The sequence below is a fragment of the Aegilops tauschii genome, chromosome 5 (assembly GCF_002575655.3).
Source record: "Aegilops tauschii subsp. strangulata cultivar AL8/78 chromosome 5, Aet v6.0, whole genome shotgun sequence".
NCBI lineage: Eukaryota > Viridiplantae > Streptophyta > Magnoliopsida > Poales > Poaceae > Aegilops > Aegilops tauschii.
This window is the reverse complement of record NC_053039.3, coordinates 232,038,299-232,110,387: the sequence shown is the minus strand read 5'-3', so window position 1 is coordinate 232,110,387 and position 72,089 is coordinate 232,038,299. Positions and strand designations below refer to the sequence as shown.

The window sequence follows — 72,089 nt, the reverse complement described above, 5'->3', positions numbered from 1 at the left end:
TTCAGCTCGATGACATCCCTCAAACTCTTGATCCAGCAAAGTGTCGAGGGAGAGTTTCGTCCGCACGACAGCGTGGTGACGGTGATGGTGATGTGATCCGCGCAGGGCTTCGTCTAAGCACTACGACAATATGACCGAGGAGTAAACTGTGGAGGGGGCACCACACACGGCTAAGAGAACAATTGATGTGTCTTTGGGGTGCCCCCTGCCCCCGTATATAAAGGAGGAGGGGAGGAGGCCTCCGGTCCTAGGGGGCGCGCCATGGGGGGCAAACCGACTAGGACTCCTAGTCCAAATCGCCCCCCTTTCTTCTCTTTGAGGTGGAAAGGGGGAAGGAGAGGGAGAGGGGGAAGGAAAGGGGGGCGCCCCCCTTTCCCTAGTCCAATTCGGACTGCCCATGGGGGGGGGACGCCACCCCTTGTGGGCTGCCCTCTCTCTCCCCTATGGCCCATGTAGGCCCATTACCTTCCCCGGGGGGTTTCCGTAACCCCTCGGTACTCCGATAACGCTCCGAAACCACTCCGGTATCCGAACACTATCGTCCAATATATCAATCTTTACCTCTCAACCATTTCGAGACTCCTCGTCATGTCCGTGATCTCATCCGGGACTCCGAACAATCTTCGGTAACCAAAACACATAACTCATAATACAAATCGTCATCGTACGTTAAGCGTGCGGGCCCTACGGGTTCGAGAACTATGTAGACATGACCGAGACACGTCTCTGATCAATAACCAACAGCGGAACCTGGATGCTCATATTGGTTCCTACATATTCTACGAAGATCTTTATCGGTCAAACCGCAATGACAACATATGTCATTCCCTTTGTCATCGGTATGTTACTTGCCCAAGATTCGATCGTCGATATCCTCATACCTAGTTCAATCTCGTTACCGGCAAGTCTCTTTACTCGTACCGTAATGCATCATCCCGCAACTAACTCATTAGTCACATTGCTTGCAAGGCTTATCGTGATGTGCATTACCGAGAGGGCCCAGAGATACCTCTCCGATACTCGGAGTGACAAATCCTAATCTTGATCTATGCCAACCCAACAAACACCTTTGAAGACACCTGTAGAGCATCTTTATAATCACCCAGTTACGTTGTGACGTTTGAGAGCACACAAGGTGTTCCTCCGTTATTCAGGAGTTGCATAATCTCATAGTCAAACGAATATGTATAAGTCATGAAGAAAGCAATAGCAATAAAACTTAATGATCATTATGCTAAGCTAACGGATGGGTCTTGTCCATCACATCATTCTCCTAATGATGTGATCCCGTTCATCAAATGACAACACATGTCTATGGTTAGGAAACTTGACCATCTTTGATCAACGAACTAGTCAAGTAGAGGCATACTAGGGACACTTTGTTTTGTCTATGTATTCACACATGTATCAAGTTTTCGGTTAATACAATTCTAGCATGAATAATAAACATTTATCATGATATAAGGAAATATAAATAACAACTTTATTATTGCATCTGGGGCATATTTCCTTTAGGGATGCCCTGCTTGTTCGCCTGCTCACCGGCGATTTGGTCCTCCACGAGCCGTCGTTAGTGCTCGAGAAGCTGCAGGTTGTACCTTTGCTCCTCTTGTAGCATCCTGAACACAGAGACCGATGGTGTTTGCTCCTTCGGTTGCGCCTCTACCATGACGACATTGTAGTGTGTCTCCTCCTGTCGTAGGGTGAATTTGGTAGCTGACGCAGGCGCCTACTATAGCACCCCAAAATCTGCACTATGCGGATATAGCATCATCCGCTAGCCTCCGCATAATAACAAACCTAAGATGCCACCTTCACACAACAAACACATTGAAACGTGCACGCCAGGTGGAACTATCAGCAACAATACACACATAACGAAGTAGTCCACAACAACAACATTTATGTTTACAACGGCTATAAAAAGTGAAATCTAACGAATGGGTGCAATACGGGTCTTTCGACTAAGATGCAACTCATATAACAAAAACAAAATAAACATTAGACATGTAAAGATAAAAATTGTCTTAAGAAGGCTGAAACAAAAGCAAAAGGCGTCCATATCCTTGCCCACAACGTTGTCTGTGGGATAAACCGATTAATGTTGTCCATCAAAATACATGCTTCCTAAATCGTTGTCGAATGGATGGCGGCCATTTAGGAAAAAGATTAAATTAAAAAAGGTGAGCACTCAATTGTACACGCAAGACTTATGCAGAGCTAAGCTATGATATGCAGTAGGTTTCAAAGGAAAAGTAGGTGGTTTAACCACAACACTAAGCATTCTAAAAAAACACGCTACAACTTGCGTCTATTAGAGATATGATGAGAGGCCTCATAATTATGAAGGAACACGTCACAACTACTCTGTACACCTACCTTCCACAAACATAACACTACCTCGTCTTCTTGCTCGCATCTCCTGCAAGGAAGCCACCAGTGCCCCCGAGTTGCCCGACCACGCGCCGTCTCGCCTCATCGCTCCTTCAATCGTCTGCATGGGCCTCCCGCGGCCATTGATCGGCACACCGTCGGCCCCATCGGCGCTGCCTCGTCCTCCCGCGCCCCTGGCGGCCGATGCACCAACTCCTTTCGCTGCTGGCGTGAAGCGGAAGCGGCAAGGGAACCATGTCGTCCATGGAACCCCGCCGCGCCATTTTCTTCCATCGCGGCCATGCTCCCTTCCGTCGCGGTCGCCGGCTTGAGGACGGCCGCCTCCTCCACCCCCTCCGGCGGTCGGTCGAAGTTGGAGGCGAAGGGCCCGAGGAAGAAGGTGGCCGTGGCGCGAGGACGAGCGCCTCCTCCACCCCCTTTGGCGGTCGGTCGAAGTCGCAAGCGAAGCGCCCGAGGAAGAAGGTGGCTGTTATGAGAACTGCACGATGTATTACTCAGGTGCAATCGCACGTGTATATGATGTATAACGGTGGACCACGACCTCAACTATACAAGGAAACTAGGAGGTGGGCCCAATACACAATATGCACAACACATATACTCAGCCCCCATCCCCCCCCCCCCGCAATCGAAGCGGCACCATTGCTGACGCAAAGACTGGACCAGAACTCCTCAAATGACGTCGTAGGCAAGCCCTTGGTCATGATATCTGCAAATTGTTGGGAAGTAGGACCGTGTAGAACACAAATATGGCCAGGAGCCATGATATGTCTCCAACGTATCTATAATTATTAATTGTTTCATGCTATTATATTATCTGTTTTGGATGTTTTATATGCATCAATATGCTATTTTAAATGATTTTTGGGACTAACCTATTAACCTAGAGCCCAGTGTCAGTTCCTGTTTTTCTCCTTGTTTTACAGTTTCGTAGAAAAGGAATACCAAATGGAATAAAACTTTCGCGATGATTTTTCTTGGACCAGAAGACGCCCAAGAGACTTGGAGTGCAAGTCAAAAGAGCCACGAGGCGGCCACAAGGGTGGAGGGCACGCCCAGGGGGGTAGGGCGCCCCCGGACCTTGTGGGCCCCTAGTTGACCGCCTGACCTAGATATTCCTCCTATATATATTCTCAAATATCCCAAAAACTTCCAGGGGAGCCACGAAACCACTTTTCCACCGCTGCAACCTTCTGTACCCGTGAGATCCCATCTTGGGGCCTTTTCCGGCGTCTTTCCGGAGGGGGATTCGATCACGGAGGGCTTCTACATCAACACCATTGCCTCTCCGATGAAGCGTGAGTAGTTTTCCACAGACCTACGGGTCCATAGCTTGTAGCTAGATGGCTTCTTCTCTCTCTCTTTGATTCTCAATACAAAGTTATCCTCGATGTTCTTGGAGATCTATTCGATGTACTACTCTTTTGCGGTGTGATTGCCGAGATCCGATGAATTGTGGATTTATGATTAGCTTATCTATGAATATTATTTGAATCTTCTCTGAATTCTTATATGCATGATTTGATATCTTTGCAAGTCTCTTTGAACTATCGATTTGGTTTGGCCAACTAGATTGGTTTTTCTTGCAATGGGGGAAGTGCTTAGCTTTGGGTTCAATCTTGCGGTGCTCGATCCTAGTGACAGAAGGGGAACCGACACGTATTATATTGTTGCCATCGAGGATAAAAAGATGGGGTTTTCATCATAATGCTTGAGTTAATTCCTCTACATCATGTCATCTTGCTTAAGGCGTTACTCCGTTCTTTATGAACTTAATACTCTAGATGCATGCTGGATAGCGGTCGATGTGTGTAGTAATAGTAGTAGATGCAGTATCGTTTCGGTCTACTTGACACGGACGTGATGCCTATATTCATGATCATTGCTTTAGATGTCGTCATAACTTTGCGCTTTTATATCAATTGCTCGGCAGTAATTTGTTCACCCACCGTAATAATTTCTATCTTGAGAGAAGACTCTAGTGAAACCTATGGCCCCCGGGTCTATTTTCCATCATATAAGTTTCCGATCTACAACTTTAGTTTCCTATTTACTTTCTTTGCAATCTTTAACTTTTCATTCCATAAATCAAAAATACGAAAAATATTACTTTACCTTTTATTCATCTCTATTAGATCTCATGTTGCAAATAACCGTGAAGGGATTGACAACCCTTTTATCGCGTTGGGTGCAAGTTGGTATTTGTTTGTGCAGGTATTCGGTGGCTTGCGCGTTGTCTCCTACTGGATTGATACCTTGGTTCTCAAAAGCTGAGGGAAATACTTACTCTACTTTGCTGCATCACCCTTTCCTCTTCAAGGGAAAAACCAATGCAAGCTCAAGAGGTAGCAGGAATAATTTCTGGCGCCGTTGCCGGGCAGATCTACGCCAAGCCGAGAAATACCAAGTACCCATCATAAACTCTCACCCTCGCATTACATTATTCGCCATTCGCCTCTCGTTTTCCTCTCCCCCACTTCTAAAACGATTTTCAAAAGGATCCGCCTTTTCTTCGCACCTCTTCCGTTCGTCTTCTTCGCTTGCTTTTTGTGTGCTCGTGTGTTGGATTGCTTGCTTTGTCGCGATGGCTCAAGATAATACCAAATTGTGTGACTTTTCCAACACCAATAATAATGATTTTATTAGTACTCCGATTGCTCCCGATGCTAATGCGGAATCTTGTAAAATTAATACTGCTTTGCTGAATCTTGTTATGAAAGATCAATTTTCCAGCCTTCCCAATGAAGATGACGCATCTCATCTTAATAATTTCATTGATTTGTGTGATATGCAAAAGAAAAAAGATGTGGATAATGATATTGTTAAATTGAAGCTATTTCCGTACTCACTTCGAGATCGTGCTAAAACTTGGTTTTCATCTTTGCCTAAAAATAGTATTGATTCATGGAATAAGTGTAAAGATGCTTTTATTTCCAAGTATTTTCCTCCCGCTAAGATCATCTCCCTTAAGAACGATATTATGAATTTTAAGCAATTTGATCATGAACATGTTTCACAATCTTGGGAAAGGATGAAATTGATGATACGAAATTGCCCTACTCATGGTTCGAATTTGTGGATGATTATACAAAAAAATTATGCCGGATTGAATTTTGCTTCTAGAAATCTTTTAGATTCGGCCGCAGGAGGCACTTTTATGGAAATTACTTTAGGAGCAGTTACTAAACTCCTAGATAATATTATGGTTAATTATTCTCAATGGCATACCGAAAGATCTTCCACTAGTAAAAAAGTGCATGCAATTGAAGAGATTAATGTTTTGAGTGGAAAGATGGATGAACTTATTGAAATTGTTTGCTAATAAGAGTGCTCCTATTGATCCTAATGATATGCCTTTTGTCTACTTTGATTGAAAACAATAATGAATCTATGGATGTGAATTTTGTTGGTAGGAACAATATTGGTAATAACGCGTATAAAGGTAATTTTAATCCTAGGTTGTTTCCTAGTAATTCCTCTAATAATTATGGCAATTCCTACAACAATTCTTATGGAAATTATAATAAGATGCCCTCTGATTTTGAGAATAGTGTTAAAGAATTTATAAGTTCGCAAAAGAATTTTAATGCTTTGATTGAAGACAAATTGCTTAAGATTGATGATTTGGCTAGGAACGTGGATATAATTTCTCTTGATGTTGATTCTTTGAAATTTAGATCTATTCCACCCAAGCATGATATCAATGAGTCTCTCAAAGCCATGAGAATTTCCATTGATGAGTGCTAGGAAAGAACCGCTAAGATGCGTGCTGAAAAAAATTGGTTTATAAAAGCGTGTTCTTCTAGTTTCCGTGAGAATAATGATGAAGATCTTAAAGTGATTGATGTGAATCCTATTGAACCTTTTTTTCCAATGTAAATATTAATAAAGATGGGACTGGAGATGAGTCAACTTTAGTTAGAAGGCGTCCCAATGATTCAGAGTTTTTAGATCTTGATGCAAAAGTTGATAAAAGTGGGATTGGAGAGGTCAAAAGTTTAGATAGCAATGAACCCACTCTTTTGGATTTCAAGGAATTTAATTATGAATTGTCTTTAATATATTGTATTTCCTTGTTGCAATCCATTTTGAATTCTCCTCATGCTTATAATCAAAACAAAGCTTTTACGAAACATATCGTTGATGCTATGATGCAATCTTAGGAAGAAAAGCTTGAACTGAAAGTTTCTATCCCTAGTAAACTTTATGATGAGTGGGAACCTACTATTAAGATTAAGATTAAATATTATGAATGCTATGCTTTGTGTGATTTGGGTGCTAGTGTTTCCACAATTCCAAAAACTTTATGTGATGTTTTAGGTTTTCGTGAATTTGATGATTGTTCCTTAAATTTGCATCTTGCGGATTCCACTATTAAGAAACCTATGGGAAGAATTAATGATGTTCTTATTGTTGCAAACAGGAATTATGTGCCCGTAGATTTCATTGTTCTTGATATAGATTGCAATCCTACATGTCCTATTATTCTATGTAGACCTTTTCCTTAGAACGATTGGTGCAATTATCTATATGAAAGAAGAAAACATTAGATTTCAATTTCTGTTAAGGAAAGGCATGAAACACTTTACAAGAAAGAAAATTAAATTGCCTTATGAATCTATTATGAGAGCCACTTATGGATTGCATGACAAAGATGATAACACTAAGATCTATTGGTGTTTTATGCGTAGCTAAGGGCGTTAAGCAATAGCGCTTGTTGGGAGACAACCCAATTTTATTTTTATTTTTTGCTTTTTAGGTTCTGTTTTGCAATAAATATTTCATCTAGCCTCTGGTTAGATGTGGTTTTGTGTTTTAATTAGTGTTTGTGACAAGTAAGACCTTTGGGATAGCTTACGGTAATAGTTGATTTGATCTTGCTGAAAAAATAGAAACTTTGCGCTCAGTCCCAGAATTTTTAAAAATCACAGAAGCGTCGAAAAGTGGTGATTTACATCTTGCGGATTCCACTAGTATCGGGGGGTATGAACAATGGAAAAGTTGGAATACAGTAGATATTACACCAATATAAATAAAGAATGAGTTCACAATAGTACCAAAAGTGGTGATTTATTTTCTTATACTAACGGATCTTACGAGATTTTCTGTTGAGTTTTGTGTTGTGAAGTTTTCAAGTTTTGGTTAAGGATTTGATGGACTATGTAATAAGGAGTGGCAAGAGCCTAAGCTTGGGGATGGCCAAGGCACCCTAAGGTAATATTCAAGGGTGTCAAGAGCCTAAGCTTGGGGATGCCCCGGGAAAGCATGATGACCCACAAGTATAGGGGATCAATTGTAGCTCTTTTCAATAAGTAAGAGTGTCGAACCCAACGAGGAGCAGAAGGAAATGACAAGTAGTTTTCAGTAAGGTAATGTCTGCAAGTGCTGAAATTGTAAGTAGCGGAGTAGTTTGATAGCAAGATAATTCGTAACGAGCAAGTAACAATAGTAGTAACAGAAGTGCAGCAAGGTAGCCCAATCCTTTTGAGGCAAAGGACAGGCCAAAACGGTCTCTTATGATAAGCAAAGTGTTCTTGAGGGTACACGGGAATTTTATCTAGTCACTTTAATTATGTTGGTTCGATTTGTGTTCGCTACTTTGATAATTTGATATGTGGGTGGACCGGTGCTTAGGTGATGTTCTTACTTGAACAAACCTCCTACTTATGATTAACCCACCCGCAAGCATCCGCAACTATGAGAAAAGTATTAAGAATAAATTCTAACCGTAGCATTAAACCTTTGGATCCAATCGGTCCCTTACGGAATAGCGCATAAACTGGGGTTTAAGCTTCTGTCACTCTCGTAACCCATCATCTAATTGCTACTCCACAATGCATTCCCTTAGGCCCAAATATGGTGAAGTGTCATGTAGTCGACGTTCACATGACACCACTAAGGGAATCACAACATACATACTATCAAAATATCAAACACATATCAAGTACACATGATTACTTGCAACATGATTTCTCCCGTGCCCTCAAGAACAAAAGTAACTACTCACAAATAATAATCATGCTCATGATCAGAGGAGTATTAAATAGCATAATGGATCTCAACATATAATCTTCCACCAAATAAACCATATAGTAATCAACTACAAGATGTAATCAACACTACTAGTCACCCACAAGCACCAATCTATAGTTCCGGTAACAAGATTGAACACAAGAGATGAACTTGGATTTGAGATGAGATAGTGTTGTTGAAGATGTTGATGGAGATTGCCCTCCCCAAGATGGGAGAGTTGTTGGTGATGATGATGACGATGATTTCCCCCTCCGGGAGGGAAGTTCCCCTGGCTGAATCACTCCGCCGGAGGGCAAAAGTGCTCCTGCTCAAGTTCCGCCTCGAGACGGCGACGCTCCGTCCCGAAAGTCCTCTACTTATTTTTTCTAGGTCAAAATGACCTATATACCAGAAGATGGGCACTGGAGGTGGGCCTGGGCGAGCACAACCCACCAGGGCGCGCCTGGGCTCCCTTATGCGCCCAGGTGGGTTGTGCCCACCTGGTGGGGCCCCTCTGGTAGTTATTTGCTCCAATATTCCTCAAATATTCCATAAAAAATCTCCGTGAAGTTTCAGCTTGTTTGGAGTTGTGCAAAATAGGTAGCCTGACGTAGCTTTTCCAGGTCCAGATTTCCAGCTGCCGGGATTCTCTCTCTTGGTGTGTACCTTGCAAATTATGAGAGAAAAGGCATTAGAATTACTCCAAAAAGCATTATTATGGATAAAAATGTTATAAATAACAGTAATAAAACATGATGCAAAATGGACGTATCAACTCCCCCAAGCTTAGACCTCGCTTGTCCTCAAGCGAAAACCGAAATCGAGAAACATGTCCACATGCTTTGAGAGAGAGGTGTCAATAAAAACAAAATACGGACATAGAAGCATCATGTTGATTATTATAACAACAACAAAATTAAGCATAAGACTTTTATCATAGAACTTTTATCATATACTTCTCATGAATAGGTAACAGTTCGTCACACAATCGAAGTATAAAGCAAAAACTCTATTAAAAACCAACAAACTATGTTCTCAGTCAACTTTGCAACTACAATTCATCATCTTTTCAGGAAGGGTCACGTATCGGAGCCTTTAGGCAAGTCCACATACTCAACCATCATATAGTCTTCTATGATTGCTAACACTCACCGCGTACACATGAGCAAAACGTTTCAACCGGACACATAGAAAGATAGAGGCTTATAGTTTCGCCTCCCAATGTAGTCACCTCAAGGGTGATGTCAACAATAATAACTCATGCTATCTATATTCAGCTGGACATATGTGCCTAGATCTTGCCTCACCACATGATGCTTGTCAAAGGAGAAAAATAAAAAGGAATAGAGGGAAAATTTTGACTCTTTGCATAAAAGTAAAAGATAGGCCCTTCGTAGAGGAAAGCAGAGGTTGCCATGCGCTTATTTGTTTGTATGCTCAACCCCTTAGTGTAAAAGAACGTCACGTTGCATTGCCCCTTGTGATAGCGACCTTTATAATGCAGTCTGTCGCTTTTATTCTTCAGCATCACAAGTTCGTGCAACGCTCAATTTTCTCGTACACTAAATGATCTCACACATTTAGAAGCAATTTTTATTGCCTTTTTGCACCGGTGACAACTTACTTAAGGGATCTTGCTCAATCCCTAGGTAGGTATGGTGGACACTTGAAAATAAGATTTGGGTTTAAGGGGTTTTGGATGCACAAGTAGTATCTCTAATTAGTACGGAATTTTTGGCTAGCAAAGATAGGGGGCAAGCACCACATGTTGAAGGATCTATGACAATATGACTTCTATGTGAATATAGACAAACGTAAACCATTAAGTTGTCTTCCTTGTCCAACGTCAACAATGTTGGCATATAATATTTTGATGAGGGCTCACAATCACAAAAGATTTCTAGGATAGTATATTTATATGTGAATCTTCTCTTCCCTTATTAATTCTTTCATGAGTTGCATCATTGACTAATGCTATGTTTGTCAATCGCTAATAAAATTTTCTACTTACACTTTTCCTTTTGTGGTGCCATCACCTACCATAGGATTAGTAATGATCTCTTCATTATTTCTTTCCTTTTATTTATTTCCTTTCTCTTTTTTTCTTTCTTATTTCTTTTCTTTAATTGCAACATGAGAGTAAAGAAAGCAAAAAATCAAACTAAGCTTTATTATATAACTTGCACACGATTACAAGGATAGATTACTAAGCAAACTCTCAAGGAAGAAAGGATCGAACTAACTTTTATTCATCTAAGGGAAAAGATCGAACTAAAATAAGTAAAAGCAAAAGGATAGTGGGATGATACGATACTGGGGCACCTCCCCCAAGCTTGGCGGAAGCCAAGGGGAGTGCCCATACCCGATACTCAATTCTCCTTTGGTGGTGAAGAAGATGATGGTGGTGATGACAATTGTGCCTTCAAATTTTTCATATTGTAGTTGAGGAGAGCAATTTCCTCCTTTAAATCTTCGACTTCCAACTCCAGCTTCAAGATCTTGTCACATAAATCCCCTTAGCTTTTCTGCCTAAAACGAAGAGGAATAGATCGGTTATTGGACCGATTAGCTCTCTTAGGGAGACTGAATTTCTTGAACTCCACGTGCATATCCCAGGTTGAGGTAGAGGAACATCCTCCTCCTCTGAGCTTGAATCATCAACCCTCATCAAGTGAGCATCCTCCTCGTCATCTGTAGTTCGACCATAAGGGGATAGGTCCCCATAGGTCTTTGGGTCAGCAATGAGATGTGAGACATAGCTCTCTCCGTCGGAGTCTTGGGACGACATATTTTCAGAACTGCGCAGAAAACAGCAAGAAAAGAGAACAGAGGATTTCTCTGCGATACGGTGGTTAACAGGTTCAGGGAGTATATATTGATTTTTATCTTGGAGGACAAGCATACGGAAGAAAAACAGAGTCCGTAAGGTGTCCCAGGTGGGCACAACCCACCTGGGCGCGTGTAGCGACCAGACCTCAAATGGTCTGTGCTGCTGTGCACCAGTGTCATCCCTGGATCAGTAATGCTGACACGCACAGTACAAATGGAGGATTTATAACAGAGTAGCAATCACACACTTCTTACATCGAATATCTCCGAAGAGATTAAGTATGTTAAACATGGCTTCAGGCCATCTAAAACGATAACAGCGGAAGACTTGGAAGATAAGTGAGTCCATCAACTCCAGTGGCATCACTGAGTATAAGACCACGACCTAAGGCTCCTTACTCGTCGTCTGAAAAGTCTGCAACATGAAACGTTGCAGCCCGAAAACGGGTCAGCACATAGAATATGCTGGCAATGTAACACATAGAGAATAATGAACAATAACAATGCTATACTACATGCATATATGGCTGGTGGAAAGCTCTATGGTTACAGTTTTGCGAAAAGCCAATTTTATCCTACTTCAAAGGAATAAATTTTATTTAACTATCATGGTGGTTGTGAAACATTGAGATGGTTGACAGCATCTCAATCCCAATTAAAAAGTCATCAATAACCCAACAAAATTAATTAGAAGTAACATGGTGATGAGTTTCACATGATAATCCAAGTACTAGATACTCAAGTTGTCCATAACCGGGGACACGGCTAACCATGATTAGATTGTACACTCTGCAGAGGTTTGTGCACTTTTCCCCACAAGACTTGATCTCCTCCGTTGGATTACTCGCACTACATGCTGTTTGAGTAACGGATGACCAAGACACAGTCTTTCAGAAGTGTTTGCACCTTACGTATGGGTAGACAGTTACACCTACTTTCCCCTACATCTGCTAGTCTACCACTGTAAGAGTTCACACTGCTTAGTCAACTATGCTAGAGCCCATAATAGCTTGCGGCTGCACACGGAAGTTTCTAGCATGAATAATCTCATGATCCCTTTGAACCTGGGTGGCGGTCCAAAAGAAAAACAGGCAATCCTGGAATACCCAGGTACCTCAATCCACCCAGATGTGAGTTCAAGTTGCCACCTTAAGTAAACCATTAATTTAACAATCTCACATCTGTCATGAATTTCACTCAAACCCAATCCACGTCTACGAGCATAGCATGGCAATAATAAAAGCAACATAGAAGTAACTCCCAAGGGTTTGAATGGAAACAGGTAATAGGTTCTACCTCAACTACTTCCCAATACCCACAATTTAATTAGATCCTAATCATGCAAGTGTTTGAGGAAAACAGATCTAATGCAATAAAAACTGGGTATGAACGGGATATGATCAAAGTGTTACTTGCCTTGCTGATGATCCGCAAAACCTAGCGATTAGAAGTAACAAGCGGCACACTCCGGATACTCTATCGCAAACAAACAAACATACAATCAGTACTCATCTAATGCACAGGTAAAACTCGAATGAAAGATCCAACCAGAAAGTCCAACTTAAGAACTCCGGTTTGCAAAAAGAATCAACTCGAAAGAAGCAACGAAAGTCAAACAACGAAGAAAAGGAACTTCGTTTACTAATCTGGATCTAGGTCAAATTTTACTGTAGCAAAAACTTGTTTGAGTAGGTTAAACGGAAAGCGAATTTCGAGACGAAACTCTAGGCGCTTGAATCGCCTGATTCCGATAAACGAGCGAGAAGTTAAACAGAATCGAAGATTCGATCAGAAATTGAATCTGAGAAAATAACAAGAAAACTCCGACGAAAAAGAAAAATGGACGAACGGTTAAAGAACGGACGTTCGTTAACAGAGAAAAACCGACGAACGCGTTCGTCGAAATGAACGGTTCGGTGAACGCTCGTAAAATAATAAAACTGAAAAAAACCGATCTAGGTTTTTTTTTAACGAAGGGTTTTTTTTAAACGAAAACCGGCAAAGTCAACGGGCGGTGGCAGTACCTCGTCGGGCTCCGGCGAGGGGCGGCGGCTCCCGGCGGCGGCGGCGCTCGGCGAGATGAGGGCGGCGGCGGCGGCTCGAGGTGAGGAAAGAGAGGGGGGTATTTAAGTAGGGGGGGCGGTCCGGTACCTTGGGGAGGGGGCAAGGGCGGCGGGCGGCGTAACCGGCCGGGACTCGGCGGCGATCCCATCTCCGGGGCGGAGACGACGAGGCGGCGGGGCTGGGCCGTCGGCCCAGTCGGCGCGCGGGCGGATTTTTTTTTTAATAAGTTCTGCGAAACAAATTACGTAGAAAAATAAATAAAAATCAGAAAAATATGAAATAAATTTTCCCCGTCTAGTTAGAAAATCTAAAATAGGGTGAACATTTTTTTTTAAAATCAAAATAAATATTTTGAAAACATGCAATATTTTTAATGCACTGAAAAATTGCAAATAACATCCAAATAAATTCCAAATAATGATTTTAACATTTTTCCTCCAGTATTTCAATTGTTTTGGAGAAGTCATATTTTCTCCTCTCGTTTATTTAAAATGAAATATTTTTCCGGAGAGAAAAATAATTTAAACCAAAATCCTCGTCTTATTATTTGATGAAAATCAAATTTGAAAATTCGAGAAAATCCCCAACTCTCTCCGAGGGTCCTTGAGTTGCTTAGGATTTATCGAGGATTTGTCAAAATGCAATAAAACAAGATATACAATGATGATCTATGTATAACATTCCAAATTGGAAATTTGGGATGTTACAGCGCGCCAGGCTTGCGCCCTGGTGTCTTGTGCCCACCAGGGTACGCTTCCTGGAAGTTTCTTTATTTCCTAAATTTTTAAATATTCCAAAACTGATAAAAAACATGTTTGCGGATTTTTTGGAGTCCGTTTACTTACCGTATCACGTACCTCCTTATTTTCACGATTCTGGAGTGTTCTGGAAGGACTCTTTTATGTGTTCTTCCGGTGTCAAAGTTTGGATAATATTACTTTCAACATTAATGGGCATACCTGAGATATAATGTTTTATTCGTTGCCCATTGACAACCTTCGGGTTAGTACCTTCAGGATTATTTATTTTGATGGCTCCAGACCGATAACCTCCTCGATGACATATGGGCCTTCCCATTTTGAGAGGAGTTTTCCTGCAAAGAATCTAAAATGAGAGTTGTACAAAAGAACATATTCTTCGACTTTAAACTCACGCTTTTGGATTCTTTTATCATGCCATCTTTTAACTTTCTCTTTGATTAATTTTGCATTTTCATAAGCTTGGGTTCTCCATTCATCCAATGAGCTAATATCAAATAACCTCTTTTCACCGGCAAGTTTGAAATCATAGTTGAGTTCTTTAACTGCCCAATATGCTTTATGTTCTAACTCAAGAGGCAAATGACAAGCTTTTCCATAAACCATTTTATAGGGAGACATACCTATAGGATTTTTATATGTTCTTCTATAAGCCCAAAGTGCATCATCTAATTTCTTATACCAATTCTTCTTGTACCTATTGACAGTCTTTTGCAAAATCAATTTTATTTCTCTATTGCTAAGTTCAACTTGACCACTAGACTGAGGATGATAAGGTGATGCAATTCTATGGTTAACATCATACTTGGCAAGCATTTTACAGGAAGCACCATGAATAAAGTGTGAACCACCATCATTCATTAAATATCTAGGGACTCCAAACCTTGGGAAAATAACTTCCTTAAGCATTTTAATAGAGGTGTTGTGATCAGCACTACTGGTTGGAATAGCTTCTACCCATTTAGTAACATAATCAACAGCAACCAAAATATGTGTATACCCATTAGAGGAAGGAAAAGGTCCCATGTAATCAAATCCCCAAACACCAAATGGTTCAACAGCAAGTGAATAATTCATAGGCATTTCTTGACGCTTACCGACATTACCTGTCCTTTGACATTCATCACAAGATAAGACGAACTTACGGGCATCCTTGAAGAGAGTAGGCCAATAAAATCCAGATTGCAATACCTTGTGAGCAGTTTTATCTCCAGCATGATGCCCTCCATAAGCTTTAGAGTGACATTTCCATAGGATTTGTCCCTGTTCATGCTCAGGTACACAACGTCTAATAATACCATCTACTCCTTCTTTATAAAGATGTGGGTCATCCAAAAGTAATGTCTTAAATCATAGAAGATTTTTTCTTTTGTTGGTATGTAAAGCTAGGTGGTAAATATTTAGCAACAATGTACTTAGCATAATCAGCATACCAAGGAGTATTATGAGCAACATTTATTGTAGCTAACTGCTAGTTAGGAAAACTATCATCAATAGGTAGTGGGTCATCAAGCACATTCTCAAGCCTAGATAAATTATCAGCTACAGGGTTCTCAGCTCCTTTTCTATCAATGATTTGTAAATCAGATTCTTGTAACAAGAGAACCCATCGAATAAGTCTAGGTTTAACATCTTTCTTTTCCATAAGATATTTAATAGTAGCATGGTCTGTGTGAACAGTTACTTTGGAATCAACAATATAAGGTCTAAGTTTATCACAAGCAAACACCGCTGCTAAGAATTCTTTTCAGTAGTAGCATAATTTCTTTGAGCACTGTCTAGATTTTTACTAGCATAATGAATAACATTCAATTTCGTATCAACTCTTTGTCCTAGAACAGCACCAATAGCATAATCACTAGCATCACACATAATTTCAAAAGGCAAGTTCCAATCAAGTGGTTGAACAATAGGTGCAGAAATTAAGGCTTTCTTGAGTGTTTCAAAGGCTTCTAAACAATCATCATCAAAAACAAAAGGAATATCCTTTTGCAAGAGACTCGTGAGAGGCCTAGAAATTTTAGAAAAGTCTTTGATAAATCTCCTATAGAAACCAGCATGACCTAGGAAACTACGAATAACTTTTATATCTTTAGGACACGACATTTTCTCAATTGCATCAACCTTAGCTTTGTCCACTTCAATACCTCTTTCAGAAATTTTATGACCCAAGACAATGCCTTCATTAACCATCAAGTGGCACTTCTCCCAATTCAAGACAAGATTCGTTTGTTCACATCTCTACAGAACTTGATCAAAATTGCTTAAACAATCATCAAATGACTTCCCATAAATAGAAAAGTCATCCATGAAAACCTCAACAATCTTTTCACATAAGTCAGAGAATATAGCAGTCATACATCTTTAAAGGTAGCAGGTGCATTACATAAACCAAAAGGCATACGTCTATAAGCATAAGTTCCAAGGACAAGTAAAAGTGGTCTTTTCTTGATCAGGTTGAGAAACATGTATTTGTGAAAAACCAGAATATCCATCAAGGAAGCAAACGTGTGTGTGCTTAGATAATCTTTCAAGCATTTGATCAATAAAAGGCAGAGGGTAATGATCTTTTCTAGTTGCTTTGTTTAATTTTCTAAAATCAATTACCATTCTATAGCCTGTAACAATTCTTTGTGGAATAAGTTCATTCTTATGATTAGGAACAATAGTTATACCTCCTTTATTAGGAACACAATGAACAGGACTTACCCATCTACTATCAGCTACAGGATAGATTATACCTGCTTCCAGAAGTTTTAACATTTCCGTTCTTACCACTTCTTTCATCTTCGGATTTAATCGACGTTGGCGATCAACAACGGGTTTAGCATCAGGTTCCATATTAATTTTGTGCTGACATAGAGTGGGACTAATGCCCTTTAAATCATCAAGAGTATATCCAATAGTAGCTTGGTGTTTCCTTAGAACTTTCAATAATCTTTCTTCTTCATGTTCTGAAAGGTTAGCACTAATAATAACAGGATATATCTTCTTTTCATCAAGATAAGCATATTTCAAAGTGTCTGGCAGTTGTTTTAATTCAAACACAGGATCACCTTTAGGTGGAGGAGGACCTCCTAGAGTTTTAATAGGCAAATTGTGTTTAAGCAGAGGACGTTGTTCAAAGAAAATCTTATCTATTTCATTTCTTTCATGCATATGTAAATCATTTTCATGGTCTAGCAAATATTGTTCTAAAGGATCAGTAGGTGGAACAACAATAGAAGCAAGACCAATTAATTCATCCTTACTAGGCAATTCTTTTTCATGAAGCTTTCTACTCAACTTGGAAAAATTAAAATCATGAGACTCACCACCAAAATTAACATCGACAGTTTGTTTCTCACAATCTATTCTAGCGTTAACGGTGTTGAAGAAAGGTCTACCAAAGATAATGGGACAAAAGTCATCTTGTGGGGAACCAAGAACAAGGAAATCAGTAGGGTATTTAATTTTCCCACACAAGACTTCAACATCTCTAACAATTCCAATTGGTGATATTGTGTCTCTATTAGCAAGTATAATAGTAACATCTATGTCTTCTATTTCTGCGGGTGCTATGTCATTCATAATTTCTTGATATAAGGTGTAAGGAATAGCACTCACACTAGCACCTATGTCACATAAACCATGATAACAGTGATCTCCTATTTTAACTGAGATGACAGGCATGCCAACAACAGGTCTATGTTTGTCCTTTTTATCTGGTTTGGCAATTCTAGCAGCTTCTTCACAGAAGTAAATAACATGCCCATCCATATCTTGTTCTAAGAGATCTTTAACCATAGCAATGCTAGGTTCTACTTTGATTTGTTCATCAGGTTTAGGTGTTCTAATATAGCATTTGTTAACCACAGTTGAAACTTTGGCATGTTCCTTTATCCTAACAGGGAAAGGTGGTTTCTCAATATAAGCAGAAGGCACAACTGGATCAACATTATAAAGAATAGTTTCTTCTTTAACTGGTACCGGTTCTTTAATTTCTTCTTTAATAGGTGGGTGATATTTAAACCACTTCTCTTTAGGGAGTTCAACATGAGTAGCAATTGATTCACAAAAGGAGGCTACTATCTCAGAGTCAAGTCCATATTTAGTGCTAAACTTTTGAAAAGCATCGGTATCCATAAAAGATTTAACACAATCATACATAAGTTTAATACCTAACTCTTTACCTTCTTCGAGTTCCCAATCTTCAGAGTTGCGTTTAATTCTTTCCAAAATATCCCACTGGAACTCAATAGTCTTCTTCATAAAATAACTAGCACAAGAAGTATCAAGCATGGTTTGATCATTACGAGAAAGCCGAGCATAAAAATTCTGGATAATAATTTCTCTTGAGAGCTCATGATTGAGGATGAATATAACATTGACTTAAGCCTCCCCCAAGCTAGAGCGATACTTTCTCCTTCACGATGAACTAGATGCATAGGATACAATTTTTGGTGGAACTCCAATTTCAATCGATTCCAATTCCATGATCCAATATCATCGCATAGCCTATACCATGCCAATGCTTTTCCCTTCAAAGATAAAGGGAAAACCTTCTTCATAACTTCATCCCTGGGTAAACCTGCAAGCTTAAACAATCCACAAATTTGTTCTACATATATCAAGTGCATATCAGGATGTTCGGTTCCATCTCCTGCATAAGGATTAGCTAGCAGTTGTTCTATCATACCCGGAGGAATTTCATATTCAATATTTTTAGTAGGTGCAAAAGGTTGAGAGGTAACTAATTGTGGTTCCGGATGAGGTGAATATACCCCGAACAAACCCTTCAAAGGATTGTTTTCCATAGTAACAACTGACAATAAATTTCAGCACACTATATAAATGTTTCCTTACCAAATTCCACTTACCAAAGGTGCTTCACTCCCCGGCAATGGCGCCAGAAAATAGCCTTGATGACCCACAGGTATAGGGGATCAATTGTAGCTCTTTTCGATAAGTAAGAGTGTCGAACCCAATGAGGAGCAAAAGGAAATGACAAGTAGTTTTCAGTAAGGTAATGTCTGCAAGTGCTGAAATTGTAAGTAGCGGAGTAGATTGATAGCAAGATAATTTGTAACAAGCAAGTAACGATAGTAGTAAAAAAAGTGCAACAAGGTAGCCCAATCCTTTTGAGGCAAAGGACAGGCCAAAATGGTCTCTTATGATAAGCAAAGTGTTCTTGAGGGTACACGGGAATTTCATCTAGTCACTTTCATCATGTTGGTTCGATTTGAGTTCGCTACTTTGATAATTTGATATGTGGGTGGACCGGTGCTTAGGTGCTGTTCTTACTTGAACAAACCTCCTACTTATGATTAACCCTCCCGCAAGTATCCGCAACTACGAGAAAAGTATTAAGAATAAATTCTAACCGTAGCATTAAACCTTTGGATCCAATCGGTCCCTTATGGAATAGCGCATAAAATGGGGTTTAAGCTTCTGTTACTCTCATAACCCATCATCTAATTTCTACTCCACAATGCATTCCCTTAGGCCCAAATATGGTGAAGTGTCATGTAGTCGACGTTCACATGACACCACTAAGGGAATCACAACATACATACAATCAAAATATCGAACACATATCAAGTTCACATGATTACTTGCAACTTGATTTCTCCCATGACCTCAAGAACAAAAGTAACTACTCACAAATAATAATCATGCTCATGATCTGAGGAGTATTAAATAGCATAATGGATCTGAACATATAATCTTCCACCAAATAAACCATATAGTAATCAACTGCAAGATGTAATCAACACTACTAGTCACCCACAAGCACCAATCTATAGTTCCGGTAACAAGATTGAACACAAGAGATGAACTAGGGTTTGAGATGAGATGGTGTTGTTGAAGATGTTGATGGAGATTGCCCTCCCCAAGATGGGAGAGTTGTTGGTAATGATGACGACGATGATTTCCCCCTCGGGAGGGAAGTTCCCCTGGCGGAATCGCTCTGCTTGCCCTCCTGCCCAAGTTCCGCCACGAGACGGTGGCGCTCCGCCCCGAAAGTCCACTCCTTATTTTTTCTACGTCAAAATGACCTATATACCAGAAGATGGGCACCGGAGGTGCGCCTGGGTGAGCACAACCCACCAGGGCGCGCCTGGGCTCCCTGGCGTGCCCAAGTGGGTTGTGCCCACCTGGTGGGTCCCCTCTGGTAGTTATTTGCTCCAATATTCCTCAAATATTCCATAAAAATCTCCGTGAAGTTTCAGATTGTTTGGAGTTGTGCAGAATAGGTAGCCTGACATAGCTTTTCCAGGTCCAGATTTCCAGCTGCCGGAATTCTCCCTCTTGGTGTGTACCTTGCAAATTTTGGGAGAAAAGGCATTAGAATTAATCCAAAAAGCATTATTATGGATAAAAACATTATAAATAACAGTAGGAAAACATGATACAAAATGGACGTATCAAGGCATCCCCTCTTTCGTCTTCGTCTATCGGTTTACTTGAGGCTATATTTTTATTCACCACATGATATGTGTTTTGCTTGGAGCATCTTGTATGATTTGAGTCTTTGCTTTTTAGTTTGCCACAATCATCCTTGCTGTACACACCTTTTGGGAGAGACACGCATGAATCGTGATTTATTAGAATACTCTATGTGCTTTACTTATATCTTTTGAGCTAGGCAAATTTGCTCTAGTGCTTCACTTATATCCTTTTGGCTGTCAAAACAGCCACCATATCTACCTATTATGGCATTTCCATAGCCATTCCGAGATATATTGCCATGCAACTTTTCCACCGTTCTGTTTATTATGACACACATCATCATTCTCATATTTCTTTGCATGATCATGTAGTTGACATCATATTTGTGGCAAAGCCATCGTTCATCATTTTTTATACATGTCGCTCTTGATTCATTACACATCCCGGTACACCGCCGGAGGCATTCATATAGAGTCATATTTTGTTCTAGCATCGAGTTGTAATTTTTGAGTTGTTAAGTAAATAGAAGTGTGATGATCTTCATTATTAGAGCATTGTCCCATGTGAGGAAATAAAAAAAGAGAGAAAATGCCAAATAAAAAAGGCCCAAAAAATGAGAGAAAAAGAGAGAAGGGACAATGTTACTATGCTTTTTGCCACAATTGTGCTTCAAAGTAGCACCATGATCTTCATGATAGGGAGTCTCCTATGATATCACTTTCATATACTAGTGGGAATTTTCATTATAGAACTTGGCTTGTATATTCCAACGATGGGCTTCCTCAAAACGCCCTAGGTCTTCATGAGCAAGCAAGTTGGATGCACACCCACTTAGTTTTCTTTTTTGAGCTTTCATAAACTTATAGCTCTAGTGCACCCGTTCCATGGCAATCCCTACTCACTCACATTGATATCTTTTGATGGGCATCTCCATAGCCCGTTGATACGCCTAGTTGATGTGAGACTATCTCCTTCTTTTTGTCTTCTCCACAACCACCTTCTATTCCACCTATAGTGCTATGTCCATAGCTCACGCTCATGTATTGCGTGAAAGTTAAAAAGGTCTGAGAACATCAAAAGTATGAAGCAATTGCTTGGCTTGTCATCGGGGTTGTGCATGATTTAAATGTTTTGTGTGATGAAGATGGAGCACAGCCAGACTATATGATTTTGTAGGGATAAGCTTTCTTTGGCCATGTTATTTTGAGAAGACATAATTATTTTGTTAGTATGCTTGAAGTATTATTGTTTTTATGTCAATAATAAAATTTTGTTTTGAATCTTACGGATCTGAACATTCATGTCACAATAAAGAGAATTACATGGATAAATATGTTAGGTAGCATTCCACATCAAAAATTCTGTTTTTATCATTTACCTACTCGAGGACGAGCAAGAATTAAGCTTGGGGATGCTTGATACGTCTCCAACGTATCTATAAGTTTTGATTGTTTCATGCTATTATATTATCTTTTTTGGATGTTTAATATGCATTAATATGCTATTTTATATGATTTTTGGGACTAACCTATTAACCTAGAGCCTAGTGCCAATTCCTATTTTTTTTCTTGTTTTAGAGTTTCGCAGAAAAGGAATACCAAATGGAGTACAAACGGAATAAAACTTTCGCGATGATTTTTCTTGGACCAGAAGACACCCAGGAGACTTGGAGTGCAAGTCAGAAGAGCCGCGAGGCGGCCACAAGGGTGGAGGGCGCGCCCCCCGACCATGTGGGTGAAGGAAATATGCCCTAGAGGAAATAATAAAGTTGTTATTTATATTTCCTTATATCATGATAAATGTTTATTATTCATGCTAGAATTGTATTAACCGGAAACTTAGTACATGTGTGAATACATAGACAAAACAGAGTGTCCCTAGTATGCCTCTACTTGACTAGCTCGTTAACCAAAGATGGTTAAGTTTCCTAACCATAGACATGTGTTGTCATTTGATGAACGGGATCACATCATTAGAGAATGATGTGATGGACAAGACCCATCCGTTAGCTTAGCATAATGATCATTTAGTTTTATTGCTATTGCTTTCTTCATGACTTATACATATTCCTGACTATGAGATTATGCAACTCCCGAATACCGGAGGAACACTTTGTGTGCTATCAAACGTCACAACGTAACTGGGTGATTATAAAGATGCTCTACAGGTGTCTCCGAAGGTGTTTGTTGGGTTGGCATAGATCAAGATCAGGATTTGTCACTCCGTGTATCGGAGAGGTATCTCTCGGCCCTCTCGGTAATGCACATCACTATAAGCCTTGCAAGCAATGTGACTAATGAGTTAGTTACAGGATGATGCATTACAGAACGAGTAAAGAGACTTGCCGGTAACGAGATTGAACTAGGTATGATGATACTGACGATCGAATCTCCGGCAAGTAACATACCGATGACAAAGGGAATGACGTATGTTGTTATGCGGTTTGACCGATAAATATCTTCGTAGAATATGTAGGAGCCAATATGAGCATCCAGGTTCCGCTATTGGTTATTGGCCGGAGATGTGTCTCGGTCATGTCTACATAGTTCTCGAACCCGTAGGGTCCGCATGCTTAACGTTCGATGACGATTTGTATTATGAGTCATGTGTTTTGGTGACCGAAGTTTGTTGGGAGTCCCGGATGAGATCACGGACATGATGAGGAGTCTCGAAATGGTCGAGAGGTAAAGATTCATATATTGGAAGGTTATATACGGACACCGGAATGGTTCCAAAGAAGATCGGGGATTTTTTGGAGTACCGGGAGTTTACCGAAACCCCCCGGGAAAGTTAATGGGCCTATTGGGCCATAGTGGAGGAGAGGAGGCAGGCCACGGGAGGAGGTGCGCGCCCCCCCTTGCCCAATCCGAATTGGACAATGGGAGGGGGCGCGACCCCCTCTTTCCTTCTCCCTCTCCACCCTTTTCCCTTTCCCTCTCCATTGGAAGGAAGGAGGGGGGGCCGAATCCTACCTAGACTAGGAGTCCAAGTAGGACTCCCCCCTTGGCGTGCCCCTCCTAGGCCACTGGCCTCCTCCTCCCCCCTTTATATACGGGGGACGGGGGCAGACCAAGATTTGTCTTAGCCATGTGCGGTGCCCCCTTCCATAGTTTACTCCTCCGGTCATAGCGTCGTAGTGCTTAGGCGAAGCCCTACGCGGATCACATCACCAACACCGTCGCCACGCCGTCGTGCTGACGGAACTCTCCCTCGACCCTCTGCTGGATCAAGAGCTTGAGGGACGCCATCGAGCTGAACGTGTGCTGAACACGGAGGTGCCATACGTTTGTTAGTTGGATCGGTTGGATCGTGAAGACATTCGACTACATCAAAGGCGTTAACATAACACTTCCGCTTTCGGTCTACGAGGGTACGTGGACACACTCTCCCCGTCTCGTTTCTATGCATCTCCTAGATAGATCTTGCGTGATCGTAGGAATTTTTTTGAATTACTACGTTCCCCAACAGTGGCATCCGAGCCAGGTCTATGCGTAGATGATATGCACGAGTAGAACACAATGTGTTGTGGGCGATAATAGTCATACTCCTTACCACCAACGTCTTACTTTGATTCAGTGGTATTGTTGGATGAAGCGGCCCGGACCGACATTACGTGATCGCGTTCATGAGACTGGTTCTACCGAGGTGCTTCGCACACATGTGGCTGGCGGGTGTCTGTTTCTCCAACTTTAGTCGAATCGAGTTTGACTACGGCCGGTCCTTGTTGAAGGTTAAAACAGCACACTTGACGAAAAATCGTTGTGGTTTTGATGCGTAGGTAAGAACGGTTCTTGCTAGAAGCCCGTAGCAGCCACGTAAAACTTGCAACAACAAAGTAGAAGACGTCTAACTTGTTTTTGCAGGGCATGTTGTGATATGATATGGTCAAGACGTGATGAGATATAAATTGTTGTATGAGATGATCATGTTTTGTAAAAGTTATCAGCAACTGGCAGGAGCCTTATGGTTGTCGCTTTATTGTATGAAATGCAATCACCATGTAATTGCTTTACTTTATCACTAAGCGGTAGCGATAGTCGTAGAAGCAATAGTTGGCGAGACGACAACGATGCTACAATGGAGATCAAGGTGTCAAGCCGGTGATGATGGAGATCATGACGGTGCTTTGGAGATGGAGATCAAAGGCACAAGATGATCATGGCCATATCATGTCACATATTTTGATTGCATGTGATGTTTATCCTTTATGCATCTTATTTATCTTAGTACGACATTAGCATTATAAGATGACCCCTCACTAAATTTCAAGGTATAAGTGTTCTCCCTGAGTATGCACCATTGCTACAGTTCGTCGTGCCGAGACACCACGTGATGATCGGGTGTGATAAGCTCTATGTTCACATACAACGAGTGCAAGCCAGTTTTGCACGTGCAGAATACTCGGGTTAAAATTGACGAGCTTACCATCTGCAGATATGGCATCGGAACACTGAGAACGAAAGGTCGAACGTGAGCCATATAGTAGATATGATCAACATAGAGATGTTCACCATTGAAAACTACTCCATCTCACGTGATGATCGGACATGGTTTAGTTGATATGGATCATGTGATCATTTAGATGACTAGAGGGATGTCTATCTAAGTGGGAGTTTTTAAGTAATATGATTAATTAAACCTTAATTTATCATGAACTTAGTACCTGATAGTTTTTTGCATATCTATGTTGTTGTAGAGTAATGGCTCGTGCTACTGTTCCTGTTGGGGATATAACTATTGAGTATAAACCGCCCAAGAGGGGCCGGGTTATGCTCATGATGATCCGCCAGTATTGAAGCCCATGAAGACATAGAAGATGGCGGCTTACGAAGAAGACTTAGTAAGAAGTCCCAAAGCCCAAAGGCGGGTTAGGGCCCATAGATATAAACCACCATAGGTGTATGACTTGAATTGTAAGATAGGAAAGAGTAGATATCGAGTCGGACACGTTTATGAGCCGGTCGGGATCCTGTGAACCGCCGGGCGTCAACCTGTGTATATAAAGGGACGACCCGGCGGCGGTTTAGGGACAAGAAACAACAGATCGAGAGCCAGGCTAAGTGTATTCGCTCCCTGGTCATCGAAACCCTAGCAATACCACCTCAAACTGGATTAGACCTTTAACTTCACCGCAAGGGGCCGAACCAGTATAAACTCCTCGTGTCCTTTGTCCTGATTAACCCCTTTAAGCTAATCTCGTTGCGATGGCTCCACGACTAAGTCCTCACACTAGGACATCTGCCGTGACAAACCCATGATAGTTGGCGCCCACCATGGGGCTATCGCACGATGGTTTCAAGTTCTTACAGGGCAAGTTTGAAGGGATCAAGGGATACGCCGTGGGCCGGATGACCAAGAGTCGTCGCGGAAAGCTCTACATCAACGACGCAGGCTGGAGCCCCGAGGCCAGCTCAATTGAGTACGGGTACCGGGTCCCCTTCGGCAGAATTCACGTTTTGATTGGCAAGATCGGCGAACCGGGCCCTGAGCCGGACATCTGCACCGACATCGTCAAGACGGCTCAGCGTGCGAGACTGAAAATGCAACTATCCCTGGGTGGTTTTGGTAATTCCTAACAACATATAGCTCATTGAGCTAATACTATTTCAAGATAAATATTTCAGGAAAGCTCAATGATTGGCATGGCATGGATTAGAAAGTGGACCCTTCAAAATGCTAAGGACAAAAGATTGGCTCAAGCTCAAAGCACAAGACTCTACATTTTCTATTTTAGTGATCCAAGATCACATTGAGTCTATAGGAAAAGCCAATACTATTAAGAAGGGATGAGGTGTTGCTTAATGAGGTTCTTGCTCAAAGTGCTTAGTGATATGCTCCAAAACCCTCCACTACTTTCTCATATCCACATATGTCCCAAACCAAAAAGTCCAACTCGGCCCCACCGAAATTTCATATCCGGAGCCACCGAGTTCAGTTGACATACCCACTGCCAGAAACCCTAGTCTTTTCGGTCTCACTGATAGGGATCTCGGTCTCACCGAGATGGGATTGTAATCTCTCTGTTTCCCTTTGTAACGTTTTGGTCAAACCAAGATGAGCGATCGGTCCCACCGAGATTGCAATGCAAACACTATGTTTCCCTTTCGTAACGTTTCGGTCCAACCGAGATGAGCGAATCGGTCCCACCGAATTTGCCTGACCAACTCTCTGTTTGTCTATTACCAAAATCGGTCTCACCGAGTTTGTGTAATCGGTCTCGCCGAGATTACGTTATGCCCTAACCCTAATGAAATCGGTCCCACCGAGTTGACATGTCGGTCCCACCGAAATGCCTAACAGTCACATTATGAACTAAATCAGCCTGACCGAGTTCTCTGAATCGGTCCCACCGAGTTTGGTGATTTGTGTGTAACGGTTAGATTTTGTGTGGAGGCTATATATACCCCTCCACCCACTCTTCATTCGTGGAGAGAGCCATAACAACATGCCTACACTTCCAATACATATTTTCTAAGAGAGAACCACCTACACTTGTGTTGAGGTCAAGATATCCCATTCCAACCACATAAATCTTGATCTCTAGCCTTCCCCAAGTTGCTTTCCACTCAAATCATCTTTCCACCAAATCCTATCCTGTGAGAGAGAGTTGAGTGTTGGGGAGACTATCATTTGAATCACAAGAGCAAGGAGTTCATCATCAACACACCATTTGTTACTTCTTGGAGAGTGGTGTCTCCTAGATTGGCTAGGTGTCACCTGGGAGCCTCCGTCAAGATTGTGGAGTTGAACCAAGGAGTTTGTAAGGGCAAGGAGATCGCCTACTTCGTGAAGATCTACCCGAGTGAGGCAAGTCCTTCGTGGGCGACGACCATGGTGGGATAGACAAGGTTGCTTCTTCGTGGACCCTTCGTGGGTGGAGCCCTCCGTGGACTCGCGCAACCGTTACCCTTTGTGGGTTGAAGTCTCCATCAACGTGGATGTACGATAGCACCACCTATCGGAACCACGGATAAAAAATCTCCGTGTCAACATTGTGTTTGCTCCCTTAAACTCCTCCCTTTACCTTCATGTGCAATTGTTTTACATTCCGCTACTATACTCTTAGAATTGCATGTGTAGGTTGATTGCTTGACTAGTGCAAAGTTGCTAAAATCTGCCAAGAACTAAAATTGGGAAAATGGTAGATTTTTATTTGGTCAAGTAGTCTAATCACCCCCCTCTAGACATACTTTCGATCCTACAAGTGGTATCAGAGCTTTGGTCTCCATTTGCTTTGATTTCCATAGCTTTTGGTGGTCATAGCCTTGGTTTCACAACCTAGGAGAGTATGGCGTCTAGCGAGGGAAATTAACACCATAGAGGTCCTTACTTTGATGGTACAAATTTTGCTAGCTGGAAGCATAAGATGAAAATGCATATTCTTGGACATAACCCTGCCGTTTGGGCTATTGTGTGTATTGGGTTGCAAGGTGACTTCTTCGATGGGAAAGAACCTAACCGTGAAGCTACCACGGAAGAGTTGAAGATGCTACAATACAATGCTCAACCTTGTGATATTCTGTTCAACGGATTGTGCCCCGAAGAATTCAAGAAAATCAGCCGTCTTGAGAATGCAAAGGAAATTTGGGATACTTGGATTTATATGCATGAAGGTACCAACTCCGTCAAGGAATCCAAATTGGACGTGCTTCAAAGTCAACTTGACAAGTTCAAAATGAAGGATGGTGAAGGTGTCGCTGAAATGTACTCTAGGCTAGCTCTCATCACAAATGAGATTGCCGGCTTAGGAAGTGAAGAGATGACCGATAGATTCATCATCAAGAAGATCCTAAGAGACTTGGATGGAAAATATGATACCGTGTGCACATTGATCCAAATGACGCCCAACTACAAAGATCTCAAGCCAACGGAAGTCATTGGAAGAATTGTTGCTCATGAGATGTCACTCAAGGATAAGGAAGAGCTTCACGAACAAGTCAAGTGGTGCTTACAAAGCCTCGTGTGATGCTCCCACATCATCAAGTGAGAAGCAAACCTTCAATGATGAATTGAGTCTAATGGTGAAGAACTTCAACAAGTTCTACAAGAGTATAAGCAAGGAAAGAAGTTCCAAGTCAAGGTCCTACAATGACAAAAGATCTTCTAGTCGTGAGCGTAACTGCTATAATTGTGGAAGACCCAGACACTACTCCAATGAGTGTACGGCTCCCTACAAAAGAAGAGAAGATTCTCACAAAAGAAGGAGTAGAAGAGAAGAATCACCATCAAGAGAAAGAAGGAGTAGAGATGATCGTTATGAACGAAGACCCTCTCAAAGAAGCAAGGATTCAGAAAGGAAGGATAAGTCATCAAGGAGCTACACAAAAAGAAGACATCAAGCTCATGTTAGTGAATGGGTATCCGGTTCCGACTCCGACCATCACTCCGAAAGAAGTTATCACTCCGACTCCGAATATACTCAAGATGAAGGTGTTGCCGGTCTAGCACTTGTGACAACCAACTCCTATGACATATTTGACTCACCAAATGAAGGAATTGTAAGATGCTTCATGGCTAAAGGTCCAAAGGTAACACACCCCGAGTATGTTGATTTCAATAGTGATGAAGATGATTTGCTAGGTGATGATGATTTACTTGTTGACAACTCTAGTGATGAAAGCTGTGATGAAACGTCAATTAATCATGCTAATCAAGATAAAACGAATGACGATGATAAGAAGGAGATTGAGTGTCTAACTAAAGAACTAAACACTCTTAAGTTAGCTCATGAAACTACCTTGGAAGATCATCGAGAACTTTTAATGACTCATGAGAAGCTACGCTTTGAGAAGCTCAACCTTGAGCAAGAGCATGAGTTTTTAAAGGCAATCAATGATGATCTTTGCAAGAAAAGTTCTTCTTACATTGCCAATCGTTTACTCTTGTCTACTTACATGCCACAAGTTAAATCTAGCAACAAGAACAAGAAAGATGCTTCATCTAGTTGTAACAACAATCAAGCTAAATCCAATGTTGTTGCTTCTAGTAGTTCTCTTGATTCCACTAATGATTCTCTTAGCCAAGTTACACTTGAGCAAGAAAATAGCTTATTGAAGGGAATTATAGAGAAAGGTGTTTACAAGAGCCTTGCCGGAAGTAAGCAATTTGAGGAAATTGTACGCAAGCAAGGAAGGCACCAGAAGAATCAAGGTGTTGGTTTTGAACGAAAGTTCCATGCCAATGGAGTTGAGTGGGAAGAAGATCAATACCCCAAGACAAAGTTTGTTCCTCAACAAGAGAAGTATGATCCTACTTCTTTCAAAGGGAGACAAGCTCAAGATGATCTTCCACCACAAGACCACAAGCAAAAAGGCAAGGACAAGCTTCAAGAGGAAATTGATGCATTTGAAGAAGCACCTAAGGCCTTGGTCAAGTGGGTTCCCAAGACTACATCAAGTTCTACTTCATCAAGTACGACTACAACTCCAAGGATTCCCATCAAGATGGTGTGGATCTCGAAGAAGAAGAACTAAAGAGTTCTTGAGGGTGACTCCGCCAACATACTTCACTCTTATCATTTTGGAAAGGACAAGTGCAAACAACTTCCATATCTTGCACTAGTTCAAGGAGTCACAACCCCTCTTGTTGGTAAGACAAGGGACAAGGTAACCTAATGCTTTCATGGACAACATCTTGTGTACACATCACTCTATGTCTATGGATATCCTTGTTTGTTCCTTGTGGGACTAACCCGTGTAGGTATTGAAAGTGCAACTCACTCCAAAGGATTGCTCCGAATGATCTACATCAACATTGAGCATCTACATCTTCAACACCTACATAAAGTCATCGTCGACAAAACCCAAGGTTAGTTCATCCCTCTTAGGGGGGATATCACATCTAGGGGAGCTTTACTCTAATCAATTGAGCTAAAGCAACTCTAATGGTGTGAACACAACAATGCTTTATGTAAAAGTGGTAACCCCACTTGTGCTTAAACGATGAGTATGACCTATGATCAAATGTTCTCATTTGACTCCTAAGTCAATATACTCATATATAGATGACCTAGTCATCACCAATTGCTTGATAGATGCTAGAGTGTTTGTGCATGCTTTGTCACATATTTCATTTGCCATTTTAATTGTGTGAGCATGTTGAATGCATATTTTACTCATTCGAGGACATCCATTTGTTGCTTTGATTGTTTGGCTCTTTCTCTTTTGCCAAATGGATGGACAAGAATGCCTAAGAACTCCCTCTAGATATCTATGCTTTTCTCGTCTCAAACTCTATTCATGCTACATCCCAAAGTTTGATCAAGTCAGATTCGAACCACTCTGTGTGAGGAGCACTCGGAGTTCCCGATTCGTCATAGACTTAAACTTCCAAAACCTCTTTGTGCATCTCGGTCTGACCGATTCATCCCTTTCGGTCCTACCGAGATCACTAAGTTGATCTAGGGTTTTCAATCTCGGTGCAACCGATTAGAACCTTTCGGTCACACCGAGTTGCAGCAACTGCTTGCAATTTTGCATCTCGGTGCCACGGAGTCGTTCCACTCGGTCACACCGACAGGGTCAGGTTATATATACTGATGGGCCAAATTTTGGAAAATTTTCCGAACCTCTTCGTCCGCGTGTAACCTGCTGTACCTCCTCGGGTCTTCGGATCTTCCTCTCGTCGCCAGCGACCTCCCGCCGCTGGTCTCCGCCGCCGTCAATGGCAATCTGCCCCGCCGTTGCCGCCGTAGCAAGTTCGCCGCCGAACTAGGGTACGAACTTGATCTTTGTGCTAATCCATAACTCTGATTCTTAGCACATTGCTCTGCCATGATTCTTGCCACGAATGAAATCATCCTGTCCAGCGAAAACGTCCTGTAGATTAGTTTTGATTTGAAAATTGAGGGTTAGGTCTCCACCGAATTCATCTCGGACCGACCGAGTTGTAGAAATCGGTCTCACCGATTTGGCTTAGGCCAGAGCACATGCGTTTTTGGTCTTACCGAAAATTGCAAATCGGTGTGACCGAGTTCGATTCTCTGTGAAACCCTAGCAGTCTTGGTACCACCGAACTATGACTCGGTCTGACCGAGTTCACTAGTTTAGGTTCCAAAAACTGCTTCGGTATCACCGAGTTTACAAATCGGTAGATCGAAATGCTTTCTGTGAAGAACTAAAACTAAGTTTTTAAGTCATCTGTTTTGCAAAACTCCTGTACTTTGTGATGCTCATCTTCTCTACCTCATCTATAACCTATTCACAGGGTCTGCTATCAGAGCATTTGCAGAGATGTCTGATCAAAGTGATAGTCAGAACAGGTCTGAGCAACAGGTGCAGATGAGTGAGGGTTCTGATCCCTCTAGCAGCTATGATGAAGGCAGTAGGAGCACACCAAGCAACTTGCCAAAGGCTGCTACCAGGACAAGGAAGAAGAGAACTTTTGATTCAGAGGATGAAGATTATGTGGCTATTGAAGATGAAGCCACTTCAAATAAAAAGGTGCTAAAGAAGGAGTATGGCACTGCTGCTGCAACTAAGCCAGGAATAAAAAAATGCCAGCAAGAAGACATCCCATGTCAAAGCCAAGAAAAGTTGCCACAGGTGAAACCATGAAGTTCACCATTGAATCTGAAGAAGAAGCAGCTCGTGAGGATAAGAAGAAGAAAAGGGCAAGAACTACTAAAGCCAAAGTTCTTGGCAAGCCCTCTATGAGGATTGATTCTGAAGAAGAAGAAGAAGAAGAAGAAGAAGAAGAAGAGCAGGAGGATGCTGCACCACCACCCAAAGCTCAAAAGCTTATGGGGGATGCAATCAGATCAGGGGCTGCTCCATCAAAGCCCAAAGCTGCTCCCAAGGCAGCTGCTCCAGCTTAGAAGCCCAAGAGAAGCACTAGAAACATTCCAGCTGCAGAGAAGAACAAGGCCCTGGTGCCTGAAGCTGCTGAAGAAGATGAAACTCAAGTGTTGAGGAAGCTGAAACCCAAGATTCCTGACCACAATGATGCACATCTAGTGGCAGAGAACATGAAAATCAGGAAGGATGCAGGATTGAGACTATGGAGACAGTCTGATCCATATGCTATCAGGAGAAGAACTGCTGTGGACTACAGGTTCCACACTAAGGAACAGCAAGACTTCTATGAGACAGTTCTGCTTGATAAGAAGCCCATAGTGTGTGATATGAGATGGGTTGACTGGGAGTTCATCAAGGAGAATGAGGATCACTTCCCTGGTGTACATGATAGCTTCAAGGCATGTGGAGTTGACACTTTTGTTGCCCAGAACTCACTAAGTGGAATGATGAGCTCATCATGCAGTTTTACTCTACTGCCCACTTCTATCCAGATGGAAGGATAATATGGATGTCTGAGGGTACTAGATACCAGTCTACAGTTGATGAATGGGCCAAGCTTATCAATGCTCCTGAGGAACATGAGGATGACTTGGATGTTTATCCAGAGAAGAAGAAAGACCACAATACAATGGCCAACATGTACAAAGAGATCCCAGATGCTGCTTTGGATACACATAAGTTTGGATCTGTCCACTACTTGTTGTCTGGTCTACCTACCATAAACTGGATTCTAAGGCACACACTGCTACCCAAGTCAGGTGATCACAAGATGATTAGAGGACATGCTATAAACTTGCTGCATATATTTGATGTCCCACAGAAGTTCAAGGTCATGAGTTTGATTGTAGAGACAATCAAGAGGACTGCTGCTGACCAGAAGAGAAGCTGTGGGTATGCCCCACAAATTCAGGAGCTCATCAACTCAAAGATGGGCACATGCACATATCTTTTGGATAAGGAGCACCTGGCCATATACCCTGAATTTGAAGACAACACAGTGGTGATGAATGAGAATGAACCATCTTCAGCTCAAGCACATGAGAAGAGAGAGAAGGCTAAAGCTGAGAAAGCTGCAAAGATGCCAACTGTAGAAGAGGCATCTGAGGTATTCTTGAAGACCAAGCAACACCAGCTTGGATACCTGATCCAATCCACCCTGAGGATTGAGAAGGGCTTGGCCACCCTGAGCAAGAACCAGGAGAGTCTGGAGAGGATCATTGAGCAGAAAATCTATGACCTTGATGTCAAGGTAACAGAGATCCAAACTGCAGTTGAGCAACTTCAGGAGGAAGCAGAGGAAAAGAAGGGCAAGTCTACCACAGATGCATTCAAGCGTGTGCCTAGAGGACAGAGGTCTGCTGCAGTGCCCGTGACAGATACAAGAGCAACAGCATCAACACCAGCAGCTATAGCTCCAGTTCCACCTCCAACAGCTACTCCACCAGCTCCAGCTACTTCATCGGAAGCTTTCGTCCTTGGAGTTCTTTCAACACCACCTCCCGAAGATCAAGCCTGAGAGTCGTTTAGCACTATGCATTTTTGAAATTTTTGGTAACTTGTTGCCAAAGGGGGAGAAAAATGTATAGATCATAGGCTTCGAGAGAGAGAGTGTTGCTTTTCTATCTCTCTTGCTATTTTGGTTGAAACTTTATTGTGTGCTTGTGTGAGATACTTTATGTCCTTGTGAGATACTTGTTTGATCATATGCTACCCTTAATGCTCGTTGGATGATATTATCTCTTATATCCTTAGATGATCATTCACTTGCTTGGTGATGAGTGCATGTTTTTAATTTCTATCATTTTGAACGCTCCACCAAGATGTATGTGACATGGAAGAGTAACTCATGATCCTATCGATTGTGCATTTGCATTCAAAAGCAAATCTTAAATAATGCACAAATTTAGGGGGAGCTCTTGCTTATCACATACTTCTCAAAGTGACGATGTTTTTCAATCTTATTTATCATTTGTCGAAGCTTTGATCTATATGTTGTCATCAATTACCAAAAAGGGGGAGATTAAAAGTGCAACTATCCCTAGGTGGTTTTGGTAATTCCTAACAACATATAGCTCATTAAGCTAATACTATTTCAAGATAAATATTTCAGGAAAGCTCAATGATTGGCATGGCATGGACTAGAAAGTGGACCTTCAAAATGCTAAGGACAAAAGATTGGCTCAATCTCAAAGCACAAGACTCTACATTTTCTATTTTAGTGATCCAAGATCACATTGAGTCCATAGGAAAAGCCAATACTATTAAGAAGGGATGAGGTGTTGCTTAATGAGGTTCTTGCTCAAAGTGCTTAGTGATATGCTCCAAAACCATCCACTACTTTCTCATATCCACATATGTCCCAAACCAAAAAGTCCAACTCGGCCCCACCGAAATTTCATATTCGGAGCCACCGAGTTCAGTTGACATAGCCACTGCCAGAATCCCTAGTCTTTTCGGTCTCACCGATAGGGATCTCGGTCTCACCGAGAAGGGATTGTAATATCTCTGTTTCCCTTCGTAATGTTTCGGTCAAACTGTAGCGACCAGACCTCAAGCAGTCTGATCTACCGTGCACCAGTGTCATCCCTGGATCAGTAATGCTGACACGCACAGTACAAATGGAGGATTTATAACAGAGTAGCAATCACACACTTATTACAACGAGTATCTCAAGAGAGAAATAAGTATGACAAATATGGCTTAAGGCCATCTAATACGATAACAGCGGAAGACTTGGAAGATAAGTGAGTCCATCAACTCCAACGGCATCACTGAGTATAAGACCACGACCTAAGGCACCTTACTCGTCATCTGAAAAGTCTGCAACATGAAACGTTGCAGCCCGAAAATGGGTCAGCACATGGAATATGCTAGCAATGTAACACATAGAGAGTAATGAACATAATAATGCTATACTACATGCATATATAGCTGGTGTTAAGCTCTATGGTTACAGTTTTGCGAAAAGCCAATTTTTCCCTACTACAAAGGAATAAATTTTATTTAACTATCATGGTGGTTGTTAAACATTGAGAATGGTTGACAGCATTCTCAATCCCAATTAAGTATCATCATTATCCCAACAAAATTAATTAAAGTAACATGATGAGATTCACATGATAATCCAAGTACTAGATACTCAAGATGTCCATAACCGGGGACACGGCTAACCATGATTAGTTTATACACTCTGCAGAGGTTTGTGCACTTTTCCCCACAAGACTCGATCTCCTCCGTTGGGATTCTCGCACTTCATGGTGTTTGAGAAACGGATGACCGAGACACAGTCTTTCAGAAGCGTTAACTCTCTACTCCGGGTAGACAGTACCACCTACACCCCTACATCTGCTAGTCTACCTCTTCAAGAGTTCACACAACCTACTCAATTATGCTAGAGCCCATAATAGCTTGCGGCTGCACACGGAAGTTTCTAGCATGAATAATCTCATGATCCCTTTGAACCTGGGTGACGGTCCAAAAGAAAACAGGCAATCCTGGAATACCCAGGTACCTCAATCCACCCAGATGTGAGTTTTAGTTGCCACCTTAAGGTTAACCATTAATTAACAATCTCACATCTGTCATGGTAACACTCAATCCCAATCCACGTCTACTAGCATAGCATAGCAATATAAGCAAACGTAGAAGTAACTCCCAAAGGTTTGATAATAAACAGGTAATAGGTACTACCTCAACTACTTCCCAATACCCACAATTTAATTAGATCCTAATCATGCAATGTTTGAGGATTGGTCTAATGCAATAAAACTGGGTAGCAAAAGAGGTATGATCAAAGTGTTACTTGCCTTGCTGATGATCCGTGAAACTTAGAGATTCAAAGTAGAAGGCGCACTCCGGGTACTCTATCACAAACAAACAAGCATACAATGAGCACTCATCTAATGCATAGGTAAAACTCAAATAAAGATCTAACCAGAAAGTTCAACTTAAGAACTCTGGTTTGCAAAAAGAATCGAATCAAACAAAGCAACGAAAGTCAAACGGCGAAAGAAACAAGCTTCGTTTACTAATCTGGATCTAAGTCAAATTGTACAGTAGCAAAAACTTGTTTGAATAGGTTAAACGGAAAGAGAATTTCGAGACGAAACTCTAGGCGCTTGAATCGCCTGATTCCGATAAACGAGCTAAAAGATAAACCAGAACGAAAATCTGATCAGAAATCGCGATCTGGAATAATCGCGGAAAATCCGACGAAAAAGAAAACTGACGAACAGTTAAACGAACGGACGTTCGTTAGCTGCGACAAACCGACGAACACGTTTGTTAAAACGAACGGATCGGTGAACGTTCACTAACTAACTAAACCAAAAAAAATAAACCGATCTATTAAAAAAATCTAGGGTTTCGAAAAAAAATAAACCGAACGGTTTAAAAAAAACCGGCACGGCGGCGGTGGCGGCTGCGGTTATACCTCCGGCGAGGTATTCCGGCGGGCTCCGGTGGGTTCGGGAGAGGGTGGCGAGGGCGGCGGGGCTCGGGCGTCGTCGGGGGCGGCGAGGGGCGACGAGGGCGGCGGCGTACGGGGCTTCCCGAGGCGGCGGCGTCGGGCTCGTGCTCCGGCGGGTCCTCTCGTCGGCGGGGCGGCTTCGGGTCGGGGCGGGGGTGAGGAGAGGGGCGGGGGGGAGTATTTAAGGAGGGGGGTGCTGCCTTGGGGGAGGGGCAAGGGGCGGCGGCGACGAGCGGGACTTGGGGCGGCGGCGGTCTCCGTCTCGGTCTCCAGGAGGGAGACGAGGGGCGGGGCTGGGCTGGGCCGTCGGCTGGGTTTCGGCCCAGTCGGCGCGCTTCGCGAGTTATTATTATTATTTTTAAATAATTTCGCCGAACCTAAAAAAAATCGTAGAAAAATAAATAAAAATCCAAAAATGCCAAAACAAATTTTCACCGTCTAATTAAAATAATTAGAACGAGATGAACATTTTCTTGGCCCAAAAAACAGTTTTGAAAACGTGCAATTTTTCTAATGCAATTAAAATTGCAAATAAAATCCGAATAAAATCCAATATTTGATTTTATTATTTTTCCTCCAATATTTCAATTATTTTGGAGAAGTCATATTTTCTCCTCTCATTTATTTTAATACGAAATATTTTTCGGAGAGAAAAATAATTAAAACCAAAAATCCTTGTTTCATTATTTGATAAAAAAATCAAATATGAAAACCGGGAAAATCGCCAACTCTCTCCTAGGGTCCTTGAGTTGCTTAGGATTTTCGAGGATTTGCCGAAATGCAATGAAATATGCTATGCAATGATGATGTAATGTATAACATTCCAAATTGAAAATTTGGGATGTTACAAACCTACCCCCTTAAGAGGAATCTTGCCCTCGAGATTCGGGTTGGCTAGAAAATAGGTGAGAGTGGTTCTTCCGTAGATCTTCCTCTCGTTCCCAGGTGGCTTCGTCCTCGGTATGGTGACTCCACTGAACTTTGCAAAACTTGATAACCTTGCTGCGGGTGACTCGGCTGGCATATTCAAGAATCTTAACTGGTTTCTCCTCATAGGTCAAGTCACTATCCAGCTGAATCGCTTCCAATGGCACCGTATCTCTCAGTGGTATCTCAGGCATATCTGCGTGGCACTTCTTCAATTGGGAAACGTGAAATACATCATGAACTCCTGACAATCCTTCAGGCAATTCCAGCTTGTAGGCAACTTCTCCCATACGCTCCAAAACTTTGTATGGTCCTACAAAACGTGGCGCTAACTTTCCCTTAACTCCAAAGCGCTTCACTCCTCGAAGTGGTGATACTCGTAGGTAAACTTTGTCTCCGACTTCGTAAACTGTCTCCTTGCATTTAGAATCCACATAACTCTTCTGCCTGGACTGGGCTACCTTGAGCCAATCGCGAATCAATTTCACCTTCTGTTCTGATTCCCTGATCAAGTCTGGTCCAAACAACTGGCGGTCTCCAACTTCGTTCCACAACAAGGGTGTTCTGCACCTCCTTCCGTACAAAGCTTCGAAAGGGGCCATCTTCAAACTGGTTTGATAACTGTTGTTGTAAGAAAACTCTGCATACGGCAAATTGTCATCCCAACTAGATCCATAATCTAGCGCACAAGCTCTCAGCATATCTTCCAAAATCTGATTGACTCTCTCGGTCTGTCCGTCTGTCTGTGGGTGAAAGGCTGTACTGAACTCTAGCCTGGTACCCAAAGTTTCATGTAACTGATTCCAAAACTTCGAAGTAAACTGGGTTCCTCTATCTGATACAATGGTCCTCGGAACTCCATGCAGACATACGATCCTGGTCATGTATATCTTTGCCAACTTAGCACTGGTGTAAGTGGTCTTCACTGGGATGAAATGAGCTACTTTCGTCAAACGACCGACTACAACCCATATTGAGTCATAGCCTGAACGAGCCCTGGGCAGTCCCGTGATAAAATCCATGCCTAGTTTATCCCATTTCCACTCGGGTATCGGCAATGGCTGTAGCAATCCTGCTGGCTTCTGATGCTCTGCCTTCACTCTCTGACATACATCACAAACTGCTACATACTCCGCAATATCCTTCTTCATTCTGGTCCACCAGAAAGTATCCTTCAAATCCAAATACATCTTGGTATTTCCTGGGTGAATCGAATACGGTGAATCATGGGCCTCTTGCAAAATCAACTTCCTGATCTCCGGATCATTGGGCACATAAACGCGGTCCTCAAACCATAAGGTATCGTGCTCATCCTCACGAAATCCCTTGGCTTTTCCTTTGCTCATCCTTTCCTTTATCTTGTCAATCTCCTTGTCTGTCTTCTGAGCTGCTCTGATCTTTTCCATCAGGGTAGACTGAATCTCCAACGTTGCTAAATAGCCTCTTGGAACTATCTCCAAGCATAGCTCGCGAAGATCCTCGGCTAATAATTTCGGTAACTCTCCGGTCATGAGGGTGTTAACAAGGCTCTTGCGGCTCAACGCATCAGCTACTACGTTGGCCTTCCCTGGGTGATAATGCAATCTCATATCATAATCCTTAATGAGCTCCAACCATCTCCTTTGCCTGAGATTCAACTCCTTCTGCGTGAAAATGTACTTCAAACTCTTGTGATCCGTGTACACCTCACAGTGATTTCCGATGAGAAAATGTCTCCATGTCTTCAACGCATGTACTACGGCTGCTAACTCCAAATCATGGGTGGCATAATTCTTCTCATGGGGTTTAAGTTGTCGTGAAGCATATGAAACAACTCTTCCCTCCTGCATTAGCACTGCTCCAAGTCCTCGACGTGAAGCGTCGCAATATACTTCATAATCCTTGCGTTGGTCTGGCAGAATCAGCACTGGTGATGTAACCAAGCGTTTCTTCAACTCTTGGAAACTAGCTTCACATTCCTCAGTCCAATTGAACTTGGTGTCCTTCTTTAACAGCTCTGTCATGGGCTTAGCAATCCTCGAGAAATTCTCAATGAACCTCCGGTAGTATCCTGCAAGTCCAAGAAAACTCCGGATCTCTCCAACTGATGTGGGTGATTCCCAGTTTGTCACAGTGTCGACTTTGGCGGGGTCTACTGCTATTCCTTCTCCGGATATAACATGTCCGAGGAATCCAACTTCCTTCAACAAAAACTCACATTTGCTGAACTTGGCGACTGATGTTCTCTGAGCTTCTCGAGTACCAAACACAAATGTTCCTTATGCTCCTCTTCATTCTTGGAATAAACCAAAATGTCATCAGTGAACACTACGACGAACTTATCCAAAAACTCCATAAACACTTTGTTCATCAGGTTCATGAAATAGGCAGGTGCGTTAGTCAGACCAAATGACATAACGGTATACTCGTACAGCCCATACCTGGTGGTAAAAGCCGTCTTAGGTATATCCTGCTCTCGAATCTTCAACTGATGGTATCCTGATCGTAGATCGGTCTTGGAAAATACCTTAGCTCCTTGTAATCGGTCAAACAAATCATTTATCATTGGCTGTGGGTATTTATTTTTGATGGTCACTTCATTCAATCCTCGATAATCAACAACCATCCTCAACGATCCATCTTTCTTCTCCACTAGAAGTACGGGTGATCCCCAAGGTGAAGAACTTGGGCGACTATAGCCTTTATCTAGTAACTCCTTAATCTGCTTCTTAATCTCCTCCAAATCTTTTGCGGGCATTCTGTACGGTCTCTTAGATATTGGCCCTGTGCCTGGCAAAAGCTCAATCAAAAACTCTATGTCTCTATCTGGTGGCATGCCTGGCAACTCTTCTGGAAATACATCCGGGTAATCCTTCACCACTGGTACTTCTTCCTGTACAACTCCTGTTAAGGAATTTACTTGAGTCCTCTTCGGCACATGCCGGGATACATACTTAATCCTTCTCCCTTCTGGGGTGGTAAGCAAAATTGACTTACTGGCGCACTCAATGTTCCCTCCATACTTTGATAACCAATCCATGCCTAATATCACATCCAATCCTTGCGATTCCAGTACTATTAGGTCCGAGGGAAACACGTAGTTACCAATCCTTAATGGTAACCGATCACACCATAAACTAGCCATATACTCTGCTCCTAGCGAGGTTACTAACATGGGTGACCTAAGGGCTTGGGTTGGCAGTTTATACTTATCCACAAATCCTCTTGATATGTATGAATGCGATGCACCAGTATCAAAAAGAACGAGTGCAGTAAATGACTTAACCAAAAACTTACCTATTACTGCATCTGGCTGAGCTTCAACCTCCTCCACGCTAACGTGGTTCACATGTCCTTTGTTGAAAGGGTTTAGCTTCTTCCCAGAGCTTCCATTGCCATTTCCATTCTGGGCTTCAGGACATTCATTGGCATAATGTCCAGTCTTCTGGCACTTAAAGCAAGTGACTTGGCTCAGGTCTCTCTTAGCTGGGGTTGAAGGGTTGGTACGGTTCTGGTCGTTGCTTCCTCCATTCCCATTACCATTCTTGGGGAAATAATGGTTGTGCGAACTACCTCCTCCATGGGTATGCTGAAACTGTCCTCCCGGTTTCGGGGTAAAACGTGGCTTCTGCTGAGCTCCAGAATTGTACTTCCCTTGTCCATACTTCCTTTTACGGTTTTCAATCTGCTGCTGCTTCCCTTCAATCATGAGAGCTCTATCTACCAACTCCTGGTAGTTGTTGAAGGTTGCTACCATCAACTGCATGCTTAGCTCATCATTCAGTCCTTCGAGAAACTTCTCCTGCTTGGCTGCATCTGTAGCAACGTCATCTGGAGCATAACGTGCTAACTTACTAAAGTCCTCCACATACCGGCCTACGGTGCGTCCTCCTTGGCGTAGGTTGCGAAACTCACGCTTCTTCATAGCCATAGCTCCTGCTGAAACATGGGCAGTACGGAAAGCTTGCTGAAACTGGTCCCATGTGACAGTGTCAATAGGCTGTGTGGCTGTGTAATTCTCCCACCATGATGCTGCGGGTCCATCAAGCTGATGTGCGGCAAATCGCACTCTCTCCGCATCTGTGCATCCTGCAGTGGTCAACTCCCTTCCAACTTTGCGGAGCCAATCATCTGCAACAATCGACTCGGTGCTGCTGGAAAACACCGGCGGATTTAGCCTCAAGAAACGGGCTAAGTGATCAACAGGTGGTGGTGGTGGGTTGTTGTTGTTGTTGCCTTGGTTCTGTACTAACACTTGCATCAGGGCATTCTGCTGCTGAATCAACTGAGTGATCTCCGGTGGGAAAACAAATCCGGTGTTATGTCTCGGAGGCATCTGATAGGTTTAGAAAAGATGAGAATTTAGAATAGAATGAGGTCTAGAGGGAAAACACTACCCATATGCACATGAGGCAAACACAAACAATATCACTCAATCAAACAAGGCATACAATCGATCTAACTATCGTTACAAAGTGCTCGGACTATACTATATACATGGGGGAATACTACTACTGATAATGGTGGTCTACTAGAAATTTTGATCGGTCGAAGACTCCATGATATCTGCTCCAGCTTCATCAACAAAGTCATCTTCACTGGGGTCCGAGTCGGTGTCGTCGATGATGATGTAGTTATCCGGGCAAGTAGAATCGTCATCTTCTCCTCCTGGTGCTGGGTCTCCCATGAATACTCCGATCTTCTTTATCAGGTCGTCATTCTTCTCCAATAACGTGGAGATCTCCTCCTCATATCCATCGCGCGTAGACTTGAGTTCTTCCTCCAACTCCGTGATCTTGGTCAATGCCTTCTTCAGATCTAACATGTCTGCGCACATCTGGTTCTCCTGGCGACGAATGTGTTGGTTTTGCTCCTGGATGAAAGCTGCAATTGATCCATCCTTCTTGGTGCTGACCGTCTCCCATTGCTCATCTCGGCGTCCACAAATCTGATAAATAGTATCCTTAAGCTCCCTATGGTAGACTTCTCCAATGCGTGCCATAGAGATGTGGGCTGCCATGCTCTTCCCTAAACTCCAGGTTGGTGCATCAAAGGAAAACTCTATAGGCTCAGTGACTGGCGTAATCGTCCTTCCTGGAACTTGAACTTGAATCTTCCAGCGCTCCTCTTTTGGTAGTGTGGCTTTGTAAGTCCCGGTGAAGCTTGGCATTCCGATGTTCAGGTACATAGTGACTTCCTTCAAGTGTCGTCCAAAAGGTGTATCTTCATCCGGTTGCATGAACTTGTTCCTTGCATCCGCCATTCCTAAAAGAGTAGAAAGTGGAGAGGAGTCAGAAATGAGAAGAGAGTAGTGTTCTAGGGTTTAAGCTTAGTGGTCGTGTCCTACAGTCAGCGTGTGCTCTGATACCACCTTTGTAGCGACCAGACCTCAAGCAGTCTGATCTACCATGCACCAGTGTCATCCTTGGATCAGTAATGCTGACACGCACAGTACAAATGGAGGATTTATAACAGAGTAGCAATCACACACTTATTACAACGAGTATCTCAAGAGAGAAATAAGTATGACAAATATGGCTTAAGGCCATCTAATACGATAACAGCGGAAGACTTGGAAGATAAGTGAGTCCATCAACTCCAACGACATCACTGAGTATAAGACCACGACCTAAGGCACCTTACTCGTCGTCTGAAAAGTCTGCAACATGAAACGTTGCAGCCCGAAAACGGGTCAGCACATGGAATATGCTGGCAATGTAACACATAGAGAGTAATGAACATAATAATGCTATACTACATGCATATATGGCTGGTGTTAAGCTCTATGGTTACAGTTTTGCGAAAAGCCAATTTTTCCCTACTGCAAAGGAATAAATTTTATTTAACTATCATGATGGTTGTTAAACATTGAGAATGGTTGACAGCATTCTCAATCCCAATTAAGTATCATCATTAACCCAACAAAATTAATTAAAGTAACATGATGAGATTCACATGATAATCCAAATACTAGATACTCAAGATGTCCATAACCGGGGACACGGCTAACCATGATTAGTTTATACACTCTGCAGAGGTTTGTGCACTTTTCCCCACAAGACTCGATCTCCTCCGTTGGGATTCTCACACTTCATGGTGTTTGAGAAACGGATGACCGAGACACAGTCTTTCAGAAGCGTTAACTCTCTACTCCGGGTAGACAGTACCACCTACACCCCTACATCTGCTAGTCTACCTCTTCAAGAGCTCATACAACCTACTCAACTATGCTAGAGCCCATAATAGCTTGCGGCTGCACACGGAAGTTTCTAGCATGAATAATCTCATGATCCCTTTGAACCTGGGTGGCGGTCCAAAAGAAAACAGGCAATCCTGGAATACACAGGTACCTCAATCCACCCAGATGTGAGTTTTAGTTGCCACCTTAAGGTTAACCATTAATTAACAATCTCACATCTGTCATGGTAACACTCAAACCCAATCCACGTCTACTAGCATAGCATAGCAATATAAGCAAACGTAGAAGTAACTCCCAAAGGTTTGATAATAAATAGGTAATAGGTACTACCTCAACTACTTCCCAATACCCACAATTTAATTAGATCCTAATCATGCAATGTTTGAGGATTGGTCTAATGCAATAAAACTGGGTAGTAAAAGAGGTATGATCAAAGTGTTACTTGCCTTGTTGATGATCCGTGAAACTTAGAGATTCGAAGTAGCAAGCGGCGCACTCCGGGTACTCTATCGCAAACAAACAAGCATACAATAAGCACTCATCTAATGCACAGGTAAAACTCAAATAAAGATCTAACCAGAAAGTTCAACTTAAGAACTCCGGTTTGCAAAAAGAATCGAATCAAACGAAGCAACGAAAGTCAAACGGCGAAAGAAACAAGCTTCGTTTACTAATCTGGATCTAAGTCAAATTTTACAGTAGCAAAAACTTGTTTGAATAGGTTAAACGGAAAGAGAATTTCGAGACAAAACTCTAGGCGCTTGAATCGCCTGATTCCGATAAACGAGCTAAAAGATAAACCAGAACGAAAATCTGATCAGAAATCGCGATCTGGAATAATCGCGGAAAATCCGACGAAAAAGAAAACTGACGAACAGTTAAACGAACGGACGTTCGTTAGCTGCGACAAACCGACGAACACGTTCGTTAAAACGAACGGATCGGTGAACGTTCACGAACTAACTAAACCAAAAAAAATAAACCGATCTATTAAAAAAATCTAGGGTTTCGAAAAAAATAAACCAAACGGTTTTAAAAAAAACCGGCACGGCGGCGGCGGCTGCGGTTATACCTCCGGCGAGGTATTCCGGCGGGTTCGGGAGAGGGCGGCGGGGCTCGGGCGTCGTCGGGGGCAGCGAGGGGCGACGAGGGCGGCGGCGTACGGGGCTTCCCGAGGCGGCGGCGTCGGGCTCCTGCTCCGGCGGGTCCTCTCGGCGGCGGGGCGGCTTCGGGTCGTGGCGGGGGTGAAGAGAGGGGCGGGGGGGAGTATTTAAGGAGGGGGGTGCTGCCTTGGGGGAGGGGCAAGGGGCGGCGGCGACGAGCGGGACTCGGGGCGGCGGCGGTCTCCGTCTCGGTCTCCAGGAGGGAGACGAGGCGCGGGGCTGGGCTGGGCCGTCGGCTGGGTTTCGGCCCAGTCGGCGCGCTTCGTGAGTTATTATTTTTTTTAAAAATAATTTCACCGAACCTAAAAAAATCGTAGAAAAATAAATAAAAATCCAAAATTGCCAAAACAAATTTTCACCGTCTAATTAAAATAATTAGAACGAGATGAACATTTTCTTGGCCCAAAATACAGTTTTGAAAACGTGCAATTTTTCTAATGCAATTAAAATTGCAAATAAAATCCGAATAAAATCCAATATTTGATTTTAATATTTTTCCTCTAATATTTCAATTATTTTGGAGAAGTCATATTTTCTCCTCTCATTTATTTTAATACGAAATATTTTTCGGAGAGAAAAATAATTAAAACCAAAAATCCTCGTTTCATTATTTGATAAAAAAAATCAAATATGAAAACCGGGAAAATCCCCAACTCTCTCCTAGGGTCCTTGAGTTGCTTAGGATTTTCGAGGATTTGCCGAAATGCAATGAAATATGCTATGCAATGATGATCTAATGTATAACATTCCAAATTGAAAATTTGGGATGTTACACAAACCGAGATGAGCGATCGGTCCCACCGAGATTGCAATGCAAACACTCTGTTTCCCTTTCGTAACGTTTCGGTCCAACTGAGATGAGCGAATCGGTCCCACCGAATTTGCCTGACCAACTCTCTGTTTGTCTATTACCAAAATCGGTCTCACCGAGTTTGTGTAATCGGTCTCACCGAGATTACGTTATGCCCTAACCCTAAGAAATCGGTCCTACCGAGTTGACATGTCGGTCCCACCGAAATGCCTAACGGTCACATTATGAACTAAATCGGTCTGACCAAGTTCTCTGAATCGGTCCCACCGAGTTGGTGATTTGTGTGTAACGGTTAGATTTTGTGTGGAGGCTATATATACCCTCCACCCACTCTTCATTCGTGGAGAGAGCCATCATAACATGCCTACACTTCCAATACATATTTTCTGAGAGAGAACCACCTACACTTGTGTTGAGGTCAAGATATCCCATTCCAACCACATAAATCTTGATCTCTAGCCTTCCCCAAGTTGCTTTCCACTCAAATCATCTTTCCACCAAATACTATCCTGTGAGAGAGAGTTGAGTGTTGGGGAGACTATCATTTGAATCACAAGAGCAAGGAGTTCATCATCAACACACCATTTGTTACTTCTTGGAGAGTGGTGTCTCCTAGATTGGCTAGGTGTCACTTGGGAGCCTCCGTCAAGATTGTGGAGTTGAACCAAGGAGTGTGTAAGGGCAAGGAGATCGCCTACTTCGTGAAGATCTACCCGAGTGAGGCAAGTCCTTTGTGGGCGACGGCCATGGTGGGATAGACAAGGTTGCTTCTTCATGGACCCTTCGTGGGTGGAGCCCTCCGTGGACTCGCGCAACCGTTCCCATTCGTGGGTTCTCCATCAACGTAGATGTACGATAGCACCACCTATCGGAACCACGGATAAAAAATCTCCGTGTCAACATTGCGTTTGCTCCCTTAAACTCCTCCCTTTACCTTCATGTGGAATTGTTTTGCATTCCACTGCTATACTCTTAGAATTGCATGTGTAGGTTGATTGCTTGACTTGTGCAAAGTTGCTAAAATCTGCCAAGAACTAAAATTGGGAAAAGGCTAGATTTTTATTTGGTCAAGTAGTCTAATCACCCCCCTCTAGACATACTTTTGATCCTACAGAGACCCGCCCGAGTTCAGCCCGCCATGAAACGTGCCTTCGTGGGATTCATCCATGGAGCGGAACCTGAGGATAGATTGGTATCTGGCGGTGAGACAGTCGTTTACTCGAATGGCGAGTCATCCACCGGTGAGACCGAGTCGTTGTATCAACTGCAAGACGGCTGGCTTGGGGGCTATTCCGATGGCGACAGTATTCCGGATCCCTTTGAGCCGCCGAACCGGGTTGCAATCTTCATGGCCGGAACATAGCCAGTGCAACACTCATCAACTGCAGCAGAGATGATTTCCGGATCAGCAGCGGCCACGGCTGCCGGGGCAGGAGGCCCTGCGCGCCCGCCGGCTCAAGTCTTGTCCGGTTTACTTGACGCTTTAGCAACACTAATGACAGCGGAGGTTAACCCGGCAAACCGATACCAGCATAATGCAGAAGTCACAAAGTTGAGAGATCAAATAGCTCAAGCCAAGGAAGATCTGGTAGCTGAGGATGTGAGGATGGCCGCGATGCGGGCCGAGTTGGATGCTCAGGCGCAGCGGATTCAGTCGGAGTCTTACCGGCTCATGTTAGATCAGAATGCATCAAATGATGTCATGAGGAGAAGGCATCGGACTCACCTGTCGCCGATTTACAAAGTGAGAAATCTCTTTAACACGCCCGGAGCAGGGACCAGTAACCAGCCAGTGGTAAATCGGGTTGAAACGCTTAACGAGAGCGCCGGTTCAGCCGCGCACTACGGACCCGCCTCGTCAAGACAGTATTCCACCGCAGCACGTGCCGACGCTGCCGGGTCATTATTCTAACCCCTTGGATAACATGATCGCTGCCGCGTCACGATTGGCGGCTCTCCCAGTTGAAGGCGAGTCTCCAATGGCAGTTGAGACGCGGAGGGCTAGAGAGCTCCTTCAGACAGCTTTGGTTCAGCAGCAGGCTTATTCTTACAGCCGTGACAGGATTCATTCAACCCCTCTCCCAAGCCGGAGTTATAGCAGGCATATTGAGGAACCAGCCGTGTCAAGCAGTGGACGGAACCGTAACCTGTCCCGTGGACATAACCCGGCGGGTGGTGGGGTTAATGCCCAGAACGTCGTGGATCAAGGAAGAGCGCGTCGGGAGGCCGAGCTGGCGGCTCAATATGCACCTCATCAGCACTCCCCGGTTCATCCGACAACTTCAGTGGAGACAGGTGTGACTTTCAGGACTTTGGGTGTGCCGTGTTTGTCTCCGGCTCTACGTAACGTACGATTACCCAAGGATTTCAAAGGTCCCCGTAAGGTGCCCAATTACACTGCCGATTTACCTCCCGAAGCATGGGTGGAGAGTTATGAGATGGCGATGGAACTGTTGGATGTTGACGATGCTGCGTGCGCCAAGTACTTCACCATGATGTTGGAAGGGACAGCTCGTACTTGGTTGAAGGGGTTGCCAGCTAATTCCATTGGGTCATGGGCCGAGTTAAAAGCTCGGTTTATCCAGAATTTTAAGGATACGTGCAAGCAGCCCATGTCAATCGTGGATTTGGCCGCCTGTGTCCAGGAACAAGGTGAATTGACAACCCATTGGGTGCGCCGGGTTTCAACAATCCTGCACTCGTCGGATCGCATCAATGCCGATTCAGCAGTCTTAATGTTGGAGAACAATTGTCGTTTCACGTCCCTAAAGCAGAAATTAGGGCGGCTCAAACGTCACTGCAATGATATGGGGACACTTATGGCAGCTCTGGTTAAGTACACTGACTCTGATGGTACCAAGGACCCCGAGTCTGACAAGGAAAAGCCGGGAAAGGGAAAGAAGAGCAGCAGCACCAGAGGGCAGCAGCACAATCCGGCGAGCCATGGAAACAACGGTAAGAGCAAAGCTGATAATAGTTTGGATTTTGTGGCTAACACCAATACGCAGAATAATGGTCAGCGTCGTAAGGGTAAACCGCCGCCCCCACGGACTGGAGGGTCAGGAATCAATCTTGAGCAGCTGCTAAATCAGCCCTGCCCGAGACATGGGACGCGAGAAAGAGCGTCTGGGCACCTCTGGAAGGATTGCTTCATTATGAAAGAGTTGAAAAATTCAAAAAAAAATTCAAGATAGTCATGGGCCAGGTGGTGGCTCAGGATCCGGCTCTCATGGACCGGGTTATGGCAGTGGCGGTTCTAGCTCTGGATTCCAGGGTAGTCAAGGCAATCAAGGTCATTAGGGTGGTTACAATCAGCAGAGTAATCAGGGGAGTCAACAGCAGCAACAGTCTGGTTACCAGAGCAACCCGAAGCAGTTGAATAGTGGACAGTATCATGTCTTCACCACTAGCTTATGTAAGCGTGATCAGAAGCTTCATAGGAGGGCTGTCAATGCTGTTGAACCGGCGGTTCCCTGTTACTTGCGCTGGTCTGAACAACCCATTGTCTGGAGTCGGGAAGATCACCCGCCCCGGGTTGATAATCCGGGTCACCTAGCGTTGGTGGTCGCACCACAGGTTGGAGGATATAAGTTCACCAAGGTACTCATGGACGGAGGGAGCAGCATCAATATCCTTTATTATGAAACTTTCTGTCGCATGGGGTTGACAGATAAAAATCTTAAACCGTCGAACACTGTTTTCCAGGGCGTGGTGCCTGGTAAATCAGCATACCCAGTTGGTAAGATAGCTCTGGAAGTTGCTTTTGGAGATGATCATGACTCCAGGTCGGAGACATTGACCTTTGAAGTGGTGAAAATCAAGAGCCCTTATCATGCTCTGTTTGGACGGCCGGCTTATGCTAAGTTCATGGCAAGGCCTTGTTATGTTTACCTACAGCTTAAGATGCCGGGTTACAAGGGCACTATCACTGTGCACGGAAGCCGGAAGATCGCTTTAGAGTGCGAGGAAGGTGATGCAGCCTATGCTGAGGTGGTTTGTGCAATGGAGGAGTTAAAATTTTATAAAGACAATGTTGATCCGGCGGATATGACTTCTCTGAAAAAACCAACTACAGAGCATGATCCGGCTTTGAAGTTTAAGTCGGCTGATGATACCAAGATGGTTGATTTCGTCCCTGGCGATTCATCCAAGCAGTTCAGCATCAGTGCTAATCTGGATCCGAAATAGGAAAGCGCGCTCATCGAGTTCATCCGTGAGAACCGGGACATCTTTGCGTGGAAACCTTGTGACATGCCAGGTGTACCGAGGGAACTCGCTGAGCACACTCTTAATATCGATCCCAAGTTTAAACCGGTCAAGCAGTTTCTTCGTCGGTTCAATGAAGAGAGGCGTAAGGCCATTGGTGAAGAGGTCGCCCGGCTCTTGGCGGCTGGGTTTATTGTTGAAGTTTTTCATCCTGAGTGGTTGGCTAACCCGGTGCTAGTACTTAAGAAGTACGACACTTGGCTTATGTGTGTGGACTACACGGATTTAACAAGGCTTGCCCGGCTGATCCTTTTGCTCTCCCTTGTATTGATCAGATTATTGATGCTACGACGGGTTGTGAGCGGTTGAGTTTCTTAGATGCTTATTCTGGTTATCATCAGATCAAGATGGCAGTTAAGGACCATGAGAAGACAGCTTTCATAACTTCCCTTGGAGCCTTCTGCTATGTGTCTATGCCTTTTGGGCTCAAGAGTGCCCAAGCGACTTATCGGCGATGTGTGCAAAATTGCCTTCATAATCAGATTGGGCGCAATGTTCATGCTTATGTAGATGACATTGTGGTGAAGTCAAGAAAGAAGGAGACCCTGATTGATGATTTGAAGGAAACTTTTGACAATCTCCGGATCTACAAGATGATGCTTAACCCAGCCAAATGTGTCTTTGGTGTACCGGCAGGCAAGCTCTTGGGTTTCCTGGTCTACAACAGAGGGATTGAAGCTAACCTGGAGAAGATCAAGTCCATCACTTCTTTGGCTAAACCAGCGTGTGTTAACGATGTTCAGCGTCTGGCGGGTCGTATTGCGGCTTTGAGCCGGTTCGTAAGCCGGCTTGGTGAGAAGGCTATTCCTCTTTATCACATGATGAAGAAGACGGATCACTTTGTTTGGAGTGGCGCTGCTAATCAAGCATTTGAGGATCTGAAGAAACAGTTGGCTGAGCCGCCCGTTCTTGCTGCTCCTATTCATAAAGAGCCGTTATTGTTATATCTGGCTGCTAATGCCCGGGCTGTCGGCGTAGCCATTGTGGCGGAATGGAAGGAGGCAGGCAAAGAGTACCAGGTTCAGAGGTCGGTTTACTACATCAGTGAGGTGCTTATTGAGTCCAAACAAAGATATCCTCACTGGCAGAAACTTGTATATGGGGTTTTCATGGCCAGCCGGAAGCTTAAGCAATATTTTCAGGGTCATCCCATCACTGTGGTTAGTTCTGCTCCTTTGGGATATATTATCCAAAACCGGGAAGCAACTGGCTGGGTTGCTAAGTGGGCCATTGAGCTTGGACCTCACGGTTTAAAGTATGTGCCTCGTACGGCTGTCAAGTCCCAAGCACTTGTGGATTTCATCAATGATTGGACAGAGTTACATGCACCAGAGGAAAAGCCAGATAACACGTATTGGACTATTCACTTTGATGGGTCTAGGCAATTGGAGGGCTCGGGGGCTGGAGTTGTGCTCGCTTCCCTTCGAGGTGATAAATTTTGTTATGTTCTCCGTTTTGAGGTTCCCTTGCACTAACAATGCAGCTGAATATGAGGCCTTGCTCCACGGTCTTCGGATGGCTAAGGAGATGAACTTAAGCCGGGTAAGGTGCTTTCGTGACTCCGATTTGGTGGCTCAACAAGTCTCTGGTACTTGGGATTCTAAGGATCCACTCATGGCAGCTTATCGACGAGAGGTGGACGTTATTGCTGGTCACTTCAAGGGTTATCAAGTTGAACATGTCGATCGGAGAAAAAATGAAGCGGCTGATGCCTTAAGCCGGTTGGGTTCTCAGCATAAACCGGTGCCGCCTAATATCTTTCTCGACGTTTTACATGACCCATCGGTCAAGATACCTACAGAGGAGGATTTGGCTATTCCTGACCCGGAAGCTCAGTTGGTGGCAGCCCTTCATGCTATTCCTGATTGGACAGTCCCTTATTTGGCTTATATGACCCGGGGCGAGTTACCTGAGGATGAAACTTTAGCCAGTCAGATAACCCGGCGGTCTAAGTCAATGACAATTGCCAATGGAGAACTGCATCATTGCAGTGTTACAGGGGCTTTTCAACATTGTGTTTCTCCAGAAGAGGGTCGTGAGATCTTCCGTGAGATTCATGAAGGAGATTGTGGTCATCATGCCGGTTCAAAGTCTCTCGTGGATAAAGCTTTTCGTCATGGATTTTATTGGCTGACGGCTCATGCTGATGCTGAGGATCTGGTCAGTAAATGTGATGGTTGTCAGAAGTTTTCACGATGCGCCCATGTGTCGGCTCAAGAATTGAGGATGATTCCAATTACTTGGCCGTTTGTAGTCTGGGGGCTTGACATGGTTGGGCCTTTCAAGAGGTCCAAGGATAAAAAGACACACCTCCTGGTGGTGGTTGACAAATTTACAAAGTGGGTTGAGGCAGAGCCGGTTAGTAAATGTGATGCGGCGACGGCGGTTCAGTTCATGAAAAAGGTGATTTTCCGCTTTGGCTTTCCCCACAGTATCATAACTGATAATGGCACTAATCTGTCCAAGGGTGTTATGAAAGAATTTTGTCAACGTGAGCACAACCGGCTTGACAAGTCATCAGTGGCTCACCCCCAATGTAATGGTCAAGCGGAGAGAGCCAATCAAGAGATCTTGAGAGGCATCAAGCCCCGGCTTATGGTTCCCCTGCAGAGGACGCCGGGTTGTTGGGTGGAGGAGTTATCTTCCGTGCTATGGAGCATTAACACCACCCCAACAGGTCTACGGGTTACACACCTTTCTTCATGGTTTATGGAGCAGAGGCGGTTCTCCCTAGGGACATCCGTCATGACTCGCCCCGCGTGGCGGCTTATGTTGAAGCTGACAATGAAAAAGCACGTCAGGAAGCACTTGACCTGTTAGATGAGGAGTGTGACATCGCAGCGGCTCGTTCGGCAATTTATCAGCAAGATCTGCGCTGTTACCACATCCGCCGGGTTAAAACCAGAACTTTCCAAGAAGGCGATCTAATGCTCCGGCTCATCCAGGATCAGACTGATATGCACAAGTTATCCCCACCTTGGGAAGGACCCTTTGTGGTCAGCAAGAATCTGAACAACGGGTCATACTACCTTATCGATGTTCGAGAGCACAAAGACTCACGTAAATCGGAGGAGGAGACCCACCGGCCATGGAATATTGCTCATCTTCGGCCTTACTACACCTGATTCACTAGCTCTTCTGATGTACATATTCTGATAATGTATATATTATGACCAATATAATAAAGCCGGCATCCCTGTTAAGGCAGGGCCTCTGTCGTTTTATCTTTAAATAAAGAGTTTTTGGTCACTTGGGGGCTTCTGCTTTATAGAGCAAAGTTATGATTACCCTTTGATCCGACTTATAGGCCACACACACATAAAAAACTTGGGGGCTTGCTACCCAGGTTAAAGGGACCAAAGAGAGTCTGTTGCAAAAGCACAACTCAAACATAGGTACCCATTGAGCATAGCTCAGAAATATTGCTTGGGGGCTCTTTTGTTCTAAAGAACAAGAGTTGCTATAACCCTTGTGGTAGGCTTAAAAGCCAGGCTTGGAAGCTAGGTGTATTCACCTAAAACCCCGGGTTATCCTGCCTTTTTAAGTAAGCCACTCCGCCCAGGTATTCCTGGAATGACCCGTTGAACGTTTGACAAGTCAATCTTATGCAGACCCTGAACTTGTCAAAGTTAAAGCGACGATTGGTTATGTGAGGTCCATCTTATAAGGTTTGTAAAACGGTTTAACTCAGTGGCATGTGCAGCCCGTGAAAGCACTCGATTTTCGGCCTGGCAGCCCATGAAAAGCCTCATTTTTCGTTTGTTTTTATTCGTCAGATTTTTTGAGGTTTATTTGATGAGGTTCATAATGCTTTATGATTATAATTCACCGGTGTTTATTGACCCAGCTTGGCTTTCGACTATAAGTCGTCAATACATGATAAGTTAATATCCGGTGTTCATTGACCCGGCCTGGCTTTTAACTATAAGTCGCCATTATGAGATAAAATAATATCCGGTGTTTATTAACCCGGCCTGGCTTTCTTCATAAGCCGGCAATATATGATAACTACCAATGCTCAAGTTTTGGGTTATCACCCTTATTCTACTGGTTTGGTAAACCAACAGTGTGATCAAATATCACAGGTATGGTATATTTTCAATTATATATGGTTATAATTAAAGCCAGCCTCGGTTATAAACTATTTTTAGTTTCCCATGGCTTTATATGGTGTGTTATGACCCGTCTAGCAGTAAACCGCCAGGACACTTTTAATCCGTTGTATGCAGGAACAGATTCAACGTTGCTAATATTATAAGCACACGTGCCATATCTTAAACATGGTGAATCATCAGTGTCATGCAAAGAAAAATATGCGCTATGGCATAACAGATCAAGAGTTTGAACTAGCCTATTACAAGGCGTTTGGTGCCCAAAACTATAATTGTTTTCAACAAGTCTTGCAGAAAGCGGATGCTAAACCGGCCCCCAGTTTATGAATCTTCGCCGGGCTGACTTGAAGGTTGCGGATCATCCAGCGCCGGTTCATCTTCCTCTTCTCTACCCAGTGGCTGGAAGTCAATGGTTGTCCAATCAATCCCAGTTAATGTAACATCCCAAATTTTCAATTTGGAATGTTATACATTAGATCATCATGCATAACATATTTTATTGCATTTTGTTTTGCGATCCTAGAAATTCTACGCAACTCAAGGACCCACGGAGAGAGTTGGGGATTTCATTATTTTCATATTTGGGTTTTCTCAAATTTTGAAAATAGGATCATTTGTTTTAATTATTTTATCTCCGAAAATATTTCATATCAAATATATGAGAGGGGATAAAATGACTTCTCCACAAATAATGAAATATTGGAGGAAAAATATTAAAAACAAATATTTGATTTTATTTGGGTTTTATTTGATTTTGTTTGAATTAGGAAAAAATATGTGTTTTTAAAAATTGCATTTTAGGACCAAATAAATGCTCATCTTGTTTGGCTTATTTTTAGAGGACGGGGAAAATTTATTTCGCGATTTTTGGAGTCCGTTTAGTATTTCTTTTCTTTCTTTTTCTGCACGTCCGTTTAAAAAAAACGAACCGACCTACCGGGCCATGTCCGGCTAGGACTCTGGCCCGGCCGGCCTTTATATGCCGTGAGGCCGCCTCGCCAGCCCAAGCCCGCCCCCGCGAAACCCTAGCGCCGCCGCCGCCGGTTCCGCGCCGCCGCCGCGTCGCCGCCCTGCCGCCCGGAGCCGCCGCCGTCGCCGCCCCGCCGCCCCGGAGCCCCGCCACCGACCCCGCCCGACGCCGGAGCTGCCCCCACCGCCGCCGTCCCGCCACCCGAGGTTGACCGCCGCCGTCGCCGGTTTTCTCCGGAAAACCGTGCGTGTTTTTTAGAAAACCCCGGTTTATTTTTTATTAGATCGGTTTTATTTTTTCGGTTTAGCCTATTTCGCGGACGTTCGTCCGTACGTTCGTTTTATCGAATGGTTTTTGTCGTTTAACCGCAGACAGCGAACGTTCGTTCGTTAGCATATTCGTCGGTTTTTCTTTTTCTCGGATTTTCCGCGATTATTTTCGATCGCGATTTCAGATCTGTTTTTCGTTTTAGTATAACTTTTCGCTCGTTTATCGGAATCAGGCGATTCAAGCACCTAGAGTTTCGTCTCGAAACCCTCTTTCTGTTTAACCAACTCAAACAAGTTTTTGCTACTGTAAAATTTGACTTAGGTCCAGATTAGTAAACAAAGCTTGTTTCTTTCGCCGTTTGAATTTCGTTGCTTCGTTCGAATTGATTCTTTTTGCAAACCTGAGTTCTTAAGTTGAACTTTCTGGTTAGATCTTTTATTATGAGTTTTACCCGTGCACCCTTGCTTGATTGCTTATGTATGTATTATTTGTTTGCGATAGAGTACCCGGAGTGCAAAGCGTGCTACTACGAGTCTCTAGGTTTCATGGATCATCAGGAAGGCAAGTAACACTTTGATCATACCTCTTTACCACCCAGTTTTATTGCATTAGATCAATCCTCAAACTATTGCATGATTAGGATCTGATTAAAATGTGGGTTTTGGGAAGTAGATGAGGTAGTACCTATTGCCCTGTTTATATCAAACCATTGGGAGTTACTTCTACGTTTGCTTATATTGCTATGCTATGCTCGTAGACGTGGATTGGGTTTGAGAGTTTTCCATGACAGATGTGAGATTGTTAATTAATGGTTCAACTTAAGGTGGTTACTTTAATTTACATCTGGGTGGATTGAGGCACCTGGAGAACCCAGTGTTGCCTGTATTTTTGGATATCCCGGAGTACCCGTGTGATCATCCTATGGACCGCCACCCAGACTCAAAGGGATCATGAGATTTTTCATGCTAGAAACTTCTGTGTGCAACCACAAGCTATTATGGGCTCTAGCATAGTTGAGTAGGTTTCATGGCCTCTTGAAGAGGTGGGCTAGCAGATGTAGGGGAAAGTAGGTGTAACTGTCCACCCGGAGTAAAGAGTATTATTTCTGAAAGACTGTGTCTCGGTCATCCATTTCTCAAACACCATGTAGTGCGAGAAATCAAGCGGAGGCGATCGAGTCTTGTGGGGAAAAGTGTGCAAACCTCTGCAGAGTGTACAATCTAATCATGGTTAGCCGTGTCCCCGGTTATGGACATCTTGAGTATCTAGTTCTTGAATTATCATGTGAATCTCATCATCATGTTACTTAATTTAATTTGATTGGGTTAATCACGTTCTTAATTGGGATTGAGTTGGAGGTACCTTCTCAATGTTTAACAACCACCATGATAGTTAAATAAAATTTATTCCTTTGTGGTAGGGAAAAATTGGCTTTTTCGCAAAACTGTAACCATAGAGCTTTCCACCAGCCAAACATGCATGTAGTGATAGCATTATTCTATTCATTACTCTCTATGTGTTACATTGCCAGCATATTCCATGTGCTGGCCCGTTTTCGGGCTGCAACGTATCATGTTGCAGACTTTTCAAAGGCTGAGTAAGGTGCCATAGGTCGTGGTCTTATACTCAGTGATGCCGTTGGAGTTGATGGACTCACTTTATCTTCCAAAGCCTTCCGCTGTTATCGTTTAGATGGCCTTAAGCCGTATTTATTGTATTAAGTTCTCTTTTGAGACATTCGATGTAATAAGTGTGTTATTGTTACTCTGTTATAAATCCTTCAAGTACCGTGCGTGTCAGCATTACCGGTCCAGGGATGACACTGATGCACAGAGACTAGACTGTTTGAGGTCTGGTCGCTACAGTTAAGGCTTTGGATACAGCTTCATCACTTATAAGTGTCGAGGGATCAACATCAAGGGCATAGGTATGCTTATGGATTGGAGGAATAAGATTTCGAGCATCATAAGTTGGCGCATTAACTCTCTTGTTGTTGGCATCATAAATCGACTGATAATGTGAAAGATCGGTCTCTTCAGCCAATTTGCTAGCCAACGGGCACATTTCCTTCGTCAAGGCTCTGAGGTCGCCATTATCAAAGTCTGACCCGTCCTCTTTTATGCTCGGATAGCCGTTTTCCACATCAGCCGGATCAAGATCAGATATCCATGCTTTGGCCCGAGTTAGTGGAGTAAGAGCACCCGCCCTGGCGGCTGATTTCTTCAGTTCTTCAAACCGGGCAGGCATCATCGCCAGCCTTTCCAATGTCTCCTTGATCAAGGTCGGGGGCGGTTTGTTATGGGAAGCTGTGCAGATAACCCGTTGTACGCCGGTATATAACTGCTCTATAAGTGTATAAGCGACGTTCAGTCTTTGCCGCATATCTGAGCCAAGATGAGCAACGCGTGTTCCTGCATCATAAAAAACATCTATAAACCGGCAAGTTCTTACATCATACATGTTTAAAGCTTATGAAGAAGCTATTTACCAAAAACAGCAGTAGTCATGGCATTTATTTGCCGTTTCAAACCAGTCAGCTCCTCTGCTACCGGATTAAGGGCCGCTTCAGCGTCCTCAGCCCTTTTCAGTAGAGTTGACTTCTCTGTATCCCAACCTACCCGCTCGTTCTTGAAGCTCTCCTTCAGTTTCTCCATTGCTGATAAGGCACTGGTCAGTTCCTCCTTGGCCTTGGAAGTCTCGGTTTGTTGAGATTTGATATTTTCTTGAAGGTCAGCAATTTGGGATTCCTTCTTGATAAGCTCAGCCTGCAAGAGAGATGCAATTTATGAGATGACACTGCATATTCCAAGTCCCAAGTGACGACGACATGTACCTAGGGTAGGGTCATAGGCCTGACCTAGACACCCTCCCCAAGGACATTGCCCAAAAAGTCAGAAGCATTCAAGGCATAGCATCATCCACTCGACCAGAAGCATTCCGCTCGGAAGATTCAGTGTCACTCGACCAAGAGATAGTACTCACTCGACCGTAACAAGAATCACTCGACGCACAGAAGATCTAAATCCACTCTGTACAACAACGGTCGGACGTTTACTCTGTAGACTTAATGGTCATTTATGTCACTTTATTATTGGCGTTACCAGAAACGCCCCATCTTTATGTACCTTAAACCCTGTGTAACTGAGGTCAGGAGGGGCCTGGCGAACTCTATATAAGCCACCCCCTCCTCAGGGACAAGGGTGGACACCCCCTATAACTCCACACACATATAATCCAATCGACCGCCTCCGGGCACCGAGACGTAGGGCTATTACTGTAGGGGAACGTACTAATTTCAAAAAAATTCTTACGAACACGCAAGATCATGGTGATGCATAGCAACGAGAGGGGAGATTGTTGTCCACGTACCCTCGTAGACCGAAAGCGAAAGCGTTATGACAACGCGGTTGATGTAGTCGTACGTCTTCACGATCAGACCGATCCAAGTACCGAACGCACGGCACCTCCGAGTTCAGCACACGTTCAACTCGATGACGTCCCACGAACTCCGATCCAGCAGAGCTTCGAGGGAGAGTTCCATCAGTACGACGGCGTGATGATGGTGATGATGATGCTACCGACGCAGGGCTTCGCCTAAGCACCGCAACGATATGACCGAGGTGGATTATGGTGGAGGGGGGCACCGCACACGGCTAAAAGATCAACTGATCAACTTGTGTGTCTTGGGGTGCCCTCTTGCCCCCGTATATAAAGGAGCGAGGGGAGGCCGGCCGGCCTCTCTAGGCGTGCCAAGGGGAGGAGGAATCCTCCTCCTAGTAGGAGTAGGATTCCTCCTTTCCTAGTCCTACTAGGAGGGGAAAGGAAGGAGAGGGGGAGGACAAGGAAAGAGGGGGCACAGCCCCTCCCCTAGTCCAATTCGGACTAGGCCCATGGGGGGTGCGCGGCCAGCCCTCGTGGCTTCTCCTCTTTTTCCCCTAAAGCCCACTAAGGCCCATATGTACTCCCGTATTCCCGTAACTCCCTCGGTACTTCAAAAAATACCCGAATTACTCGGAACCTTTCCGGTCCGAATATAGTCGTCCAATATATCGATCTTTACGTTTCGACCATTTCGAGACTCCTCGTCATGTCCCCGATCTCATCCGGGACTCCTAACTACCTTCGGTGCATCAAAACACATAAACTCATAATACTGATTGTCACCGAACTTTAAGCGTGCGGACCCTATGGGTTCAAGAACTATGTAAACATGACCGAGACACGTCTCCGGTCAATAACCAATAGCGGAACCTCGATGCTCATATTGGCTCCCACATATTCTACGAAGATCTTTATCGGTCAAACCGCATAACAACATACGTTGTTCCCTTTGTCATCGGTATGTTAATTGCCCGAGATTCGATCGTCGGTATCTCAATACCTAGTTCAATCTCGTTACCGGCAAGTCTCTTTGCTCATTCTGTAATGCATCATCCCGCAACTAATTCATTAGTCACATTGCTTGCAAGGCTTATAGTGATGTGCATTACCGAGAGGGCCCACAGATACCTCTCCGACAATCGGAGTGACAAATCATAATCTTGATCTATGCCAAGTCAACAAGTACCATCGGAGACACCTGTAGAGCACCTTTATAATCACCCAGTTACATTGTGACGTTTGGTAGCACACAAAGTGTTCCTCCGGTATTCGGGAGTTGCATAATCTCATAGTCATAGAAACATTATGTATAAGTCATGAAGAAAGCAATAGCAACATACTAAACGATCAAGTGCTAAGCTAACGGAATGTGTCAAGTCAATCACACCATTCTCTAATGATGTGATCCCGTTAATCAAATGACAACTCATGTCTATGGCTAGGAAACTTAACCATCTTTGATTCAACGAGCTAGTCAAGTAGAGGCATACTAGTGACACTCTGTTTGTCTATGTATTCACACATGTACTAAATTTTTGGTTAATACAATTCTAGCATGAATAATTAACATTTATCATGATATAAGGAAATATAAATAACAACTTTATTATTGCCTCTAGGGCATATTTCCTTCAGTCTCCCACTTGCACCAGAGTCAATAATCTAGTTCACATCGCCATGTGATTTAACACCAATAGTTCACATCACCATGTGATTAATATCCATAGTTCACATCGCCATGTGGCCAACACTCAAAGGGTTTACTAGAGTCAGTAATCTAGTTCACATCGCCATGTGATTAACTCCCAAAGAGTACTAAGGTGTGATCATGTTTTGCTTGTGAGAGAAGTTTAGTCAATGGGTCTGCCAAATTCAGATCCATATGTATTTTGCAAATTTCTATGTCTACAATGCTCTGCACGGAGCTACTTTAGCTAATTGCTCTCACTTTCAATATGTATCCAGATTGAGACTTAGAGTCATCTCGATCAGTGTCAAAACTTGCATTGACGTAACCCTTTACGACGAATTTTTTTGTCATCTCCATAATCGAGAGACATATCCTTATTCCACTAAGGATAATTTTGACCGCTGTTCAGTGATCTACTCCTAGATCACTATTGTACTCCCTTGCCAAACTCAGTGTAGGGTATCCAATAGATATGGTACACAACATGGCATACTTTATAGAACCTGTGGCTGAGGCATAGGGAATGATTTTCATTCACTTTCTATCTTCTGCCGTGGTCGGGCTTTGAGTCTTACTCAATTTCACACCTTGTAACACAGGCAAGAACTCTTTCTTTGACTGTTCCATTTTGAACTACTTCAAAATCTTGTCAAGGTATGTACTCATTAAAAAACTTATCAAGCGTATTGATCTATCTTTATAGATCTTGATGCTCAATATGTAAGCAGCTTCACCAAGGTCTTTCTTTGAAAACTCGTTTCAAATACTCATTTATACTTTCCAGAAAATTCTACATTATTTCCGATCAACAATATGTCATTCACATATATTTATCAGAAATGTTGTAGTGCTCCCATTCACTTTCTTGTAAATAAAGGCTTCACCGCAAGTCTGTATAAAACTACATGCTTTGATCAACTCATCAAAGCATATATTCCAACTCTGAGATGCTTTGCACCAGTCCATAGATGGATCACTGGAGCTTGCACATTTTGTTAGCACTTTTAGGATCGACATAACCTTCTGGTTGCATCATATACAACTCTTCTTTAAGAAATCCATTAAGGAATGTAGTTTTGACATCCATTTGCCAGATTTCATAAAATGTGGCAATTTGCTAACATGATTCAGACAGACTTAAGCATCGCTACGAGTGAGAAAATCTCATCGTAGTCAACACCTTGAACTTTGTCAAAACCTTTTTCGACAAGTCTAACTTTGTAGATAGTAACACTACTATCAGCGTCTGTCTTCCTCTTGAAGATCCATTTATTTTCTATGGCTCGCCGATCATCGGGCAAGTCAACCAAAGTCCACACTTTGTTCTCATACATGGATCCCATCTCAGATTTCATGGCCTCAAGCCATTTCGCGGAATCTAGGCTCATCATTGCTTCCTCATAGTTCATAGGTTCATCATGGTCAAGTAACATGACCTCCAGAACAGGATTACCATACCACTCTAGTGCGGGTCTCACTTTGGTTGACCTACGAGGTTCGGTAGTAACTTGATCTGAAGTTACATGATCATCATCATTAGCTTCCTCACTAATTGGTGTAGGAGTCACAGGAATAGATTTCTGTGATGAACTACTTTCCAATAAGGGAGCAGGTACAGTTACCTCATCAAGTTCTACTTTCCTCCCACTCACTTCTTTCGAGAGAAACTCCTTCTCTAGGAAGGATCCATTCTTAACAAAGAATGTCTTGCCTTCGGATCTGTGATAGAAGGTGTACCCAATAGTTTCTTTTTGGGTATCCTATGAAGATTTACTTCTCTGATTTGGGTTCGAGCTTATTGTGTTGAAACTTTTTCACATAAGCATCGCAGTCCCAAACTTTAAGAAACGAGAGCTTAGGTTTCTCACCAAATCACAGTTCATACGGTGTCATCTCCACGGATTTAGATGGTGCCCTATTTAACGTGAATGTAGCTGTCTCTAATGCATAACCCCAAAATGATAGTGGTAGATTGGTAAGAGACATCATAGATCGCACCATATCTAATAAAGTACGGTTATGATGTTCGGACACACCGTTACACTGTGGTGTTTCAGGTGGCGTGAGTAGTGAAACTATTTCACATTGTTTTAACTAAAGGCCAAACTTGTAACTCAAATATTTTACCTCTACGATCATATCATAGAATTTTTTTTTCTTGTTACGATGATTCTCCACTTCACTCTGAAATTCTTTGAACTTTTCAAATGTTTCAGATTTGTGTTTCATCAAGTAGATATACCCATATCTGCTCAAAACATCTATGAAGGTCAGAAAATAATGATACCCGACGCGAGCCTCAACACTCATCGAAACGCATACATCAGTATGTATTATTTCCAATAAGTCAGTTGCTCGCTCCATTGTTCCGGAGAACGGAGTCTTAGTCATCTTGCCCATAAGGCATGGTTTGCAAGCATCAAGTGATTCATAATCAAGTGATTCCAAAATCCCATCAGCATGGAGTTTCTTCATGCACTTTACACCAATATGACCTAAACGGCAGTGCCACAAATAAGTTGCACTATCATTATTAACTTTGCATCTTTTGGCTTCAATATTACGAATATGTGTATCACTATGATCGAGATCCAACAAACCATTTTCGTTGGGTGTATGACCATAGAAGGTTTTATTCATGTAAACAGAACAACAATTATTCTCTAACTTAAATGAATAACCGTACTGCAATAAATATGATCAAATCATATTCATGCTCAACGCAAACACCAAATAATACTTATTTAGGTTGAACACTAATCCCGAAAGTATAGGGAGTGTGCGATGATGATCATATCAATCTTGGAACTACTTCCAACACACATCGTCACCTTGCCCTTAACTAGTTTCTGTTCATTCGACAACTCCCGTTTCGAGTTACTATTCTTAGCAACTGAACTAGTATCAAATACCGAGGGGTTGCTATAAACACTAATAAAGTACACATCAATAACATGTACATCAAATATACCTTTGTTCACTTTACCATCCTTCTTATCCGCCAAGTATCTAGGGGCAGTTCCACTTCCAGTGACCATTTCCTTTGCAGTAGAAGCACTCAGTTTCAGGCTTGGGTCTAGCTTTGGGCTTCTTCATGGGAGTGGCAACTTGCTTGCCATTCTTCTTGAAGTTCCATTTGTTTACCTTGCCCTTTTACTTAAAACTAGTGGTCTTTTCAACCATCAACATTTGATGCTTTTCTTGATTTCTACCTTCGTCGATTTCAGCATCACGAAGAGCTCGGGAATCGTTTTCGTTATTCCTTGCATATTATAGTTCATCGCGAAGTTCTAGTAACTTGGTGATAGTGACTAGAGAATTCTGTCAATCACTATTTTATTTGGAAGATTAACTCCCACTTGATTCAAGCGATTGTAATACTCAGACAATCTGAGCACATGCTCACTGGTTGAGCTATTCTTCTCCATCTTGTAGGCAAAGTACTGTCAGAGGTCTCATACCTCTTGACACGGGCATGAGTATGAAATACTAATTTCAACTCTTGGAACATCTTATATGCTCTCTGGCATTCAAAACATTTCTGAAGTCCCGGTTCTAAGCCGTAAAGCATGGTGCACTAAACTATCAAGTAGTCATCATACCGAGCTTGTCAAAACGTTCATAACGTCTACATCTGCTCCTGCAATAGTTTTGTCACCTAGCGGTGCATCAAGGACATAATTCTTCTGTGCAGCAATGAGGATAATCCTCAGATCACGAATCCAATCCGCATCATTGCTACTAACATCTTTACACTTAGTTTTCTCTAGGAACATATAAAAAATAAAACAAGGGAGCTAAACGCGAGCTATTGATCCACAACATAGATATGCTAATACTACCAAGACTAAGTTCATGATAAATTAAAGTTCAATTAATCATATTACTTAAGAACTCCCACTTAGATAGACATCCCTCTAATCATCTAAGTGATCACGTGATCCATATCAACTAAACCATAACCGATCATCACGTGAGATGGAGTAGTTTTCAATGGTGAACATCATTGTGTTGATCATATCTACTATATGATTCACGCTCGACCTTTCGGTCTCAGTGTTCCGAGGCCATATCTGCATATGCTAGGCTCGTCAAGTTTAACCCGAGTATTTTGCGTGTGCAAAACTGTCTTACACCCGTTGTAGATGAACATTGAGCTTATCACACCCGATCAACACGTGCTGTCTTGGCACGACGAACTTTGGCAACGGTGCATACTCAGGGAGAACACTTTTACCTTGAAATTTAGTGAGAGACCATCTTATAATGCTACGGTCAAACAAAGCAGAATAAGATGCATAAAGGATAAACATCACATGCAATCAATATAAGTGATATGATATGGCCATCATCATCTTGTGCCTTTGATCTCCATCTCCAAAGCACCGTCATGATCACCATCGTCACCAGCGCGACACCTTGATCTCCATCGTAGCATCGTTGTAGTCTCACCAACTATTGCTTCTACGACTATCGCTACCGCTTAGTGATAAAGTAAAGCAATTACAGGGCGATTGCATTGCATACAATAAAGCGACAACCATATGGCTCCTGCCAGTTGCCGATAACTCTGTTACAAAACATGATCATCTCATACAATAAATATAGCATCATGCCTTGACCATATCACATCACAACATGCCCTGCAAAAACAAGTTAGACGTCCTCTACTTTGTTGTTGCAAGTTTTACGTGGCTGCTACGGGCTGAGCAAGAACCGTTCTTACCCACGCATCAAAACCACGACGATAGTTCGTCAAGTTAGTGCTGTTTTAACCTTCTCAAGGACCGGGCATAGCCACACTCGGTTCAACTAAAGTTGGAGAAACTGACACCCGCCAGCCACCTATGTGCAAAGCACGTCGGTAGAACCAGTCTCGCGTAAGCATACGCATAATGTCGGTCCGGGCCGCTTCATCCAACAATACCGCCGAACCAAAGTATGACATGCTCGTAAGCAGTATGACTTGTATCGCCCACAACTCACTTATGTTCTACTCGTGCATATAACATCTACGCATAAACCTGGCTCGGATGCCACTGTAGGGGAACGTAGTAATTTCAAAAAATTCCAACGAACACCCAAGATCATGGTGATGCATAGCAACGAGAGGGGAGAGTGTTGTCCACGTACCCACGTAGACCGAAAGCGGAAGTGTTATGACAACGCGGTTGATGTAGTCGTACGTCTTCACGATCCGACCGATCCAAGTACCGAACGCACGGCACCTCCGAGTTCAGCACACGTTCAGCTCGATGACGTCCCACGAACTCCGATCCAGCAGAGCTTCGAGGGAGAGTTCCGTCAGTACGACGGCGTGATGACAGTGATGATGATGCTACCGACGTCGGGCTTCACCTAAGCAACGCAACGATATGATCGAGGTGGATTATGGTGGAGGGGGCACCACACACGGCTAAAAGATCAATTGATCAACTTGTGTGTCTTGGGGTGCCCCCTTGCCCCCGTATATAAAGGAGAAAGGGGAGGCCGGCCGACCTCTCTAGGCGCACCAAGGGGAGGAGGAATCCTCCTCCTAGTAGGAGTAGGATTCCTCCTTTCCTAGTCCTACTAGGAGGGGAAAGGAAGGAGAGGGGGAGGAGAAGGTAAGAGGGGGCGCAGCCCCTCCCCTAGTCCAATTCGGACTAGGCCCATGGGGGGCGCGCGGCCAGCCCTCGTGGCTTCTCCTCTTTTCCCCCTAAAGCCCACTAAGGCCCATATGTACTCCCGTATTCCCGTAACTCCCCCGGTACTCCGAAAAATACCCGAATTACTCGGAACCTTTCCGATGTCCGAATATAGTCGTCCAATATATAGATCTTTACGTCTCGACCATTTCGAGACTCCTCGTCATGTCCCCGATCTCATCCGGGACTCCAAACTACCTTCGGTGCATCAAAACACATAAACTCATAATACCGATCGTCACCGAACTTTAAGCGTGCGGACCCTACGGGTTCGAGAACTATGTAGACATGACCGAGACTCGTCTCCGGTCAATAACCAATAGCTGAACCTGGATGCTCATATTGGCTCCCACATATTCTACGAAGATCTTTATCGGTCAAACCGCATAACAACATACGTTGTTCCCTTTGTCATCGGTATGTTACTTGCCCGAGATTCGATCGTCGGTATCTCAATACCTAGTTCAATCTCGTTACCGGCAAGTCTCTTTGCTCATTCCGTAATGCATCATCCCACAACTAACTCATTAGCCACATTGCTTGCAAGGCTTATAGTGATGTGCATTACCGAGAGGGCCCAGAGATACCTCTCCGACAATCGGAGTGACAAATCCTAATCTTGATCTATGCCAACTCAACAAGTACCATCGGAGACACCTGTAGAGCACCTTTATAATCACCCAGTTACGTTGTGACGTTTGGTAGCACACAAAGTGTTCCTCCGGTATTCGGGAGTTGCATAATCTCATAGTCATAGGAACATGTATAAGTCATGAAGAAAGCAATAGCAACATACTAAACGATCAAGTGCTAAGCTAACGGAATGGGTCAAGTCAATCACATCATTCTCTAATGATGTGATCCCGTTAATCAAATGACAACTCATGTCTATGGCTAGGAAACTTAACCATCTTTGATTCAACGAGCTAGTCAAGTAGAGGCATACTAGTGACACTCTGTTTGTCTATGTATTCACACATGTACTAAGTTTACGGTTAATACAATTCTAGCATGAATAATAAACATTTATCATGATATAAGGAAATATAAATAACAACTTTATTATTGCCTCTAGGGCATATTTCCTTCAATTACTTCCACCGTGAAGGGCCTGAACTCGTAAACCTTGTGTGTACAACTTCACCATAGCTGGGATCTTGCCTCCTCATACCTACCCCCCCCCATTCTACTGTCAGTCTTAGAACCACGACAGTTGGCGCCCACCATGGGGCAGGTGTCTTAGCGACTTTTTGGTGAAGTTGCGATTTTTCCGATTCCCATTCCGGTGGTGGATTGGCTGAGGGCCGCGAGATCCGTCTCGGCGCGCTCGTCTTCGTTGCCGACGACTCCACCTGGCTTCAGGAAGCTCCCCTCGACGTCGAGACGCTCCCCGTCCGCGGGGCGACGCACTTTCGTGCGTGCATTCGCGGCGTCCTTCTCCGGCAGCCGTCGACCCAGTATCGGTCGGCACCCGTGGTGTCCTCGCCCCCACTGTTCGCCGACGCAAGCGATCCGGTCGGTCGCGACTTCAGCGGTGGGTGAAACACATGGTGGCTCGTCAGTCAGCCACCCCACAAGTCGCGGCAATCGAGCCCGACGAAACTCTCTACGTCCTGTTCGATCTGTCGACTGGCTCCGTCGAGACCGCATCCGAGTGCGATAGCAGCGATCCTGCGGCTGAAGTCTTGATGGTCGACGGACCATGTAGTCCGCCTGGCTTCCGCCGCGACGACGGCGGTGATGGTGGTGGCGATCCATCATGCATTCACGAGGAGTACCGCCCCGAACCCCTTTCTTCGCAGCAGAGGGAAGAGCTTCGATGTGGCACCCCGGCTCAGAGAAACTGGAACGCCCCATATTCCAGCCGAGAGATCGTTGTGAAGTCTTCTGGAATACGGCACTGCTTAGCATAGATCAAACCAACTTTCTATTATTACACGAATATGAATACAAGGTCTTTGTTATTACAATGAATAACATCGGCACGACGACACTACGCAATCCTCAGTTGCTCTATGCAAGAAGCATAACTAGTTGAGGCAGCGGAACGACTACTGACAGCGGAACAACGAATGACAATGATGGACTCCAATCCGCAGGGACTCTGGAATGTTTATCCTAGCTTGCGAACACAGGAACAACACCAAACAAGCAAGAAATACAGGCACGACCTGCAAACTGGCATGACACGCCAGGTCAGTACATTGAATGTACTTGCAAGCTCACAATAACCAGAAGCATTCGAGACAAACAACAACATGGCAATTACAGGTTAAGCAGGAATTATCATGAGATCATCAGGATAACATGGCATGAACAACATGAACATAATATCGCTAGAACAATATGATCATGGCATGAACATATAAATCCGATGATACTAGCATGCAACATGATGACACTATATGCACCATTTATTCTGCTCGGGTTACCTCGTAACCATCACATGCATCACTTACCAACCTCGGACATCACACGAGCATCTCAGGATAAAATCAAGCTTGGTATAAACAATACCGTAGTAATCATTAAATGACCACAAGGAGCTTGATTTTTACCCACGATTCTCGCACAACATCAAGAATATCTAACAACTCGGTATCCTCGATACCACGGTGATCATTCACGGATCACAAACGGAACCACTCTAGACTCAACGGGTTACCTCGTAACCAAACGGTGATCATTCCGGCGATCACAACCATGACCAACACTTGGTCTCAAACGGTGATCTTTCCGGCGATCACAACCAACTTATCTCATCATCGAACCGGGGTTGTTATTAAGCACATTATTCTTATTACTGTTGACTCACAGTGTGACCGACACGAACTGGGCCCTTATCCGCGGGCACGGATATCGATAGATTTAGTATACACTCTGCAGAGGTTAGTACACTGTACCCACACCACGGAACCCATGGCCTCGCACTCCCATTCGGGTGGACCAACGGCGCTCCGACAAAACCGTCCTACTGCCATGACACTCTCCCGGCCACTCCAACCAACTCCCCTTTGGGCTAAGTCATGGGTGGCCCCGTGCCTACCAAAGACACCAACGGCCACTGTCGTGGCAAAACATAAACGGTCCCAAACGGGGACAAGGATCCATACAACAACAACGGGCACACAAGGTTATGTCTGCTTACCGGGCCAGGGTACTGCACGCCCATAACCTTCCCTCATTGGAGGCACTGGCGAGAGGCACGACAATAGACCCAGTTAGGACCTTCCCATAAAGGTAATCATGGTTGCACTGGTCAGCTCGATATGGTGGCACCATGACTCAGCCAACAGTTGTTCAAGTTCAATTTAATCCGGTTAAACTTGAATGCAAATATGCTGAGACATGATAAAATAACATGATGCAATTACAATGCATGAGCATGATATCAACATAATCACGAGGGTACCACATAACTATCCACCATATCAACAATGAATCATATCCAACTGAGCATGGCATACTGACTAGCGTGAACATCACAAGTACATACTTCTCCGAAACATAGCATGACCACTAGCATCAACAATAAATATCATGCAAGAACATATCAACAATGCCATCATGCAAGCATTTAACCAACTGGATGCAATGGAACATGCATAACAACGGTACTCGGGACAGACGGCAGTCATGCACCGAAGACCATCACCAACATCAACATGTACTACTAGCAAGCATAAGCATATGAAAGGAATACTAGCAACTAGCAGGGCATGATAACCAGGTGCATAACAACATAGCCAAAAAGTAAGCACTAACCCAGAAGCATTACCGAAACAACGATAACCATATTTTAAACAAGCAAACATTTAATAAATATTCAAGTTGAAAACCATGGCTACTGCATGATTATCATGCAAGTGGGTATTGTGGCTTGCCTGGGGGTGACGGAGACTCCGGAAAGAAGTGCGGTGAAGCCGCGGAACGAAACCTCGGATGGATCTTTCTCGGAGGGGGCTGATTAGGGGCAAGGGCAAAATGGTCATTTTCACTATGAGACCACCTGGTGAAAATGTTACCAAAAGCTAGAGTTCGACAAGACGAAGAAGTGAGCGCTGGTTTCACCTCGATCAGAGTTACGGTTGAAAAGTTGTGAAGCGTAGAAGATCAGGGACTTTTCTGTAAAAATAATATTCACAGTCGGGTCCCTGAGTGGATAAGACAGAAACAGATTTCAGAAAATACGCTTCCCGACTGGGAAAACGTACTAGAGATAAAGGAAGAAGAAAATACGATTGCGAGCAAATGAAAGCGTACTAGAAGAAATACACCTTCAGGAAACGGAAAGTGCTTCCACTTATCCACGTGGACCTGGGCCTTGGGCCACTTACAGGCGGGTCCCACGCGGTCAGGGGAGGGGCCAGGCGTTGCTCGTCTTCTACCTTGCTGCTCCCCCGCGTGAGACAGAGGAGGCAGAGGAGGGGGCCAGCTGCCGGCGACGGGGTGGGCTGCTCCTGCCAGGCCCGGCCAAGCAGAGGCCACCGGCGGGCACGGCTAAGGCTCCCGCGTCCATCCCCGCATAGAGGGAGCGACGGGACGGCTGGGATCGACGGCGGTGAGTGGCGGCAGAGAGGAGCAGAGGCGGGCGGCCGGTGGTGATGTTCGGCGAAGCAAGGTGCTCCGGCGAGATATGAGTGGGCGGGGCGGCCCGTGGAGAGGTGGGCGAGGCCGTGGTGAGTTCGGGGGAGGCTGAAAGAGACTAGAGTGGCCGAACGATGAGGTGGCCGAACGGCGGAGGCGACGGCCGGACTTGGGAGACGCGTCCACGGGGCTCTCCGGCGAGCGGCAAGGGGTTGGGGCGAACCGCGGGGACGAGACGGAGGCTCTGGTGGCGACGGGAGGGAGAGAGGAGCACCGGATGGCTTGGTTGGGATGGAGGCCGAGAGGTGGAGGCGGCGGCCGAGCTCCGGGAGGCATGGCTAGAGGCACTCCGGCGTCGAACGAGTGGGGTGGGGACGACCGCGGGAAGGAGAGGAACGCGTTGGAGGGGTCAGGAGGTGGAGAGGTGGACTATGCTCGCCGGAATCAAGAAGACCGGCGATGGCCGAGGCGATCAAAGGCGAACTCCGGCGAGATCGGGCGACTCTGGTGGTCGAGGAGGCTTGGGGAGAGGCTGGTGAGGTGCGGAGGGGTTCGGGGGTCCTTATATAGGCGCAGGGAGAGTTCTAGAGCTCACGAGCGAGCTCCCGACCGAGCTTTAATGGCGGGCACAGGCTGGACGCGGCACGGGCATGGCGCTAGCGGCGCATTTAAGGTGAACGACGACGAAGCAGCGACGAAGGGAGATGCAGTCGAGTACGGGCGAGCTCGAGGACATGAATGGAGGTCGAGACGAGGAGGGAAGAGACGAGCACAGTGGACGGACCGAGCCAGAGCTTGCACTGTGCGTGACGCCAGCGTGATCACCACATGCACTGGTGCAAACGGCGCATTCTAGCCAGGCCGACCATGTCCAGTAGATAGACCGTCGTGCCCTTAGTCAAAATGAGGAAATAAATCGGACCAGGGGCAAAGAAGAGATCGGCACTTAGATCCAAAGTAAATCAACAAGAAGGTGTTTGTAACTTGCTATGGTTAAACCAGCTAGGTAACGTGGTAAATAGTTTGTCTGATGATGATCACACACTAAGGTGATGTTGATCACCAAAAATCAGACTAAGAGGAGGAGTTGAGATGAGGGTTGCTGTAGAAAGTGCAAAACTGGCCAGAATTAGGGATTTGGATGATACACTCACATACTTGATTGTCATGAGCTGAAATTTGGCAGAGAGGGGTTATATGATGGTATGAAGCTGCTGTAAAGATTTCATGCCATTTGGAAATACCAAAGTGGCACTTGCTTCACAAAGCTTCATTCTGGACAAAAACTTGGAAAA

General features: G+C 43.8%; 1 pseudogene; it reads left to right on the top strand.

The window, feature by feature from the left end:
• The first annotated feature begins 32,040 nt into the window (after positions 1-32,040).
• Positions 32,041-52,136, top strand: LOC109787146 (uncharacterized; annotated as a pseudogene).
• The last annotated feature ends 19,953 nt before the right edge of the window (positions 52,137-72,089 follow it).